The sequence below is a fragment of the Mytilus californianus genome, unplaced genomic scaffold (genome assembly GCF_021869535.1).
Source record: "Mytilus californianus isolate M0D057914Y unplaced genomic scaffold, xbMytCali1.0.p SCAF_2, whole genome shotgun sequence".
Taxonomy (NCBI): Eukaryota; Metazoa; Mollusca; class Bivalvia; order Mytilida; family Mytilidae; genus Mytilus; species Mytilus californianus.
Genome location: NW_026262668.1, coordinates 94,600,922 through 94,664,254, shown reverse-complemented (window position 1 = coordinate 94,664,254; position 63,333 = coordinate 94,600,922). Strand labels below are relative to the sequence as shown.

The window sequence follows — 63,333 nt, the reverse complement described above, 5'->3', positions numbered from 1 at the left end:
ATCTGTTGCATTTTTGGAATGACAGGATCGCGAGATGACGAATGTCATTGACAAGGACTTATGTACATCGGATTGAGCCTAAATGCTGCTATAGAAAACACCACAGAAACTTTGTTGTCAAAAAGTGATATTCGAAGAGAGATAGGGATAATTCAAAAACATTCACATGGTCTGAAAATGTATGTTTGTAAGTTTGTGTAAGTGTGTGGGTCTACAAAGCACCAATACCATCGTTATTCTTTTGTTACTAGTACTTAATTCTTTAAATTGAAAATTTTTTAGAACTAATTTCCTAATGCTTGTAGATTGAGACTGTTTGGCTTGCTTGCTTTGTTTGTATAAACGTTTGCTCAAGCATTGTAATTAAGATTGACATCTGCAACATATACAAACAGGCGGAGTTAAACCTGTATACATTATACTTAAATCATATTGGATGTAATCCTGGAGGTTAGGAATCTAAATATAATGTATACAGGTTTAACTCCTCCTATTTATATTGTTTGCAGATGTCAATCTTTATTGCAATGCTTGAGCAAACATTCATACAAACAAAGAAAGCAAGCCAACCAAAGTCTTACTCTACAAGCATTATGAAATTAGTGATCAGTATGCTGGAGCTTCTTATTAGCTCTAAGCTGAAAAGGGTTTTTACCCTAACAACACGGCTATTGACAGTTGTGAGGTAAAACTATAATAGCAACTAGCAAGGCCTTTTACTCAGACGAAACGGTAACAGGTTAATTTAGTACATGTTGATTCCTCTTTTATCTATTTTTATTTCAATTAATTTAGGTAGATTTCACTATAGAAGTATTCATTTTCCATACATAAACAATCCATTTTGGTACATTTCGGTACATCAATGCTCCATTCTTATCTAGTTTTGTTCCATTTCGATACACCATTGCCCGATTTGATACAGTTCGGTCCATTTCGTGTAAAAAAAAACTTGCTGGTAGAAAAGAACTAGGATTTAATAAATTCTGTTAATGAAATTTTTGCAAACCATATAAAAAAAGTGTTATACCTATAAGTTTGTATCAGGATTTATGATGGTGAATAAAATTACTGGAATCGTATAACAAATAAATTAGCTAATATATTTTCATCTCGGTTAGTTAATTTAAATAGTAAAACCAAATGTCATTTAAATCTAATTTTTTACGGTATTTAAAGAATGTTTACATGATAATATCTATTACCCGCTATATTTGATAAATATATCCGGTTGTCGAAGTACACATGAACTGACCGCCGGTATCGTGCATAACCTGTAGATTGTGGCGAATATATAGATATATAAAGCCCTCTTTTTACACCTATGATTGGTACTAACCAGTGTTTTATGTTACACAAGCCTGCTTGAAATTTGTTTAAGTAACAACCTGATGCTAAACATGCGATTATCGGTGGCAACAATTACCTCATCTTCCTAGTCAGTACACAATTTACCCAGGACAATATTTAAGTAACTCCATATTATTGTATTGTATAATAGGGTTATTGTATTAATATTAGGGAATATTGTCCCGAGTAGATTTTTATATTTCACGAGCTGGCGACTGCAATATATATACTACGAGGGATAATTTTTATAAAATAACCCTTCAATTGTATAGCAAACTTTTTGTCACTGATGATGTTACTTATTTGAAGTTTCATTTTGCACTAACGTTATATGATACATTATTACACACTATTTTTTGTTATGTTCTATATGAAATATGTTGTTATACAATACCATACATACAATAAATACAATACAATACAATACAATACAATACAATACAATACAATACAATACAATACAATACAATACAATACAATGCAATTACAGGCGCAATAAAGAGCAGAGTAAGTGTAATCAATTTTAAAAAGCAATAATTATACCCGAATCATAATAAACGTCTTTCTTTTTTAGCCGTGCTGCGACCTCAAAATGTCTTTTGTGGTAAATTTTGTTATTACATGTATATCAATGTCTCATTGGTGTTTTCTCTGAGATGATGATAAAAAAAAGATGAAAACAAGATAAAAAAAACTGATTGACTTGAAATTCAATAAGATCATTTTTAGTCTCTCTTTTTTTTCTCACATTAGATCTAACAGCAAAATGCATGTAACACTTTAACACACTTTTTTATATTAAGTGTAATACACATAATTTTTCGAATAAAAATACTTCCAATGGAAAAATTGTAAAGTTTTGTAATGGAATTTATGCAAATTTTCTTGACTTTTGCTCTGTTCACCATTTGATTATATTTAAGAACAAACTACTTACTACTATAATTAGTTGATGAATTAACTTTAATTTAAGAGAATTATAGTGAGGATATACATTACACTACAGTTACTTCTTCTAATGCCAATCAATAACTGTTCCAAAAATATACTTCTGTTTTTTTTTTATATATCTTTGCATGTTCATATAAATTTCTCCGTTTAATAATATTCTCCATTAACAAACTCATATTTTCACGAGAAATGTTGAATTATTTGGCCCCTTGAAACATACAGCCAAACTGATAACAACAACTGCTATATTTTCCGTTTGGATCCGGATATATCGGTCCATTTCCAGATGATGAACAATATAGTTCAATTTCCATATCTAATACTCGGGAACCTTGATTTGAGCCAAAAGGATTTGTACTTGGGTCATACTGGCAGCATTTTGTTTGATCATTGATGTTGCTTATTCCAGAGTTATTGCCATACGACTGTTCATCTGAACAAGCTGTGTTTTCATGTAGCGTAAAATATAGAGAGAATGCTAGAGCATATGTAGCCAGTCCAATGATTATACCAAGTATGATGAGAGCAACCGAGTATTTGGAATGACGTCTTGCTTTTTTGTAATCATGAAGGTGCCAACTGTGCTTTGCTGAAACTATGAAACATTTTTGTAGTGCATTTGCTTCTTCTAAAAATATTTGTAATGACAAAAACAGAACCTGTCAATATTAAACGTTTTTAGATTAACTACATAACTAAGCACACATATTTACCCATTTGTATATTTACTTAAGTCATTGACCCTAAAATCCATCCGATTGAAAAATAAAATATAAGGTGCACTATGCCCTGATTATGTTTATCGAGATTAAGCAAGTTAATAAGAATTGATTGATTTGTGTTTAACGCCACTTTCAGTACTATTGTTCTATTTCGTGGCGGTCAGTTTTTATTGGTTTAGGAAGCTGAAGTTCCCAGAGAGAACCACCGACCTTCGCTTTGAAAACTGACAATCCTTGGTAAATTAAGAATGGAGTCGAGCGCACCTGCATCGTGTGGGATTTGAACTGACAACCTCAGTGCTACAGTAGCTCGATTTCTTAGGCCACGACCACCGATACCCCCCCCCCCTTTCTCCTCCCTTGTTGTTGAGGAGGTGTTGTTGATATTAGATCTGCAATCTTTTGGTACATGCAATGGCAAACGCCAGAAATTTTTTGGATAATAAAAAATAAAAAAGAAGTGAACAGGTACTGCTGATCCTCCGAATTTTCCTTTAAATTCAACCACTTGATGCAGATGCTTACGGACGAATGGATGCAGCTTCCACTATTTGCTTCACCTTACACTTAAAAAAAAATGTTAACGTTAATGGTTCAATTTTCCTGATGCTACTCGCATTCGTAAATTAATGATTTGTTGGGTCACTCGTTCTTAAAATGAAAAAGAAATTCGAATAGTTATTTTAAAAATGATCTTTTTCTATGTCGTATACCAAACAGTCGTCAGCTGAGGGTTATTCCGATGTAAACTAAGTGTTGCCCCATATCAGAGATTAATTCATTTACTATTCTGAAGCATAGCCTAATATTTAAATGCCATGTCGGCCATGTTGATTGGCAAGCGGGGTCATTGGACACATTTTTTCAACAAGATTACCAAATAATGATTGTGTCCTAGTTTTTGTTAAATTTGATCAAGTAGTTTCAGAGGAGATGATCTTTGTAAAAGTTTACGGACGACAACTGACGACGACAGACGACGGACGCCAAGTGATGGCAAAAGCTCGCACTAACCCTCAGGGTCAAGAGAGCTTAAAACATCAGAAAAAAGACAGATAATCTGGTTTCATGTTAACATGGTTACTTATCGAAGGAGAGAACACATTCTTTAGAAGTAACAGTTGAATTCCACATCTATGCTCACATAATAGAAATAAGAAGATGTGGTATGAATGTCAATGAGACAACTCTCCATCCAAGTCACAATGTGTAAAAAGTAAACAATTATAGGTCAAAGTACGGACTTCAACACAGAGCCTTGGCTAACACCGAATAGCAAGCTATAAAGGGCCCAAAAATGACTAGTGTAAAACAATTCAAACGGGAAAACCAACGGTCTAATCTATATAAAAAACGAGAAATTCTATATGAAATAAGTGGATGATCATTAGTATCAATCTATAATATATTTTTCTTTCACACTTGAAAAATAAAATCAACACAATCATGATCTTACCGTTGAAGTGGTATGCAAAGAATCCACATATGTGATTAAACAATACTGTAACTATGAATGCAAGCACCGAAAAATCCTTCGGTTGTTTAGGCTTTGTTCCCCATGCGGTAGGTAATTCTTCAGAATGGACTTTATTATTACTGACTGCTGACAGACTCGGTATTGATCCGGACATGGTGCTATAAATTAGCAAACCTTTTAAAAAAAGAGATCAGAAGTTAATTGGAATTCAAATTGATAGGCCGCGAATTAGATGCACAAGAAAATGAACAACTGCGAGAAGAATTTTTAATGACGATTTTATTTCAGTCAAGAAGCAAAGAAGACTCGGAAACTGCATGAATAATTTAAAACAAATGATCAGAAAATGATTTAAAGACTAACGTCGGACAATGAAAGAGAGGAACAGTAGGGTGGTTTTTCCACGTCGTATGATATAGTTATTATCCAGCAGCGTCATTTTAACTTGAATTTCCCTTAGATATTTTTTAACATTTTTTTAAACACAAAAAAAAACCCGCAAAAAAACCAGACTACTTTACGTGATATAACATCAGATCTACTTGGGTTCCGACTTACTCACTTAAGAATATTGGTTATACAAAAACTTATATTTTTAAAAGCAATACTTCACTTCATTAAAATAGAATCCTCAACTCTGCTATGATTACGTTAGTGACAGTTACATGTTTAATTTGCATATTAAAGCTTGTTTTTTCGTTCAAATACAAATGAGTTTCCCTTTCCTCTTATCTGCTTGCTTCAAATGTCAAAAGTCTTCTATGAATTCGGCATTGATCCAAAATATTTAATTTTTGTAAATAAGAGTTTATCACACAAACAAACATTTCTATCAATTTCATCCTATACATTACAAAGTATAGTAACTTTAAATGTGTCAGTCAATCGGCACAAAACTGCGCTAAAAGTAGGCTAAAAGTAAATAACTCTAATTAAATTCCATTAAATGGCCGGAATAGGACTAGAAAATGGTGCATCTTTTCACAATTTATAGGGAAGTTGTAGTTATGCTATATAATAGTAAAATCAACTACAATAATTAATAACGAAATATTATACAGACATAATAACAAATCATTATTTCAAAAATTCTGTCTATCTGACTTAAGTTTACATTAGTGATCTAAAATTCTGTCTATCTGACTTAGGTTTACATGAGAGATCATTAGTGAGAGTTTTTGATATTCTTAGATTGCAGTCAAAAGTTCGTTATAAAGCATAACGTATCTTGATAATTGATGAACAAAATATTTTGAAAGTAAGATGAATTATCTACACCGGGCAACTTCAACGGGTGAGTGAAGCAGAATCTAAGGAAGTTCTTACACCAAGCTTCGATAACGACCACGATTACTGCATGTTGACTTCTCTCCCTTTTGTTAACTTTCCTAATGACGTTGTTACCTATCCAGTTGATACTTTACTCATGTTTCGGTAAGTGCGTATTCGCACAACATTTTGGAATAAAAAACGCAAGCATTATCATTACTTAAACTTGATCGAGAAATCAAAGAATAATAACCAAAACTTATACTAAATCTAAGAGAGGTAGAAAAATACAAACTATTCAGATGTTTTGTTTTGTTTTACTGTTTTCCGACATATTTCTTAATTTAAATTATTTGACCTTACTTTCACACATCCCTCTGCTCTAATATAAATAAGGAGATTCGGTATGATTATCAAAGAGACAACTTTTTGAAACATCTCAACAAAAGAAAAAACTTTGATACCGATGCTGGTGGACTATAAGTCCCAAAATTCAAAAATTTAAAAATTAATAAGAAACTCAAGTTTCAACTCCCTCAAGCAAAGTTAGAATTTAGATGGATATGGCTATTGTAGGTCTCCTTTGATCATATAGCTCGTCAACTGTTTTGGTTCTTATACATTCTTCAAAGTTGGCTTTCAAATAATCTGATTTGAGCGTTCCCGATGAGGGTGAATCCAGAAAAACGTCTCGGACGCATGCAATTTATAAAGTTTTGTTTTCATTTTTTAAAGGTCGCATTAAAGTTATTTTTACTTTATTGAGGTTAAAAAAAATAAATAAAAAGAAAAAAAAACCTTTTCAGGACGAATGACAATACATTTAAAGCAGTAAATGAAACGAATCTTTGATCATTTGACTTTATCCGTTATCATGCCAGCTTGTACCTTATACGTAATACTAATTTATTTTATATAATTTTACACTTACCATACTTAAATTGAAAGATTTAGAAGTAATATACATGGATTACTTTTGAATAAAAAATGTACTCACAGAAGTAGTAAATGCTCGAAATGAAATAAGTAATATTCGTTATGGTAATTACAAAGATTTTAAAGAGTTTTATTAGTATCTACAAATGTTTTTAAAATGAACACAATTATATGTTTGATAACGTGAGTTTAATTTACCCGTCTTTGTTAATATGACAGACATTTCTGTATAGTTATATTTGTGGACAAACTCATCATAGATACCAGAATTTCGAAAAGATAAAAGTTTTGTAAACAGTTAATTTATAGTTATGACCATACCAATGATAATTCATGTCAACACAGAAGTGCTGACTACTGGCCTGGTGATAACCTCTGGGAGGAAACCTCGACCAGCAGTGGCATCGACCCAGTGGTTGTTAATAAACTCATCATAGATACCGAGATGAACATTTTATACGCCTGACGTGCGTTTCGTCTACCAAAGACTCATCAGTGGAGCTCGAATCAAAACAGTTAAAAAGATCAAATAAAGTACGAAGTTGAAGAGTATTTTGGACCCAAAATTCCGAAAGATTTTGCCAAATACAAGTTAAGTTTTCTATTTATCTATTCCCGGGGTAGAAAATCCTTAGTATTTCGAGAAATTCAAAGTTTTGTAGACAGTTAGTTTATAATTATGACCATACCAATGATAATTCATGTCAACACAGAAATGCTGACTACTGGACTGAATATGAAAGAAGACGGGAAGTTAATATAACTTTTCAGTGGAAATAAAACTACAATGTCAAGCAAAGGTTTCGATTTTCAGTTAAAAGGGGATCGTTGAGATGAAGTATAAGTCGACAACATATAAACAATCTGTTAATTCTCAGAGATCATTGCTTAAAGTGTTCTGACCTTTACCAGCAATAGGCTTTATATTAGCCCGTTTACCCATAATAGTCCGACTTCAAGCACTGATGTTGTTCGGAAACTTCATCAAATTGTAAGTTATTCTTATCTTTTTGGATATTTATTTGTATTTTATTTTATATAAAGCATAATAATAAAAGTCTTAAATAAAAAATCGGTGCATCATACATATAGCGTAAGCAAAGAAATGCAATAAGAAAATTGTGCGGAAACATTGCATTATTGAAGTTACAAAAATAAAGATTATGATTCTATTTGAGACTGCCATTACTAGATCGATGAGTTTGGGGTTCTTCACAGGTTACCATCTCCTGTTTTAAAACATTTTTAATCAGATCAAGCCCTTCGTAGAAAATATTGGTAGGAGGAGTTGAATAATCAATGAAACATGGGTGTCGATCGCAATAATTTCCCAAGGAACTTGGTAAGTGTGCTTGATTAAATAATTCAAAATAGTATAAATCGCAAAGCTCGTCATTCCTATTATCAATCAAGAGTTTGAAAGAGTTAAAAATAGGATAACAGCATTCAGTCCGTTCAGAGTAATTTAATCGTTGTCAATATAATGGAATTTGATGCGACTGTCATACAAGTGAGAGGTTTAGCTAGCTATAAAACCAGGATCAATCCACCATTTTCTACATAAGAAAATGTCTGTACCAAGTCAGGAATATGACAGTTGTTATCCATTCGTTTGATGTGTTTGTTTTTTTGATTTTGCCATTTGATTGGGGACTTTCCTTTTTGAATTTTCCTCGGAGTTCAGTATTTTTGTGATTTTACTTTGTAGTTTATATTTAGAATTCTGAAAAGAAAAACATCTTTTCAACATTTTTTATCGCATCTTATAGAGGTTTTAAAAGATCATTTCATTTTGTTTGGCAGACAACCACATGGTGTTTTAAATTGACGTTTTATGTACTAATATAAAAATAAGTAGATGAGATACGATTGATAATGAAACAACTTTCCAATAAGGGACTTTCCTTTTTGAATTTTCCTTGGAGTTCGGTATTTTTGTTATTTTACTTTTTTCCACATAGTCTAAACTGACGTACGTGTAAGCAACTATTGGTCGCCAACAATAAGAAAAAAACATACCGTATAGTCAGCTAAAAAGGCCCCGACATGACAAAATATGAAGCAAAATCAAACAGGTAAGTACTGATATTCTACGGGGTTGCCAAAGCATTGGCCGTGGGCACATTTTGATAATGAAGCGTTTCTGCGTTTCATTCAAAATATACTGAAGTCAGTGCTGTAACACACACACAAAAAAAAAGAAAAGGAAAGAAGTATTCATTTTTTTTTTATCATAACACAAATTTCGCAAAGAGTTATTGATGTCGAGCAAAATATCAAGAAGTTCGCAAATGATTCTGATAATGTAAATAATTCGTAATTTTTCATATCTTTGTCTTCTTATCCGTATGAATAGTTGTATCATCGGAAATCATACCGCATCTCTTTATTTGTATACTAATGTATTTTAAAAGTAAGTCCACTATTGTTTGATATTGCTCAGGACAACAAAAAGGCAACAGAAACGGCGTTACAGATGTATTTATACCTTTTCGTTTTATAAACACTATTATAGAAAACCAAAAATATAAAATCTAAGGTTCTTTGAGGCCTTAGATTCTGAGCCGAAATGATAATTTTTGCTGGATGTATAGTTTGTCAATATAAGAGATGTTATTAATCTTTAAAAATCTTTATCGTTAAGATGTGCTATCCTTTTCTCCAATATATTTTGCTATTATTTTACAAACTTACCTGCGGTGAATCTGTTTTCACTTTGATTGGAGTTTTAAAAATTCGTTCTTTTTTTATTGCATCCTAATGACATAGTTGAAGGACCGTTTCAGTTTAAAAACCAACCAATGAAATTATATCTTTATCTTTAAACATCTTATAAGCATTGTCAAATCGACCAAATATCAATTGATTTTATAGCTTTTTCTTTTCCATATTATTGAAAGAACAATGACTAAACTTTTTTTCTGTTTGACACGGTTAAGGATATGATTGACTACTCTAAAGCATGCATTTGTGGCAGAAGAAATAATTGTTTATCTAAAAACTCTTGTAATTTCATGGAATTTCATTTCTTAAAAAAACAAGCATCGATTTGAAGTATCCCGATAGCTTATAACGTGTGTTATGAGCATAATATGCTAAATTTACCGCAAAAGCTTTCCATTTAGGTCCTTTCTTTGAGGACAAACTGTTGATTTGCTTGAAAAAACTCATAAAAGTAGAAAGTACCTAATATAAATAAAAACGATTGATAATCAGCGAGTATATTGTTTCTGTCTTGTTGTTCCCTCTGTGCGCGACTTTAACTTGTAATTTCTTTCTTAATGATTTGTGCATTGTGTCGATGTATCACTGTTTCTGCCATTATAAGCTTGTATTCTGTGAGATAATTTCATTATTAACAAGTATTTAGTACTATATACAACGGATCGACTGTCCTTTCAGTTTAAAAAAAAGCAGGAGTTACCAAAGGGCGAATCAACATCCATAAGTCGAAGATAGTCCGAGATTTCTTTGACGTCTGACGGCCTTTTTATGACTTGCTAAGGCTGTGGGACGTCAGAGCGCGGAACGCGGTGACCAAGGACAGATTATGTATCATTTGAAAGACGAAACCTTGCATACTTAGAATATGCCTGATGTAAGGATCAGAAATGTCCCTGTTTTTTAAACTAAGCTCAAAGGTCAACGTTACAATGTTTTGAAAAAATTTGATGTATTTTAATTTTGATTTTGATTTTTTTTCTATATCAATATTCTTTAAGTAACACAATTATCTTAATTTGACTTCATTACCAGGAAATTTTTGTGTAACAACTAAATCCTAGATATTTGTTTCAGAACAATTTCTCAAAACGACGTTTTTAATTTCAAAACTCAAAATATGAAGCTTTAAACCATATAAAGTGAAATGACTATGACCTTACAAATGACTTAAATTTCACGAAAAATATCAATTGTCGCCAAAGAAAGTACTACAAAATTATTAATCAACAAACTTTGTATACGATGTATCTGACCGAAAGCAGTAACACAGTAAGGTTATAGTTGACGTCCTAATGATTGTGTCATATTGTTTACAACACGAATTTGTATTGCTTCTTCCCATAAAAATGCTTTCAATTGGGTAGTTTGATGACTTAAATATCTTTTGCTGGTCAGTTTTACTTCTTTACACTCATTTTATTTATTTTATCCCTTTCGTTTTGGAGCGTACTGCAGATGTTCAAAGCTTCCCAGATCTGTACTTCTTCATCGCCATTTCCGTCATCCATTACAAGATTTGTTATCATGCAACATTTTTCACTTACATGGCATGAACAGTTGTCTATGCATGACAGATTCTGCTGAAAGCAAACGAATTATTTTGAGTATTACAATAAAACATTAAAACTATCATATTAAGTACCAATAATATAGGACAGTAGAAGATACAACACCAACCACGAACACCTCAGAAAAAAATAAAATTGCAAACTACAGCGTTACACATTGGGTCAATAGTCTGATTTGGTACAACATACCATATATGGTAACAGTAACACATATAATGCAATAGAAATCTGCATAGTCAAGCTTCCAACATGATGACCACTAAATTGGAACCAAAGAAGTATAACATTGAATATAAACTAATCATAGATATCAGGCTTAAAATATTTTACGCCTGACGCTCGTTTCTTTACAAAAGACTCATCAGTGACGCTCAAATCCAAGAAGAAAAAAGGCCAAATAAAGTACAAAGTTGAAATGCATTGAGGACCCAAAATTTCAAAAGGTTTTGCCAAATATTGCCGAAAAGATAATTCCTCGATTGAAAAGCTTTTTCAAAACGTATTCAATTCCATAGAAAATAGTTAAGGTTGCCATAAATTTAGGTTGGATAGTGACAATCATGCAAAAAGGAAAAACATAACACTTGTAACATGTAACATTTTTAGGAAGATTAATCATGAAATCAATTGAAATCGGCAGTACTTGTGGGACGCCAGAAAGTATTATAAATTGTCAGACCATCGAAAACAAATTTTGTATGAAACATGCCAGTTTCTATTGATGAAAGATGCAATAACTTCCCGAGTTTAAATATGTGATTTTTCAATTTTTCAGTTTTACTTACGACATTTTAATAGAATATGGGATGAGAAACACTGTCTTGTATAAGATTTCATGAGAAACAGTATATTAACAGATAAGATGCTGATACCGGATACATTTTTTATAGATTCAAACGTCTGTGGTATCTCTAACCATGTGAACATTTTATTTTTGTTAATGGAAGATAAGGGTCATTAAACATAATGTAGAAAACTATATAAGTTAACTTATGTACACGCCATAGAAAGCGATAACAGGAACATCCTCATTTAGAAAAGGAAAATTGTCTCTACACTTAAGAACCTAATTTGTCACTTTGTACTAATTACAGACATTGTTTATCTGATTAAAACACAAATCCGTTGTCCATGCTTTACTTACAAGAAAAGCGTATACACAGGATTGAGACATTGTGAAGTCATTTTAGAAAATACAAAAGCATTGGAACTTAGAATAATAATGGCTCCAATCCAACCAAATTTTATAGACCTAGGAGGTGGTTTACATATGTGAATCATTTCTGGAAGGATGCTTGAAGCAAATGGCGTCTAAACGTGAATTCATCAGGCAGTGGCTTGGTCAGACACGTATCTTAGTAGCAAGTTTTATACTCAATATATTTAGGGCAAGTGTATACACTGTTTATTTTACCTTTTTTGATAATACAACATTGCAACTAGCTTTCTTGCAAATAGAAAAGATTCATTAATATCACAGTTTGCCAATCTGACATCTGTTTAAGAACTTTGAAAGCAATCATCTTTCATTTCCGATAAGAGAAATATCATTCAACTGCATGTGCCACAGGCAAGCATTAAAAGACCATTGGTTTCTTGATTGACAACATATTTGTTACCTTTGGAGGACGTGTGTTTCAGCAAACAATCGACATTCCCATGGGAACCAACTGTGCTCCGCTTCTTGCCGACTTGTCCCTTTATTCATATGAGGATGACTGCATATAAGAAAGAGGGACGAAAGATACCAGAGGGACAGTCAAACTCATAGATCGAAAACAAACTGACAACGCCATGGCCAAAATAAAAAGACAAACAGACAAATAATAGTACAGATGACACAACATAGAAAACTAAAGACTAAGCAACACGAACCCCACCAAAAACTGGGGGTGATCTCAGGTGCTCCGGAAGGGTAAGCAGATCCTGCTCCACATGTGGCACCCGTCGTGTTGCTTATGTTATTACAAATCCGGTAAATAGTCTAATTCGGTAAGTCACATTCGTGAAAAGGGAAGGGTATTGTAGTTACGACATAAGGAACATATCCGATATCATCTATCATATATCCGATAAGAGCTTCTCAGGAAGAATGAAAAGAAGCTAACATTATTAACTTCAAATTCCGCTATATAGATGAGGTCCTTTCACTGAATTCAAAGTTTGGTGACTTTGTTGAACTCATCTATCCCATCGAACCTTGAAATAAAAGACAACAGATACAGTTAAGTCTGCGTCATATCTTGACTTTCGTCTAGAAATTTACAATGATGATCGGTTGAGAAATAAAGGCAACAGTAGTATACCGCTATTCGAAATTCATAAATCGATAGAGAAAAAACAAATCCGGGTTACAAACTAAAACTGAGGGAAACACATCAAATATAAGAGGAGAACAACGACACAACAGAAACTCAACACTAAAATGCAGAAACGAACTATAATATAACAATGGCCATTTTCCTGACTTGATACAGGACATTTTAAGAAATATGGTGGGTTGAACCTGGTTTTGTGGCTAGCCAAACCTCCCGCTTTTATGGCAATGTTAAATATAACATTAAAATGACAAGATTACATGACAGGACTACAATACAAATAAATGGGAGAACATACAGGACAGAGACACACAAATAATAGCTATCAAAAGGTACCAGGCTTATAATTTAATACGCCAGACGCGCGTTTCGTCTACATAAGACCCATCAATGACGCTCAGATCATAAAAGTTCGAAAGCCAAAATAAGTACAAAGTTGAAGAGCATTGAGGACCAAAAGTTCCAAAAAGTTGTGCCAAATACGGCTAAGGTTATATGCCTGGGATAAGAAAATCCTTAGTATTTAGTATAATTCATACTTTTGCAAACAATAAATTTATAAAAATGACTATATAATAGATATACATGTTAACACCGATGTGGTGACTAACTACAGAATAAAAACGAATACATAAAACAACCTAAATCAGCACATAAAAAAGGCACAGCCGAACAACGTATTATATGTTAGCCGAAGAAATCGATTCACAATGTGACGTCACATTTAAATTTCTATAAATTTCCAAAGAATAGGATAGAGTTCAAGATTAGGTTTGTAATACTGATATAACATGTATTAATAACAAAGAAAATTACAATACTTATTAATATAAAATTGTGGTAGTAATTAGATAATTAATTGTATTATCAAGCTATGTCGGTTTTGAGAACAAAACTTTACAAAAGAGATGATTTCAGCTTCCCAATTGTGAACTTTCCATTTCTATGTAGCAACATTCCAACAGCACCTTTATATGGAGTATTTATATATCCCAGTTGATACGATATTCCAGAGCTTACAAGGAAGCTATTGAACAAAGAGTTTTAAGTGGTGAGATTGAAATCATCCCTTCGAAAAATTTCACGGACACCATCGCGAGTTGATTGACCGTTTTGGAATATCTGTTTCACAGATAACGATGTATGTGTTCCAATTGTTGTAATTACATTCTTCAAATGTGACCTGCCGAATTGGACTATCACATATGTGGAGCAGAATAAGCTTACCCTTCCGGAGCACTTGAAATCAAAATGTAGTAGCACAGAGTAGGAAACATGTCGAAAAATTATGTACTCCGGAGTCGGTAAATAGTCTTTTGATTAGGGGTACAAATAATAACCTTTTCCGATATGAAATTGAAAAATCTTCTAATAGAAATAATCCACAATGCTTTTCAATATATAAATGGTAGCATACGCTATAAATCTATTGCTTTTGGATACCATACTGCATATTTTGTTAATAGTGAACAAAAAGATAAAACATGCTACACCGAGGAACATGTGATCAGTATGCTGGAGTTTCTAATTGACAACATATTTGTTGAATTTGGAGGTAGACTTTTTCAACAAGTTGTCGGCATTCCTATATGAACGACTGTGCGCCTCTCCCAACCGACCTCTTCTTATTTTCATATGAGTCGGAGTTCCTTTAGACACTTGTCAAAAACAAGAAGCCAGATCATTCAGTTTCATGTGCATTCAGATATATTGATGATGTTCTTACCGTTAACAATCCAAACTTTTCTGATTGGGTTCCATTGATATATCATCCAGAACTAGAAATTAAAGGAACAACAGACACGGCTTCCTCCGCCTCAATTTTAGACTTATACATCGAATTTGACATAAGCGGCCATCTCATTACCAGAATCTATGACAAACGAGACGATTTTAATTTTGAAATCATAAATTCCCCCACCAAAGTAGCAATATACCAACTTCACCTGCAAATGGGATATACATTTCCAAACTCATTCGGTATTCAAGAGCTTGCAGCTGCTACATCTCCCTTCAAAACAATGAAGCTTAATAGCACAAGTAATCATTGTACTGGACGAATCAGTGCAGAATTTTCACTCGAAATGTCCAGCGATGATTTTGCTTTTATATAATAAGAACTTGTTTTTTGACACAAAAAGGCAAATCTACTAAATCATTAACATTTATAAACAAATGTGTTTATACATAACAACATTAAACTAAACATTAATATTATAATAGCAAAAAAGTAGTAAATTGAAATATTACTTGAGTGCTAATTAAAAATTAATGACTGTGAGAAGAGTGGCTTCGGTTAAGAGCAGTTTTTCACATCAATTTTTATCATCAATAGTTTTAGAATTTACTATACCTGCTATTAATTTTTTTATCAGGAAGAACTTTAAGGATGTCTAAGACGGTTATTACACAATTAGTTGCAAATATGTACTTATATGGACAAGCAATTAAAGTTTTGTAACGAAAGATGTTTTTTTTTCCAAAAATGAAATTCTCTTGAAGAAGAGGTCCAAATAAACAGAGGTGAATTACAAAAAAGTCAAAATTACAAAAATAGTCTATTCAGAAAAACGTTTTTTTTTATGAAAATGTGACAATTCGAATTACTAACGACAAAAAATAAAGTAGACATATCCATGTTTAATCTAAGACCCGTTTTAGTCGTGTATTATACGAGGAGTATAAACCATACGACTTGTTGCCTATTTTTCACCGCACTATAGCAGTCCATATAGATAACATGGACATTGCTAAGTTTCTGTCTCGAAATAGTAAAAAATCATTCATGTAGATAAATCATTTATCATTCGATTCCTAATCTATTTCAAGCCACGAGTATGTCACTTTTATGTACATACTAACTCTGAGTTTATGAACATGATCCCGGTGACACGTTTGCCTCTTCATCCAATCAATCGATACAAGCGTAGCAATCATTGAAATCGACTTGCTTAAATTAGCTCCCATGATTACAAGAACCATCAGGAAATAACGCTAGATCGGAATATCTTGTTCAAAGTGAAAGTATGTCGCTGAAACTTTTGTGCTACAGGGGATATGTACTTAAATAAAAATGTTTGTGGAGTAAAATGAAAAATGAAAAAGAAATCGAATAATGTATTATATATCTACATAAAATGGATCTATTACGAATTCTCTGACAGAACTTGCCGGCCGTTTGGGTCGTCAATTTTCATGTTTTCTACATGAACAGCGCTCTGACGCCCAACTGTCCTAGACAACCCATAAAAGGCCGTCCGACGTCAGAGCAATCTCAGACTAGTCAAAAAGAGACAGACAAAATAATCGAAAAAACTGACAAACGACAAAAATGCAATCAACACTCTACAAACACTTCATTAAAAACCAAAGAGTGAGCAAACGGAACTCTAACAAATATTTATTTTCGTTAAATTCTAGTTTTTTAGTTCAACAACCTAAAAACACATCTAACATCATTCAGTTTGTTTTAATAAAAACATAAAGAAAGTAACGGTACTTTATATTTATTGCTATTAAATGACATATTTAAACGATCGTTACACTTCATGAAGTGATTGATGAATCATATATCCTAGGTCATTAAACCTAGTCTATATACATATCATTTCGGTTAGCCTCTTATTTTGTCAGAGTAAATGATATTTTCCCAATATTCCACTTTAAAAGATGAGGATTGAGGCCTATAAAAATGTTTTATCCCGACAAATATTCATAAGCCTGCACTAAGTCAGGAACATCGTCAGTGGTTGTCTTTAGTTACAGCTTAAGGTTCATGCCGTATAAAAAACTGCATTATTTTTCAAATTGACATATGCAACTATTTCAGTCATAATAATGTTCGATAACTCTGCATGTAACTGGTTGAATTATGATTATGTATAATTTGCTGTTTCCAATGTGATATATGATTTGGAGAATTTAAAAAAACACAAATTTATATTTCACCTGATTTAAAATCCATTTGATGGTATCTTATACATGTATTTATTTAAAATAAAATCATAATATAATATAATTTTATTAAATTAGTATTAAGAATCAGACAAAACTAATCTACGTGGGTCTTGTCAAAACTTACACTGTTATCAGGCGTGCAGTATTTGTTCTCTTTGATCATGTCGGTGTTATGACTATATATTTCTTAATCTAACTATGTGTGGTAGTATTAGAATCGGCACGGGACGTTTGGGCTTTTTGATAGGACATTTGCGCTTTTTTTAATGGACATTTGTGTATTTTTAAAAAGGACATTTGTGTTTTATCAACATTATGTCAACATGAACAGCAGATGGTTAAAAAAATCCTCACAAATTGAAATAAGCTTAGATAAGCTATGATGGTTTGTTCCTCGGACTTCCATGCAATGAAATAGATACTCGAGGAAAATAGCTACCGTTTTTAAAATTCACGAATTGTATATAGCTGCTGGAAGATTTAGGGCATAATTCAAATGTTCCATCCATAAAATTTCCATTATCGTTTCTCCATCGTCTACCCGAATAATGTTTTCATGATTGTGTCGTTTGTGCGGGAGAACTTTCAAAGAATATGTGAATACCTTTCATGACTTTGGTAAATTAGTTAAAATTACAGGTAAAATATCATAGGTAAAAGCGCAAATGGCGGTCAATTAAGTCAATTCAATTCAATATTTTATTTACGTCTCACCTTATGCATACAATTATACAATACAATTATAAAAGATACATTTTTTATACATAAGCCAATCTGTACAGATTTATGAGAGACGATAACAACTAAAACAACATGTATATACATTAATAAATATTAAACTTAAATGGTAAAAATCATCTTCGCTAGCCAAGGGTAACGATCCAGTCCCCTCCTCTCCACCCTTGGCAGATTATGCCAACAGTTGTGATAACAATGTTGCGCCATCTACCGGTAGATAAAAGTCATGCCCATTCATACTACATCACTCTTGACCAATGGCAGCACTTGAACTCTCTTCAGTGTGGAGGTGTAAAAATGATTGCGTCTAGTATCTACAAACTTCGTAAAGCTGGAACCGAAAATATACGTTGACATTCCAACATTTGCGCAAGAAACATAACCAAGAACTTCTTTTAGTTGATTAAGAACTTTAAAATTGTTACTAAATATCGTCATATGTTTTGGGGGTAAACACATGTTGCACAATCAGCACGTGGCAATTGTTTATTTACATTTTCTACATTTACACGTGATCATCCAAAAGGCACGTTTTGATTGGATGCAGCCAGTAACAACTGCGACCAATGGAAATCATTACCTCGTGGATCCGAGATTCTATCTTAATCCGCCAAGGGTGAAGAGGAGGGACTGGATCGTTACCCTTGCTAGTGAAGATGGGTAAAAATATACATCAAATTATTTGTTTATTATTTACAATATAAAACTTCTCGGCGTCTTTTCAGAATAAAATTACAGGTTTTGGCACATAATCTAATAATATCTTGATTTGAAAATAAAAATACCATTTTTCTGACAGTCTGTAAAACTATTAAAATGTTCATTAATTTTAAGAGATTCAGTAAAAAGAATTTGTCTAAGATCATTATAAACAGGACAATGTAAAATAACATGATATTCATCTTCAACAGTATTAAAACAATTAAAACAACATATCTCTTCCAGTGGCAAATTTTCATACCTCCCAGTTTAGTTCAGGTTTATCAAAGTTTACAGCACAAATGTGCATAGTCTTTGGAGCGCAAATTTCCTTTCGTTTTACAGGTAAAAAAGCGAAAACATCATTTATGTGTCATATTTAATTGCACGATCGTTTGAAAAATGGAAATAATATTTTCATTTCTTAAATAAATGACTTCAAGTTTGTAATCTATCAATATTTTTTTAATATTCGAATGACTGTTATACAAAAAATATATGAACAACTATTGTAAGGGTAGAAAAAGATGAACTGACCAATGCCGAACTTGTCCTGATCTATTTTCTGACTGGCAGAAAATGTTGTATTTCTTACCTTCAATTATTGATAACATAAATATCCGATCACAATAATACAACATTGATTGCAGAAAAAATGAGGTTGAAATAAAACGAAAGGGAAATATGAGTACCGGTTGTTGAATGTGGGTATTGTTTACATGTACACCTACTGTCATAGCTCTATTTGTTAATCTGATAAGGGGCTAATTATGACTAGATTAATCACTAGCTTGGTAATCTAATCAATTTTTTATGAACGTGATAAGTGATGAAAGGAACCTCGTCCAAATGATTATGATGAAACCGTACTTTTAACAGCGTCGGATTCAGAAATAGTGGAAAATGTCAATATGCCAGAAACACCAGGGAAACAATGGTCAACAACGGAAACACCGAAATAGAACACAAAAAATAAATTCAAATGCACGGAATATGATATGAACAATTGTGATACACCTATACAAGGGGCAAATGTGATTTTCAGTGGATGAAGATGAAATACAGGTTAAATCGCCGTCCGTGTCACCGAAGAGTACTTGCCAACTTCCTTTGAAAAAGCGCAAAGTATTAGCAGACGCCAAAAAAGCCAACAATATACCTTGGGTTGCCGGTTTGAATTCTGAACACAAACTTGTATTCGAGAAATTATAAATGTGTGCATCAATATCATAGCGAAAAAATTCCCACGTATATCCGGATTTCAATCAACAGAATTAGCGCCTCTTTTCTATGAAGACAAACAGTGTTGAACAGAAAATTGTGTATTGTATTGTGTTTCAATGTATTATATTATGCTATGTTGTAGTTTGTATCATATTGTATTGTGTTTCAATGTATTGTGTTATGATGAGTTGTAGTTTGTATCATATTGTATTGTGTTTCAATGTATTGGGTTTTGATGAGTTGTAGTTTGTATCATATTGTATTGTTGTTAAATGTATTGTGTTATGATGAGTTGTAGTTTGTATCATATTGTATTGTGGTTCAATGTATTGGGTTTTGATGAGTTGTAGTTTGTATCATATTGTATTGTTGTTAAATGTATTGTGTTATGATGAGTTGTAGTTTGTATCATATTGTATTGTGGTTCAATGTATTATCTTATGATGAGTTGTAGTTTCTTTCATATTGTATTATCTTGTATTGAAAAATATTGTATAATTTTAACTCCTATATTGTAGTTATTTCCACTGTTGTAGGTTACCGTGACTAAATTGTGGGTCTCATTGGGGTCTAAGCGTGACGCGGGATTGCCGATTTTTTGTAAGCGTGACACGTGAAAGTCAAATTATTGTGCCGTGAAAACGGGAAATGAAGTCTAGCGGGACACGGGAAATTAAAAAAAAAAAGAGAATTGCTTACATACATAGTGTACGCGGGATACGGGAATCTGACAAAACAGTAAGCGGGATCCGGGATCAGAATCCCCCAATGAGACCCCCTAAATTGTGCTTTCGAAACTTATTTTTATTTTAACTTATTTAATGTTTTCCATTCTTTCGATGTGTTTGAGCTTTTGATTTTGCCATTTGAAAAGGAACTTTCCGTTTTGAATTTTCCTTGGAGTTCGGTGTTTTTGTTATATAGTTTTTACTTTAATTGAATATCTTTTTTGTTTTGTTAGTGAAAATTGTGTGTATAAATGTATTTATTTCTTGATAGATCTGTGTGATCTAGTTTTATGTGATTATAACATAATTTTAATTTGTAGGCTTTTATACACATCATTTTGAAATGAAACGAAGCCCATTTCCTGCCTGTATTTGACATGTATAATTACACAATAACTAAATAAACAAAAATAGATAGGTAAATTAACTCTCCAATTTGTGGTTACAGTAATTAATATAGGTGTGATTTAATTTTATTTGTTCAGGTCAACTTCTTTTTTCTTTATTTTTTTTTACAGATTTTTATTTTAAATCTTGCATCTTGCATTTACTTAGTTATCAAAATCATTACTATAGGTAGCTGATCACATTTCACTTTTATTGTTATATAATTGGGTTTAATAACTCAGTAATTAGTTTCATTACTTACACTTAATCAAATTAACAAATAGGGTTATGAACGGAGGGGTGAACAATACTCAGTCAGCAACCTGTACTTATATTGCCCCTATCTTTTCACTTAACAATCTTTTTCTGCTTTGGACGGTGTGTCTTATGGATTGGATAAATATATTTTCAATGATTACAAACGTTTTTATTTGTGTATTAAGTTAATAAAGTTGAAGGTGGTCAGGTCAAGTTTTACTTTGCTTGAAAACAAAAAAGTGCACCTTCTTTCTTAACTTCATTTAACAAATGATTAAATGGTAATAAAGTTAAAAAATACCCAGCTATTTTCCTTTATTTCATCGATTTGGACATTAATGAGAACAAGGAAGAATTTGGTCAGGTTAAGTTTTTGTTACCTTTGAAAATTTGTTTCCAATTTTTCAAATGTATTAAAAATGTAATAATATTACTTGGTTTCGAATAAGAAGTCAATCCTTATCATAATAAAAAAAAGTATTAAGCATTTGTTTTTTACCCTTTTTTCCCTGATAATTATTAAATAAAGTTTATCATCTTGCTTCGTTTTAAATTGGAAGTCAATCCTTACAATAATAAAAAAGCATCTAGCAGTTTCATATCGTTCAGGACATTACTTAGTACAAAGTCGACGTTGGTCAGGTCAAATTTTCTTAAAGTTTCCTCTAAACTCTACAAAAAAATCTTTTTTAATTTTTTTTCTTGTATTTATTGAATAAATATTAACATCTTGCTTGGTTCCAAATTTGAAGTCAATCCTTCTAATAATGAAAAAGTAATTAACATTTTCATATTGTTCAGGACAATCGTCAGGACGTTAGTGTAACCCCATCTATTTGCAGAAAAGACTGTTTCTAATAAATATGTAACACTCAGAAACGTGTCCTTCCCCCCAAACGTGTCCGATTCCCCCAAACGTGTCTACATCGACGTCACTGAACTGCAAAACATGTAAAACAGCGCCAAAGCTTGTCATTTGTATAAACGCCCAAACGTGTCCATTTAAAAAAAAACACCCAAAAGTGTCCAATCCCCCAAATGTTTCCATATTTTTTTACTGGAATTATCATTCGTGTCAATATCATAAATACGTAAAGATAATAAATCAGACACCTCGTGAAGGGAGAATGTCTCATTGTCTGCGCGTTTCTTACTGAAGTCATAAAAAATCGTTTTTACTCGCTCTTGAATTTTTTAAATTAAAATCCCAACTAATGTTTATCCCGAATAACCGTTAGAATTTAGGTTTTATTTTAAATTTCCGGTATGATAAAAGAACATTACCGCATATTCAGCTATAAAAGGCCCCGAAATGACAAATTTATTTTATTGCTAACATGATATCTTTCAAATAATGCATTAAATATTTGGCACTGGACGTTATGTCTCTTGTTCGTGTGTCTTTAATGATGTTCGAAACCTAAAATTTATTGAAAAACCTGATTCCCAGTTTATGATTTTAAGAGCTTTTAAAATATCAGAACTGTTGAAAGAAAGGAAGTCAATTCTGCTGAAAAAAAGTGCAATATTTGGAGTAATATAAAATGCATCAACGGAGTTTACTAGTACAAAATAATTTACATATTAAACGATTTATTCAACAGTACAAGAATTATATGTATGTTCGCTCTAAATGAGCATGAAATACTTGCAACTGGACAATAATCAATTTCAGTCAAAAGTCAATTCATATGTTACAGATTGAATTTGCAATATTTTTTTTATGCTAATCATTAACAACTGGCATTGAACAAACTAATGCTAATAAATGCTCTCTTCATCAACTTTGTCCCCCATCATAGAATTGCCGTAAACGTTATTGATTTGGGACATGCATGTATTAGCGGTAAAAGACGTAAGACGTTCTGGCGTGTAATAATGGACACGTTTTGGCGAATAACAATTATCGGACACGTTTGGGGGTTATGAAATCGGACACGTTTGGGGAATATTGAATATTACGGACACGTTTGGGGAGAATAGACACGTTTGGGGGAATCGGACACGTTTGGGGGGAAGGACACGTTTGGGAGTGTTACAAATATACTAAAGTGAAGGTGGAGTTTCTTCTCAAAATCAATAAGACACACTTAAAATATTTTAATTAATAACTAAATGAATACACATCAACTTCGTGTCGTTGTTGAATTCCGACAGCGGACGCCATTTGTATCTGTATCTGTAAGTAATCTTCACCTCCAATATAGGAGATCGAGGAAATCATCATTTAATCCATAACCCATTATTGTCAACGAATGCCTAAATGTGAACTTGTCAATCAAATTTTGAAGCAAAAAGTTCGTAACTGATTTTAGTTAAATGTATTGTCGGTCGATTTAGGGGTTGTGCGGATATTATTTTCACTACATGAATCGAGAAAATTGATTTTTAAGAAGGCCCCTTTGCAATTTTATCAAATGATAAAGAAGACGTTAACAAAGGCTGTTCGACTATTACACATCAATTTTCAAACAAAATTTGAAGCAAGAAACCTTGTGCCTGAACTGAAATTTCGAACATATCTAATTGTAAATACAACGGGATTGGGCGGTTAAATACACAATATTCAACTTTAATTCAAAGTATCAAAATGATGAAATAATATCAAGTAATACAATAAATTTTAAATTATTTTGCTTGCCAAATCGAATTTGTTAGCATACTTTAAACATTGCTTTCTGCTATATGAAATTTAACTAACAAACATTTTGATGTGTCCCATAGTTGTTTAAATGCAGTCAAATTATGGCAGTATTTATAAGAATTCTTTGTTATAGTATGAAATTTGATTATATCACACTGCATGTGTGTTTTTTCCTTGACAGCTTTAGTGTTAGCATCACCTTGGCCTACGAATTCCGCTAAAAGCAAGCTTGGGTCAATTTAAAAAAAATAGCATTGGTATGCGAGCCTTTGCTACCTATTTAAAGATCAATTGTAAATTTGCGAGGAAGAACATTATAAAAGTACTGTTTTCTTTAATCCAGGGTTTCGTTTAGTGCGTGTAAGATTGTTCAGCCCCATTGAATCAATTAAAAAATTCGCCTTTTTCATAATAACTTGTCAATACGTTTCATAGTTATTTTGTAAAGAAAGGCATATATTATTTTCCTTTATTTAAGATTATGATAGGTTTAAGGAAATCGAAACGGTATATCATGACCGAATTTTTCACGACGGTCATAATTTGTACTTCGGACAAGTGGTGGGTTATTTCAAAATGGCTACAGACATCAATGACCGAGTGATCATCTACTTTATCACTAGATTGTCAACACTGAGGTTCTGAATTCGAACTCCGAAAGTAGCAGTTGACTAGGATTGGCAGTTTTCCTGTCGAAGATCGGTGGTTCTCGCCGAGCACTGAGGTTTTGAATTCGAACTCCGAAAGTAGCAGTCTTAATTGACTAGGATTGGCAGTTTTCCTGCCGAAGATCGGTGGTTCTCGCCGAGCACTACGGATTCCTCAAACAATAAATCCTGGCTGCAACGATATAGCAAATAGTGCTAAAAGCAGCATTAAACACCAAAAATTAACCGACCTAATGGCAACATACACTTATGATGACGGCTAATTTCAATCCAAAATAGCGGTTTTTATAAGGACACCGAGTTTATTTAGATAAACATGTCAACAAACACCATAAAAAGTTATCTATGAAAAGTTCAAGGATCTTGATTGTTTTTATTTTCAGATTTGTTTAGAATAAGATTTTTTTTTTGTACAGCGTATTATTTGTCCCTTCCCTTAAGAGAAAAGGTATTTGCGTTTACATTGTTCATTCCCTTTCTCTTGAAACCAAATTAGTCTTCTGCGTTTAATCGGGTTTGAACGTTGTATGATAAATAATTATGTAAAGGTTGGAGAGGTCAAAATTTCCAATACCATTGCTGTAGAGGTTGATTATATACCGTTAAATAAACATCTTTTGTGTTGTTTAATCAAAATCTTTTAAAACTGTCCCTTAAATATGACGTTTCACAGTACCTCTGTTACCCTTTTTTATTACTGAAAATAATAGTTATAACATATTTAAAAAGATACTTAGTAAAGCATACAGCTTACAAATAAAAAAAAACTTTTTCATCTTATTCGTATTATTTAAATAATAGCGGTTTTGGCATAACTGAAAAATGTATAAGAAAAACCATGATATGATAGTTTTATAACAAGTTTGATGAGTCAATAATTAAAGCAAATTCCAAAAATATGAAAAACCAGTGGTATCACATCTATGTACATTTCGGCAAAACAGTTTATCGACAGGTTGTAGACTTTCCCATGGACACCAGTTGCGCCCCTTTAATAGAAGACTTTATTTCTGTATTAGTATAAATTACAGTTTATTGCAATACTCAGTAAAGATTCGTCTAAATTACATTTGATATTTGATTGATGAATTCAACACCTACCGTTGCCTTTTTGATTCAAATAATCAAGAAATCTCTTAAAATATTAATGCAATTTCCCCCAAGGGAACAACTTACTTTGCATAAATCTAATATAAACAGCAATAGCTGCCCTTTCATAGATTATGATATTACAGTTTCAAACGGAAAACTCTATACATAAAACTTACGACAAAAGGGACGATGTTTTGTTTCCTATTGTGAATTTTCTTTTTTGGACAGTGATTTTCCTTTGGTTCCATCTTATGGTGTTTATATATTCCAACTCGTTCACTATGTCCGTGTTTATAATACCGTTATAGATTTCAATGAATGTAATCTATGTATCACTGGTAAATTACGAAGTCAGGGATATCGTTACCACACATTACTTAAAACCTTTACTAAATTCTGTAGAAGAAAAAAAAATTGATATGGAAGTTTGACTGTACTTGTACCTTTGGTCCCAACTTATGGTGTTTATATATTCCAACTCGTTCACTATGCCCGTGTTTGTAATAACGTTATAGATTTCAACGTAACGTAATGTATGTATCACTGGTAAATTACACCGTTACCACAAATTGCTTAAAACCTTTACTAAATTCTGCTATAGAAAAAAAATATTGATTTGGAAGTATGGCTGTATTATTACTTGCGGGATATCACATCCATATTATTACGGCGAGTTTGTTTAAGAGCCCGTAAATTTAGATAACCTTCATTCGATACTTTGAATAACGTACTTTAAACTCTTATTTAACACTAAAACACGATCTTTAAATATTGTTTTTATCGGTACTAACATTGATTTGTTACCAATAAATTAATATGTAACTAGATGTGTATTGCTATACCTTTATTTATACTTACGGTTCTATATCCCATCGATACTTATATTTTGGCATTGCACAAACTTATGTTTTCAAACACTGTATAATATCTTTAGACTTAATTTAAATCCTTTGGCTATGTAATGATTGATATTTTGACCTGAATGTTTTTTTATTAGTTGTATGTGGCGTTCGAATATTTTTCAGTAACTGCTAGAGCACTCAGATCGATACTTTTTTAGTTAGTTATGTTTGTGCTTTATAAATAAGAAGATGTGGCATGAGTGCTAATGAGACAACTTTCAATTCAAGTCACAATGTATAAAAAGTTAACAATTATAGGTCAAAGTACGGCCTTCAACACAGAGCCTTGGCTCACGCCGAACAGCAAGCTATAAAGGGCTTGACTAGTGTAAAACAATTCAAACAGGAAAACCAATGGTCCAATCTATATACAAAATGAGAAACAAGAAACACCTTTGTATTTATCTGACAATCATACCATATCTCCTTATTTTATGCAAATGTACCAAACTAAGACGTTGATCATCCGTCATTGAAAGAATTATAAAGAAAAGTAGTAAAATTTTTCGATCCTTTCAAAAGTCTGTTAATGTTGTTGATAAATAACTTTGACAATATAGTAAAGTCCAATACTGTTATTTTAGATGTCACTTTTACACCAATGAAATAAATAAAATGACACAAATGAGATGATATGTTTGGCAATTGTATACATGCCTTTGGATGAAATGTAATATTACATTAAGTATCATTACCCAAAGAAAGGTTTCACTTCCAACAAGTATTATCTTTCTGTGTTAGGTGATTGTTGATATCAAAATAGTAATGTGGAATTCTAAAATTCAAGAAATTTGGTACTTTTCTAGTTTTCTGCAAATGCAATGTACCTAACACGAAACGAAAAGATTTTTGACAGAATAAAACAAATATTTATACCGACACATAACAGACAAATGTCTTGTTGATATATATAGGATGCTATATGATTTTTAATATTTTCTGATTGTTATGGAAAAAGGCAAAACTGTGGTCTTATCATACCTTCTCCATTACGAATCAATTTTGTGACGGGGTTTTCATCCTGTATCCCAACACTCTTTACTGAAGAAAACAACTTTTAAGTATGCGTATTTCTACAAATGGTTCATATTAAAACGAATGAATTATTCTAATATGTATTCAAGGATCAACTAATAAAACTAAAAACGACGATTTTAATTTGAACGTTTTGACTTCAAATTTTTCTATTATTTTCGATAATGTCCTATTGCCTTTCATGACATAATTACTGCGCTTAGGTTATAATATTCTGATTATGATATGCATTATTTAAAGAAATCACGTCTATATCATTTATCTTCATGTATTGGACCTTTATTAATTATCATAGTAGCTTCAATTATCCAAATATTTCAACTGATTTTTTTTCTCACATTTTCCCGTTTAACTTCACAATTTCTTTAACTCAAAGTCACAGTGAAGCCTTTAATATAAAGCCCACACTCTCATCTCACTGTAAGTTCAAACCAATTAACTGTATTCAATCCGTTTCAGGTTGACTTCAAATACTATTTACATGTTTTTTACACATGCTTTTTTTTATTTATATAATCTCAACGTTGCTTAGGTAATTTATAATAGTTCTTCTGAAAAAAAAAAATATGTTGCAAAAAATTAGCATGCTTCATGGATATCATTTTATAAAAAAGTGCTTCAATATTTTGTCCAATCACGAAAAGCCTTTTATATAATATCACTAATATCTTATCTATGAGCCTCCTATCCACCACTGTGAAAGATTCGATACTTAACGAATAAGTTTCAGGCATTTATATAATTATCATTTTCAAATATTTTGTTATTTTCATTTCAAATTTATTATATGAGACATTCAATTGTTCTTTTTTTTTATTTTATCAAATACTGCATCAGTTTTTTGATAAACATAGAATTAGTGTTGTAAAATTAACCTTTAAACTCCACAGCATCAATTAAAATTAAGACATTGCCACATTTATTAATAAAATTTAATGATCTAATAATTAAATTGATTTATTGCATTAAAAATTCATTTATTTGTTTATTGTATTTCGAATGTACTGTCAGTCCATTATTTACGGTTTGCCATCTAAATCCTTACAACAATATATTCAAACATACGAAATAATATGCTTTGAAGCGCCTCGTGGACTTTGGTCATATATAAACACGTGTTCCCGCTCAATTTTCATCCCACGATTACTTTTCAACAAGATTTCACAAGGTTACCAGAGCGTAAATAAGAGTGCCTAGGAGAAGAAATGGAATTCGCCGGAGATTGATGCCCAGGGTAAACAACGTTGGGGTTCAACAACCTGCTCCTCATGAAGCACCAGCACCAGAAGAGGAACCCGTCCCTGAGGAAGTTGCCCAAGTGGTCAACAGAGGAAGACGTTGAAATAGAAGGCGTTCTGCGCCCGAGCTTCAACAAGCAGATTAACCTGTGGAGCCAAATAATCAACCTCCACCTCAGAAACAACTGAAAACTACGGCAGTTCAGGCTGGACCGGGTAATACTTTAAATAAAACTGGTCCCTTGTTAATGTCTTGTGCTAATGAAATTGATATAATTGTTTCTCAGCAAATAAAAGAGAAAATTTGGAATTTTGAATATGTTGATTTTGGTACTCTACTTAAACAAAATAGTCAATATTACAGCAATTTGGACCAGAAACAAAGTGTTACTGTTGAAAATGGAATGCTTGTCATTTCTAATAAACCTTCAAAGGTCAATACAATAAATACCAATGAATTGTGGACTGAAGCATTTGCATTTTTTTCTTAAATACTTCTTCAAAAGCATGCTAGCTTAGCACAAGACTTGTTTACATACATGTCAATATTAAGAGATGCTATATCAGATGCACCTTTTGACAGAGTTTACCAGTATGATAGACAATTTAGATTACGTGTATCACTAAATCACCCCAAGTCTTGGTCTGAGATTGATGGCTTTCTTTGGTTGAAATTCATTGCAAAGGGATCGCAAGGCACATATAATCCTGTAGTCTATCAGGCTAACTTACAAAAACCTTGTTATGATTATAAATTTAAAGGATATTGTCAGAAATCTCAGTGTATTTATAGACATAACTGTATGAAATGTTCATTACAACGTCCAGCCTTATCATGTGTTAGATTTGATAGGTTACAAGGTAACCAAGGTTTTCCTAATGGATCATTGAGGCCACCAATGTTTAACCAAAATAGATCTCAAATGTCTAACCAGTTTCGACAAAACAGGCCTTCATTTGTTCAACAAAATAGATATAGGCCACCATTTAACACAAGGTATTCCGTGCCTAGATTTAATCAAATGAATTGCAATTAACTTTTCTTTCAAAATTGTCAGAGCATAGATATGATATTTGGAAGATGGGACATTCACCTATTAATATTGAACAATTAGAGTTATTTTTAAAAGATTATCTTAATGAACAGGACAAACACATTTTGTTTAATGGTTTTAAATTTGGATTTAGTTTGAATTATCATGGACCAAGATTTCCATTTGAATCAAAAAATTTAAAATCTGTTTTGTCAAATCCTGTTGGAGCTAGAAGTAAGATTGAATCTGAAATATCATTAGGAAGAATAGCAGGTCTTTTTTGTAAAAGACCAATTTCTAATCTTATATGTTCTCCAATTGGATAAGTTCCTAAAAAAAAACTGGGGGACTTCGTCTGATTACTCATTTATCATATCCGCCATTGAGCAGTGTTAACGACTTCATTGATGAAAGGTTTACCACTGTTAAATATCCTCTTTTGATAATGCTGTTAATATGGTTAAGAAACTGGGAAAAGGTGCTAAATTAGCAAAAATGGACATCAAGTCAGCATTAAGATTACTTCCGGTTTATCCAGGAGATTTTGACTTACTTGGTTTTAAAATTGAAGATGAATACTACATAGAAAAGACAATGGCAATGGGCTGCTCAATTTCATGTGCTATTTTTGAAAAGTTTTCAACCTTTTTTGCATTGGGTTTTAAAAAGCAAGTCTGGTTCAAATAATTTAGACCACTATTTGGATGATTTTTTATTTGGTGGCAAATCAGATTCTGATGTTTCAGTATGATAAAATTTGCAAAGATATTGGAGTCCCACTTACAAATGAAAAAACTGAAGGTCCAACTACACTGATTGAATATCTGGGTCTTACAATTGATACTGTTAATATGCTTGTTAAAATTCCACATAAAAAGGTTGAAGAACTTTTAGACAGAATTATTAAGTTACCAGCCATGAAAAAAGTAACGTTTATAGAATTGCAGTCAATATGTGGTTCATTAGCTTTCTGCACAAAGGCTCTAACTGCTGGAAGAGCGTTTAGTTGTCGTTTGTTTCGACCATGGGCAGAGTTTCAAAACCGTTTCACTTTATGAGGGTGACATCAGGTATGAAAACTGATTTGTTGATGTGGAAGTTATTTTCGGAACAGTTTAATGGGATTATAGGATGGATATCAAATTTTGATATTGAACTATATACTGATAGTGCTGGTGAATTAGGTAAAGGGTGTGCAGCTTATCTTAATGGTTAATGGACTTTTCTCGAGTGGCCTAAAGAATGGAATAGTTCAGAAATAAATAAAGATATAACATATCTTGAAATCATTCCAAAAGAACTTGCAATATTTTTGTGGTTTGATAAATTTTACAAGAAAAACATACTTTTTCACATTGATAATCTGGCAGAAGTGAATATTTTAAACAAAATGTCAAGCAAATCTGAACGAGTTAAGTCAGTTTTGAGATAAATTGTTTACTGTTCACTAATTGGTAATTTTCAGTTTAAAGCTGTTCACATTTTGTCAAAGGACAATGCAATTGCTGATGCATTATCTCGTGCAAATTTTCAGAAATTTCGACGTCTAGCACCACTAGCCAGCGATTTTTCAAATTCAATTCCAGTGGAGTTCTGGAACCTTTTAAAGACGAAGTGAATAAACTTTTACAGCACTCTGTTTCTTCAAATACAATGAATGTGTATAAAAATGCAATCTATTCATTTAGTAAATTTCGGACCAGTTTTCAAATAGAGGAAAGTTGGCCACCTCCTGTTGATCATATAATTAATTACGTTGCATATCTTTCAAAAAATTGTTATTCCTACACCACTGCAAAAACATATCTATCAGGATTTAATCATAGGTTGAAAATAAATAATTGGAATTATTATAACAAATCATTCATTTTGGAAAAATTGTTTAAAGGTATGCAGCGTCTGGGTAAAAGAGTTGATTCAAGAAAACCTATTACTGTTGGTGTTTTAAAACGGCTATATTAATTCTTCACCATGTTTGTAAGTCAATTTATGAGACACAACTGTTTAGGGCAGCGTTTGCTTTAGCCTTTTTTGGATTTATAACAATTTGAGAAATCACATATGTTAACAAAAATGCTGATAATCAATGTTGTAAAAATTTCAGATATTAAATTTGATGATATTAATTCTGAAGTGTTTGTTACAATTATGTCTTCAAAGACGGATCAAATTGGTTGTTCAACAACTTTAATATTGTTTTCAACTGATAATGATGACGAACTTTGTGTTGTCAAAACGTTAAAAGATTACTTACAGTTAGGTCCAGATTGTCAAGGCCAACTATTTTGTCATCTTAATCATAATAAATTGACTCTTTTTCAGTTTTTAGCTGTTTTAAGGTCTGCTTTAAATTTTCTAAGTTTGAATCCTGAGGAGTTTAATACGCATTCATTCCGAATAGGGGCTGCAACTACTACAGCCTTGAAAGGCAAAATGGACGAAGAAATACAATCCATGGGGAGATGGAATTCTAATTCTTTTAAATCATATATAAGGCTTAGTCGTTTGGTAAATTAAAGAATTTTAATTGTTTTCAGGCATTTTTGTGGTTTGGATTATTGGATCCCCTTGATTAGAAACCCGACGACCGGGATCCAAGGGGGGAGGGGGGTCCGGGAGTTAGAACCCCTGTTTTTTTTTAAATCAATGCTTTAGAATAGAGACATATGACAAGGATCAAAATTTTTACCGTCAAGCAAAGGATTATTTAGAGAGCAACCATTTTTACTTTAAAGGGGTTGGGGGAGAGGGGGGTATGGTTTTTTTTCGGAGTCAGAAATTTTTTTCTCGCAAACAATTTTATTTAGTTTTTCAACGCTATCAATCAAATTATTTTTCCCTTGAAGGATTTTTTTTATTCAAAATAGATGCTTAATGTTTTTTTCGCTATTGGAATTTCCTAAAATGTGTTTTTTAAGATCCTGAAACAACTTGTAGTGAACACTATTAGTAATTTCTTATGTTCATGCTATTTAAAAAATAATCAATTTCTATTGTAATGAATAACAATGGACTTTGTTTTCGGGATGTAGAAGCAGGGGTTTCCAGAAACCCCGCTCGTCACACCCTGTGGTCAAAATCCATTGTTATTCATAACAATAGATCTATTCAATTTACACTTGTTTCAGAAATAGAAACTATGAAGTATAACAATAGAACTGGGGTGTAATGTTGGTTCTCCCTTCAGTGACCTATTGTCATCAAGTTTTAACTTGTTGGCCAGTTTGTTGATGTTGGTGTTTTTTGGTTTATATTATTGAATATTGTTGAATAAATCCAATGACAAATAATCAGCCAAATTTCAAATTTCAATTGTTTGTTGTTTATATTATCCTTGGAAGGAATGAAACAAAACAAATCTGTAGTTGTATATTCATTGCGCACATTGAATATGCAATAATAAAATTTAATGATCTAATAATTAAATTGATTTATTGCATTAAAAATACATTTATTTGTTTATTGTGTTTCGAATGTACAGTCAGTCCATTATTTACGGTTTGCCATTTAAATCCTTACAACCATATATTTAAACATACGAAATAATATGCTTTGAAGCGCCTCGTGGACTTTGATCATATATAAACACGTGTTCCCGCTCAATTTGCATTCCACGATTATTTTTCAACAAGATTGCACAACCCCCCTCCCTCCCTTTAATAAACAAAATTGCTGCTGTTTTAAGTTTATTTTTCAGATTACATGGTGAACAGATCCAAATGTATTGAATGTTCCAATTAGATTGTCATGTATCATCAAAAATGTCAGACGTTTCAACATTCATCGGCAGATGCAATGAAACCTGAAAATTCAAGGAATTTGCAGTAATAATAAAAAAAAAATATGTCTATCGTCATGGCATTCCGTTCAATATGGAAAGTGCGTTGGATGTCATCAAGAAGATGATGAGTCGATTACCAATACGCTATTGTGTGATGCCTTATCACTTTATATAACTTATCAGCATATATTATAGGAAAAATACGACGATTATCACATGTGGATCAGAATCTGCTAAACCTTCCGAACCACCTAAGATCACCCGCGGTTTTTGGTGGTTCGTGTTGCTTTCTATGTTGTGTTTTGTATACTGTTTATTTTATGTCGTTTTTCGTTTTTCGCCATGGCATTGTCATTTATTTTTCCTTTTTAGTTTGAACATTCCTTTGGTATCTTTCATCTACTACCACTGGGTCAATATCTCTGCTGGTGGACTGTAAGTTCCCGATGGTATTCCCAGACCAGTAGCCAGTTCTTCGGTACTGGCATGAAAATACATATATTGTGTTATTGAAATTTACTGTTACAAAATTTTGGAAATTATCTTAAATTAAAGAATATGTCTCTCTCATGCATGGCTCTGATTCCTTGCCTGGCTTTGTTTTTACCTTTTTCTTTTATGGTTTATAAGCTCTTCATTTGTGAATAAGTTTTCGATTTTCACACATTTTGGCCTCGGGCATCACCAAAGAGACATTTACTGTTGAAATGCGCATCTGGTGCAGAAAAATTGGTACCGTTAATGTTTTTTACCGGGGCAACGTCAATGGCGTAGGTTTGGGATTTCATACAATATTCGTTGTATATTTGATAAAAGTTACCACTTGTCAAAGACGATAATATATTTTTGATATAAAAACCAGGAGCAGTTAAATATCTTCAGAAAATACTAGAAAATTGGAGATGGATACAAAGTCATATAATAATTTCACATTTATTGAATTGAAATTACATTAAACTGTTCGAAAATTAGAAATATCCTCAAGTACTGAGTGCTAAAACTTAAAACAGTTTCAACTTCTTAAATCTGGCTAGCTACGTCTGTTCTTTTATTGATTTTTGATATGTCAGATACTACGAGAGCATTTCCCTCTTCGTTCAAAATATTCTTGGGTCCGTGCTTTTACACATAAAAAATTACAGAAAGAAGTATTTAATTCTAATCTATTATTACACAAATTTCTCAAAGAATCATGGATGTCTAGTAAAAGACCAAGGAGTTCGAAAATAAATCTAATAATTCTATTTACTCGTTATTTTTCACATTCTTGACCTGTTGTCACCGGTGGATAGTTGTCTCAATGGCAATCATATCACATTTCCTTAGTTTTATACTGATGTATTTCAAAAGTAAGATATTGTTTAGGACAAAAAAGGCAACAACAGGGTGTTTCAAAAGCATTTAATCCTTTTTGTTTTATAGACACTATTACAGAAGACAACACATATAAAATTTAAGTTTCTCTGAAGTCTTATATTCTGAGCCAAAATGATTATTTTGCTTGACGAATACTTTGTTAATATAAGAATTGCTATTAATCTTTTAAAATCTTTATGGTCAAGGTATGCTATAATTTTTCACCAATATCTTCTGCTATTGACTGCGCTGAACCTGTTTTTACTTTGATTGGAGTTTTAAAAAAATAATTGTTTTTATTGCATTCTTAAGACATAGTTAAAGGACCGTATCTATTAACACCGTATAGGCATGTCAACTCGACCAAATATCAATTGACCTTTTCCCTTTACTTATAATTGTGAACATAACTGAATAAGTCGACTCTTTCTGTTGGCCAAAGTACACACACAACACTATAAAATGTGTCCATCCGCAAAAATATGAAAAATCGGGGTTTTTTTTTGCTGGAGACCAAACACAAAACAATATACAAAATAGCTACCCAAGGACATCAATGAAGAATTACTGAGTTACAAGAATAAAATCAAAAGTGAAGACCTCGTAAAATTGCAGAGATGACCAGAAAAGTCACAGAAAGAATAAGAATTTAAAAAAATACCTACAATTGTATTTTCACAAGAAATCCAGACGCAGTAAAATATTTATGATTGTCACAGAATCATGCTTGGCAAAAGAAGAAATAATAGCCAATATTAATAAACCTACAAATTGTGTTAATTTATTCCCGTCCTGAATATACATGAATCATTTGCCACTTGATGTATATCAAGTTATTATCATACCAACAACCATTTTTGCTTTGGCTTTCTCATTTTCAAAAATCTCAGAATAAAATTTAGAGGAACCTTGTGGCTCATTTAATAAAATCCAATCCCATTTTATACAAAATTATACTTTCATATAAACTTAAGTTTTATTACATTTGAAAACAATTTCATAACCGGTCATAAAAAATATGTAGTATAAAACACTTATATTACGCAATATGAGTTATGTTTGCAGGCCTTAAATGTATCTGGAGGTTTTGGTATAGTACGGACGATAAAAAATATTCTGCGTTCAATTACTTCAATTGACGATAAAACAATCGGCTTATTTTGACGTATCACGGTATATTTTCCAAACATAACGGTAACGGTTAATTCTTTGAGACCTCTAACGAATCACTATGCATAAGTTTAAAGACCATTGTGTCGAATATGTTACCATAATGTTTTACAATTTTATTGCTTCTGTGTATGCAAATTCTAAAATATCTAGTGTCCATTGATTTGAAAAACAAAAAAATATACCTATGTTTTTGTTATATCTTTTACATGTTTGTATCATGTTTTCCCTCTTACGACACACATGTTTAAAACTATTCTCTTTTTGCAAACACTTATTTTCACGAGAAGTATTGTATCATTTAACGGGTTCAAACATACAGCCAAGCTGATAACAACATTCGCCATACTTTCCGTTCGGATCCGGATATATTGGCCCATCTCCAGATGTTGAACAATATAATTCCATTCCCATATCATCTAATGCTCGGAGATCTTGATTTGAGCCAAAAGTATTTCTACTTGGAAAATACTTGCAGCATTTCGTTTGACCATTGGTGTTGTTTATTCCAGAGTTATTGTCATACTGTCCATCTGAACAAACTTTGTCTCCATGTAGCGTGAAATATAGAGATAATGCTAGAGCATATGTAGCCAGTCCAATGATTACACCAAGTATGATAAGAGCAACCGAGTATTTGGAATGACGTCTTGCCTTTTTGTAATCATGAAGTTGCCAACTGTGCTTTGCTGAAACTTTGAAACATTATTTAGTGTAATTAGATCTTCTAGAAATATCGTAATGACTAAAGAGAACTTTCAATATCAAATAGTACTGTAAATTAACTGTACAACTTTGTTAATAGCTCACGAATTCATAATCTAAAAGTCATCAACCCTAAAATCAATTAATTAAAAAATATATATAAGGTGCACCATGCCCTGATTATGTTTATTTAAATCTAGTCAGTTGTTTAGGAGGGATTTCGGATACTAGATTTTAACTCTTTTGGTTCATATAACATAGACCATGCAATGGCAAACGCCAAATATTGTTTTGATAAAAATTAAGAAAAGAAGTGTACAGGTATTGTTAAATCCTCTTATAGTTCCCATGAAATTCAATCAATTGTAGAAGATGCTTACGGACAAAAGGACACAGCGATCACTATATTTTGTAAAACAACGACGAAAATAGTTAAAGAGTTGTTATAATCTACTACTATGTCGTATATCACATAGTCGTCAGGTGATTGGTATTAAAAGTTTCCCCTTATTGCAGAATCATACTCTATAACTAAAATGTACAAGGACACAACTAACCCCATTTGCCATATAACAATGACTATTATTCGCCAGAACGTGCACTTACTAAATCAAGTATTATTTTTTTGGATCTTGCTTTTGAAATGTCTAGCCGAAGTCTTCTTACCAAACTTAATTATAGAAATGGTATAGTTTTCCTTACCATAAGTTAATTTCTATTTCTCTAATTTTTTCACTATTTTCACATTTCCAAAGCGATTGTGAAAAATTTGTTCTCCTAACTAGTGAAATATCTGTTCTCGGCAAATGATGGTCAAAATTTAATTGTGACGTCAAAATTTTCTTGGTTTCTTCTGAATTTCCTATTGTGACGTCATGAAAAATGGCAACCATGCCTGATGACGTCACATAACACAAATTTCTGCAAATCTTTGAAAAGGAAGGATAAAAATCATTAGAGAAACAGATTCCATCACTATAACTCGTGTATTTTTCCACTATCAACAGTTAAGTTTTAATTATTTAAAAAACTCGTCAAGCCTCGCTCTTTGAATACTAAAATTTAACTGTCTCGAGTGGAGAAATATCGTAACACACTTGTTGCAGTGGTGGAATCTATATTTCCTTGATGGCGATGTTCATTAAGTTTCTTCTTATGGTGACAATTTCGCATTTTGTTAGTAGACATGTAACACATTTCAATTGATATAATAAAAATATTTTAAAACCAGGATTAAGATATATTCAATTTGTCAAAACATTAACTTTTCATTACAAAAACGGGACTTCTTGATGATGTTTGATACCATTTGCAGAAATTGAAGAAAACTTGTATTTTACACCAAGCTAATACAGTAATATCTATACTACTAAAGGAAGAGACCGATTTCATTAAGCCGCATGTTCTCTGAAACCATACAAAGTCAGAAATATTTGTGATAGGGCGTATAAATGTAGTGTTTTGTACTTCCTAAATTTGTCTTTGAAAATGATAGTAGGAAATGCAATGGAAGCAAACTGGGAGAAAGAGGAAAGGTGGAAGGAATTATCGCTACCAGCAATTGAACATAAACGTGGTCATCTATGACACTGATATTCCAAGAAGGTCAATACAATTATGGTGTCTGTCGTTTGTACAACAGCAACTGAGCAGGAGCCTAGTATTGTAAGCAACTTGTACATTTCGTCTTTGTAAACAAATATATATAAGTCTATATAAAGGACCAAACAGCAATTTTAATGTGTATCAAATCGTCTAGAATAGGCGATAGTTTGCAGTTCAGGAAAACAAATGTGTAAATCTTAAGATTTATATATATAAATATATATAAACTGGTTGCATGTAACATTGGTTACTTATCGAGTGAGAAAAAATGATTCAGAAGTAACAGTTAAATTCCATATCCATGGTCACAGATGTTAGTCTATTTGAAGCAAGTAGTTGTTCATTTAGACCAATCTATAATATATCTTTATTTCATATTTGAAAATACAAATACACTATCTTACCGTTGAAGTGGTATGCAAAGAATCCACATATGTGATTTAACAGTACTGTAACTATGAATGCAAGCACCGAAAAATCCTTCGGTTGTTTAGGCTTTGTTCCCCATGCGGTAGGTAATTCTTCAGAATGGACTTTGTTATTACTGACTGCTGACAGACTCGGTATTGATCCGGACATGGTGCTATAAATGATTAAACCTTTTAAAAAAAGAGATCAGAAGTTAATTAACATTTACACTATAAAATAAAAGATTTATGAAAATCTTTTTTACTGACGGTTTTATTTTTAGTCAAGCAAAGAAGACAAGGTAACTGCATGTAAAATTTAAAACAATTGGTCATACAATGACTTAAAGAGTAACTTTAGTATATATAGGACAATCAAAGATGGTTTATCCACGTCGTATGGTATACTAAAAGTTACCATTATACTTGGAACAAATGTTGCGTAAAAGTGTTTAAGATTAACTTTACGTTTAAAGCACATAATGTTATTGCAGCGCCATTTCAACTTGAACTTTACTTTAAAGATATTTTTAACCAGCTTGTCCGAAGGAAAAATCTGGTTATTAATTTGGTGAAGTACGGCGGGCGGGCGGGCGGGTGGCAGGCTGCGTACGGCTGCCAAAAATGTCCGTGATTTTCACTTTTACCGTTCATGTGTTATAGTCCTTCATATTGAAAATTATTTGGAAATGACACTTTATGTTGTTTCCGTGCAATAACTTTCAAATTTTAATATGATGTTAGTGATTACAAAATTGAGGTCAAGTTCACTATTGTGCCATTAAGAAGCAATAACTTGTGTGATTAGCAAACAGTGTATTTTTATTCAGATCAATTCATAGAGAAGCTGTAGTTATCCTATATTATTGTTCAATCATCTACAATAATTGATAACAAAATATTGTACATACATTATAACGAATCATTATTTTAAAAATTCTGTTTATCTGACTAAAGTTTACATAAGTAAGACTTTTGGACATTCTCATGCCGCATTCAAAAGTTCTTTACATTAAAAGCATAACATATCATTTGTTAAAACTTATACTGATATTGATAAACGAATGAATCATACACTATCGGGCAACTTCGACGGGAAGTGAAACAGAATGTGATGAAGTTCTTATATCCAACTTACATAATGACAGCGATAACCGCATGTTGATATCTCTCCCATTTGTTAACTTTCTTAATGGCGTTGTTGATTTTGTTTCCTCTTATTCTGTTAGTACTTTACACATTCGCTAAGTGTGTATTTGCTCTAACATTTTGGATTTAACATAACCAAAAATTGATCGAGATGCCAGAGAATAATCACTAAAACCTATACTAAATCTATGAGCGGTAGAAAGATACAAACTGTTTTGTTTTGGTTTACTGTCTTCCGACATATTTATTTAACTTAATGATCTGACCTTACTGTCACACACTCCTCTGCTCTAATATAAATAAGGAGATGTGGTATGATTGCCAATGAGACAACTATCCACCAGATACCAAAGGACGAGGATGTAAACAATGACAGGAAATTGTACAACAATGAAGAAAAACACACGACATGGCAAAATGTGAAAAGAACAAAAAGCAAACTTTAAAGGTCGCATTTTGTCAGTTTTTATGAACTTCCCTTTTTGAAATTGCCTTGGATTTCTGTATTTTTGTTCTACTTTTTAAAGTTATTTTTACTTTATCAGTGGTTAAAAAAAACCCAAACAATCCCTTTTCATGAAGAATGACATGACATTGGTTAAAACAGTTAATACAATATAACTTAGATCATTTAACTTTATCCGTTATCATGCCAGCTCGTACCTTATACATAATACTAATTGATTTTATTTTTTATAGTTTTCCACTTACAATATTTTAATCAAAAGAACTAAGTAATATTAATGGATTACTTTTGGATGAAAAATGTAATTGCGGAAGCAGTAAACGATAGAAATAAAATAAGTAATATTCGTTACGGCAATTACAAGTATTTTAAAAGGTTTTATAAGTATCTACAAATGTTTTTGAAATAAACACCATTGTATATTTACCAGTCTTTTTAATATGACAAACATTTCTGCATAGTTATATTTATGGAAGAAGACAACAAATTGTTATAACATTTTAGTGCGAAAATAACTGTACTGTTAAGCGAAGGTTTCGATTTGAAAATAAAAAGGGAATTGCAGAGATAAAGCATAAGTTGACGATAAATAAACAATTTGATAGTTCTTACAGAGAATCGATTAAAGTTTTCTCTCCTTTACCGGTAATAGGCTTTTAATTCAAGCACCGATGTTGTGTTGAAACATCTTCATATTGTCATGCAAATTGTCAGTCATTCTCATTTTTTCTCTCGGAAAGTTGGTGTTAGTTTTTTATTTCATAAAAAGCATAAATTAATCATAAAAGAATTATTGAAAGTCGGTCCATCTTAATCATATGACAGAAACTCATATATGCCACATAGAAAAAAATGCGGAAATAATCAAAAAAGGGGGAGTTAAGGACAATCCGCCTGAAAAAAAGACTCGGTGTTGGAATAGTTAGTTTGATTCCAGAAAATTTCGATGCGGCACACAATGTCATATTACCACCCAGAAAATTATTCTTAAATTATTTCAGTGCATTACTTATATGGGCATCAAGTAGAGTATATTTTAAACAATGTAACACAAAATTTTCGGTTTTCAGTATCAAAATTAGTTTAATATATATATGTAAGCATACACACATTTTCTGTTTTATTCTTATAAATCCAATGCATTACATCGGTATTAAAGTTCTGATCCGAAACGTACCTGAACTGAGCAAAAGAATTCCCAGCAGTCAAGTCCAAGCGTGTCAATATTGTCAGGGAATTATTAAAAAAAAAATGCCCCACATCATGTGGTAAACTACGCTTTAAATGGCGATTGCGTAATCTTTAAGATTTTTTGGTTTGAAAAATAGTCAGGCCAAGAGAAATAAAGGTTTCTTCTTATCACAGGGCATTAAAAAACAAGAATTTTTTAAACGTCCGTCGCTGATTTTTTTTTAACAAAACATATATCTAACTCATAAAAATATTGACTTGAGTAGTTTTAATGGTTCAAGTTGACCAATTCTATATAGTTAAAAGCGGAGTATAATTTCACATTCTACAGTCCACATCCCAAAACAAAGACGAGAACATGTTTTTAGCTTTGAATCACCTTTTTGGAGGTTCAAATGTAATCTTCTCATGCACGCACAAGACAACCTTTGTCGATGTACTATGACAATTGTGATTCCCTCATCAAAAAAGATAACTTCAGTACGCCATTCTATGTCGTCCTCTAAGCTGTCACAAACATTATTTAAATTACTTATTGCAGAAGAAAGACGGGCAGAAGATATCAAAGGCGAATTAAAACTCATGAATCGAAGAAAAGTTGACAACGCCAGTCCAAAAACACGACAAACGATCAAAAGGCAAACAACAGTCTACAAAACTCAACATAAAAAACTAAAGACACATATGGCACCCGTCGTGTTTCTCATGTCAGTACATATTCGGTATTAAGAAGATGTTGTAAATGTTTCAAAAGATTCTATCATTAAGTTTGGCAGACAACAATCTCGTAGTGTTTTAAAAAATAAATGAAAACAATACTTCAACTATTGTCCGTGAGAAGCGCTTTGCTGGATCAACTTTCATAAGGAACGCTCAAAGCCAAATATTTGAAGGCAAAGGATGTTTCAGTAACGAAATATATGAAGAACTGTATGACCGAAAGGGACCTAACAAATAGCCTTCTAAGGTCAAATTTGCCTAAAGTGACGATTCTGTCTAAGGTTCTAAAGTAAAAGGTTATGTATCAGTATAAAATAAAGAGAGTCCATTTGACGCGCGTGTAAGAAGCTATATGTCACCGTGCGACCTAAAACAATGAGTAAAGCCAATCCAGTATAGTCAGCTATATGAGGCCCTATATGTCAAAATGTGAAAGAATTTAAACGATATATCCGACGGTCGGATTTGTTACAATACGAAAAATGAATATAACAGTTGATAACCAACGATAATCATTAAATTCCAGGAGCCCGACTTTGTACAAGAACATAAAGAATGAAACAGAGTATCGTTTACTATACGGTACGGCTTTTGCTCCTGGTTGAAGGGTGAAAGTTGACCTTTAGTTGCTAACTTCTATGTCATTTGGTCTCATGTGGTGAGTTGTTTCATTAGCAATCATATCATTTCGTCTTATTTCTATATTAAACATGTTTAACCCTTCCCTAACATTAATATTAGTGTAACATTACTAAATAAAAACAAATTGTAAACATCAGTGCTCTGAAGTGATGTTTTATGTCCTAATAAAATGCGCTACACGTGCTCTCAATGACAATGTTAAAACATTGCGTAAGAATATTCAAAACAAAACAAACTAAAAGTTTGATTTAATTCACTTTCGTGTTTTTAAAAAATAAAATGTCATAATCAGAATTAAGTGCTTCTTTCCGAACTTTTACAGGGTTTTATGGGCACTTTCCTGGTAAACCACAAATAACTAGTCTTAGATTCTGAGCCGAAATGACAATTTTGCTGGTCAAGATATGCTCAGCGAAATATTAGTAAACAAACTTACCTGCGCTTAATCTGTTTTCACTTTGATTAAGAGTTTTAAAAAATCATTCTTAATTATTGGTTTCTAATGATATGGTTAAAGGACCGTTTATTTTTAAAAGCAACAAATTAAATTGTACTTTATCTATAAACATCTTATAGGCATGTCAACTCGACCAAGTATTACTTTACTTTTAAGCCTTTCCCTTTCCATATTATTGAAAGAACATGACTAAACAATTCGACTATTTCTGTATGTTAAGTACATCTATAAATTACAACTCTTAATTTTATATTTTTGTATTAGAAATAATTTGTTTTACAAGCTCATGTACCAATCACCTGGAATTCAATTTCTTTACGAAAAACACGCAATAATTTAGTTTCCCGATAGTTAATAATGTGTGTGATGAGCATAATTCGCTTACTTTCGCACAAAAGCCGTCCATTTAGGGCCTTCTTTAAGTGCGAATTGTTGATTAGCTTCAAAAAGTAGAAAAGGAGCTTTATACGATAAGGAATGATTCAAAAGCATGATTTATAATCGCCGAGTATATTTTTTTTATATTCATGTATGCGCGACTTTAACATGTAAATGTTTCGTTAATGAGTTTTGCATCGTCCCGATGTATCACTGTTTTTTTCTGCTGCCTTTATCAGCTTGTATTCTGTGAGATAATTCCGTCTTTGATAATCTTTTACTATTATATATCTCTGGTCTAATGATCTTTCAGTTTAAAAAAGACAGAAGAATCAAGGGGAAAATCAACACTCTATTTCGAAGAGAGATCGATAAAATCATGACAAAAAGCAACAAAAAAAAAACAGCCTTCGACACTATAAAAGAAACTAATAAAAGACCAAGCAACGAGAACCCGAAAAGATATTTTTGCCGTTAAATTCTATACAATATTTTTTTGGCGTGCATAAAAAAGGCATTTAGTTCAACATCTTTTTTAAAACACACCTAACATGACTCAGTCTTAATTGAATCCTAAAAACTAATTATTATTTTATTTTTATTGCGATTAAATGGTATATTTAAAGGATCGTAACAGTTTAGGAAGTGATTGATGACTTATACAAACTAGGTCATTAACCCAATCGGTTCACATCTCAAATCGGTTCGGCACTTATTTTTTTCAATACTATATTATTTTTTTCTCATTTTTCCGCTGTTGTGTGTCTTTAAGCCGTTTTTCTTTTTTTCACAATGGCGTTGTCAGTTTGTTTTCGACTTATGAGTTTGAATGTTCCTTTGGTATCTTTAGCCTCCCTTTTTAAAGATGTTAAAGTAGAAAGTTGAGTTAAAAAAAGTTTTATCCCGAAAAATATTCATAATAAAAAAGAAAGAAGATGAGGTATGATTTCCATTGAGACACCTCGCCACCGGAGACCAAATGACGTAAAAGTTTCCCTACAGCCTTCAACAATGACCAAAGCCCATACCACATATCAAACTATCAAAGTCCGCGAAATGACGTAAAACAATTTAAAGGAGAAAACTAACGGCCTTATTAATGTACAAAATACTAGCCTATACTGAGTCGTCAGTGGTTGCCTTTAGTTATAGCTTAATATTTTTGCCATAAGGAAACTAGGTCTTGATGGCAGATCTTTGAAAGTCTACACACAACATTTTTTTTTAATGGCGATTAAGATATATATGGTTGATGATGATTTTTTGGTGTCTAAAGTCACTTTCTGCGCTATTTGCTTTACGTGGTGCTCAGTTTTTATTGCGGGAGGAAGCTTGAGTTAAAAGAGAGAACCACTGACCTAAGGCAATAAAATTCACTATTCTTAAATTGAGAATGGAAATGGGGAATGTGTCAAAGAGACAACAACCCGACCAAAGAGCAGAAAACAGCCGAAGGCCACCAATGGGTCTTCAACACAACGAGAAAATCCCGCACCCGGAGGCGGGCTTTAGCTTGACCCTTAACAAAAATGAGTACTAGTTCAGTGAAAATGGACGTCACACTAAACTCCAAAACATATAAATGAACTACCACATCTTCTTATTTATATAAAATTTAAAAACATACAAGACTAACAAAGGCCAGAGGATCCTGACTTGGGACAGGCGCAAAAATGCGGCGGGGTTAGACATGTTTTGTGAGATCTCAACCCTCCCCTATACCCCTAGCCAATGTAGAATAAACAAACACACAGCAATACGCATAGTAAAACTCAGTTTAAAAGAAGTCAAGTCCGATGTCAGAATAGGTAACAAAAGAAACTAAGCAAAATGACAATGATACATAAATTAACAAAGTACTACTAGCAGTTACTGACATGCCATCTCCAGACCTCAATTAAACTGATTTTAAGATTATGTCTTCATCATATGAAAATCAAGCACACTCCCTCCCGTTAGGGGTTTAGTATCATACCATCATAACATATATGAGAAGAACATAACCCGTATCATGCCAACAACTGGTTTTAGAATAAATGTGTTTATTTCCTAGTAAATTAAGATTTGAGTCGAACGCACCTGCCACGTGCGGGGTTCGAACTCACAACCTCAGTATTGGCGGGCTAGTAGTGATACAGTAGATGAACTATTTAGACCACTTGGCCACAGAGGCCCACAAGTATTCTTTTGAAGACACATATTTCGACTCCTATGTGTCTTATCGTTTTTATGGTTGCTGGGTTGTTGTCGCATGCACGAATATCCTATTAATCATAACACATTAAAGGGGCATTAGCTACGAGATATAAAAAAAAACAAAAAAGTTTAATCATTAATGAAAGTGAAATAAGTAAAATAATAATTCGCTTTTAGCAGCCAGTTTGGTTCAATTTTATCAAAATAAGCTTAAAAACATCGCTGATGAATTATTCACTTGCATAGTTCGACCTCATTGAATCCGTATTCATCTGACCTTCAATTTAATCCCTTAGCTAGAGATGGGTTACGCATAAATTAGGCGTGTTCAGCTATTAAAAGGAAAAGAATGTCAACATTGAAAGTGCAACAAGTGTAAACCATTTGATTGACTGATTCGATCTACAAAAACTCATTTTTTGCAGGAAAATATGCAGATTAACATGTTGTTTTAACCTATAGTATGAAATCAAACAGACATAGAAAAATCCAATTGCACGTGTTTTGCTATTTTTTTTTTATATCTATATGTATGTTTATATCTGGTTATATGACCTCGATGGTTAATTGGATTGCGTCTAGACTAAACTACAGACGAAATGCTGATACATATCATCTAGCCAATGCATCGTAAATTGTTTATTTTAGACTTTATATAATTTGGATATACGTTTTAGTATGTTATAAATCAAATATGAGAATATGAGTCAAATCGGTGAACATGAATTTGACAGCTAATGCCCCTTGAGAAGGATATTTGAAGCACCGTTGTCTATACTTAAAAGCAAATACATTTTTATAAAATTGTCTTTTTAGAATTGTGTATTTCATTACTCAAATATTCGTATTTTAGAAAGAAAAAAACGTTATCTTCAGACTTTGTTATCCTTCCATACTAATACTCTGATTCGTTTTTGTTTTAAACTTTTGGCACTGGGCGAGCTTAAAAAAAAGGTCATCGCTGATTTACATGTCAAAATGAACTGTTCTTATACTTGTATCTTTCTTAGAGAGGAAATTAATACCCTTTATTAAATATTAAGATGTTGTATGTTTTGCCAACGAGATAACTATCCACCAGAGACAAAATGACGCAGAGGTCAACGTGCGACATACAACAATTAGCAAGACCATACCGTATTATAAGCTATTAAAAACCACGTAATGACATAATGTAAAACAATTCAAAAGAAAACACCAACGGCCTGATTGTTGTATAAACACGAAAAACAAATATGATAGACAGTGCCCAACGACAACCACTGAATTACAGGCTCCTGGCTTAGAACAGTCACATACCGAACGTGGCGGGTTAAACATGTTAGCGAGCGCAAGACGCTCCCTGTCCTGGGACGGTGGTGTAAAAAGTAAAATAACAAAAATACCGAACTCCAAGGACAATTCAAAACGGAGTGTCCTTTATCAAATGGCAAAATCAAAAGCTCAAACACATCAAATGAATGGAAAACGACTGTCATATTCCTGACTTGGTACAGGCATTTCCTTATGTAGAAAATGGTGGATTATGCCTGGTTTTATAGCTAGCTAAACCTCTCACTTGTATGACAGTCGCATAGAATTCCACTATATTGCCAACAATGTGCGAGCAAAACAAACAGACATAATTAAAGGTAAAAATGTCAAAAATTGAAGAACAGAAGTCAAATTTTGTTATAATCTTAATCACTATAAATACAAATAACTATTTCAACAAAGAAAAACAAAATGGCATATAGGCACTCTATAGACAAAGTACATAAGCAAAAATAAAAGACAAGATTACAAAAAATGACCAATACACAATAACGGGATGTATAAATACCGAGCCACGCCAAAAGTGTAACAGTTCAACATAAGAACAAACAAAACAGTTGAAAAAGTCTTAGCTCCTCATATCGACACAAAGCAAAAATTAACAACTAACAAAACAACTTAAGACACAAAGTACTTATTTAAGAGTACTGGCAGTTTATGAAAGCTAGTTCAAAGTCAATAAAAACTCAGAACTAATTCAGATTTCCCAGACTAACTGTTTGTAGATAAGCATTTAGTAGTAAACAGGGGGCGACGAAAATGGTATCTTATATAAATGATAGTCAAAATTACTCAGTTTTTGTCAATTTACTTTATAATCTGTGCGCAACAGTTTTGTTTATAATATTTCGTATCGTGCCGATGTTTTATAATGTCTGAACAATTTAACACGTCCCTCAATGATAAGCGTTTAGTTCCATGATAAGTATTTCAGTTTATAAGATGTTAGTATATTGACGTATAGCCAATATGATTTCTTTTTTATTTTCCGAATAGAAAAGTATTTCGACCTACAATCATTTTAAGAAGTACCTTAAAAATCAGTTTTTATTTAATTTTAATAATATATACAATTTTAGCGATTAAATGCAATATCTAAAGATCTATATCGTTCAGGAAGTGATCAATCAATTGTATATCCTAGTTCACTAAACTAAATATGCACTCATCTTATTCCAATTTGCCAGTCTATTTTGTATGTAAGATATCTCAGTATTAAACTTTAATTTTAAGTATTGAATGACAAAATTATTTTGAGTAAATGATACTTATCTTAAAATACTGTTGCTTGATAAATAGAGTTTATTTGTCCAATTCATACATTATTTTCTGCTAGAATAAACTAACAGATAGCTTGATGCGGCCAATGTGAATTATTTCCGTATTCTACAATATGATTCTCGTCAAATTATGACAAAAATTGTCAAATTTCTTTGTAATTTGTTGATATGGACAGTCAGCATCATCTTGACAGACAAAATAGCGCTCAACCCGTTGTTTTTTTTTACAACTTTTAACTTGCAGTAATAAGCAACATTTTACTTGTGTTGAAAAAACTTATTGTTATTCTATGATAAAGAACAATGTTAAAAACCGCTGTTTTTTTAAGTTTATGGTTTAATCATGTGAGTGTATGATAATATTGTCCACAATCAATACACCATTAATCCTTTTCAACAGAAGTTGTGAACAAATTGTCATTGTAATTTTGTAAGGAGATTCACATATTCTTTTCCATTATTTAAGATTCTGGTGGTTAAAATGATTGCAAAAAGGTAGTATATTGACATACTTCTCACGACAGCCAAAATGTTTGACTTCGGACCAAGTATTACACTAAAAAGGGTTATTTCGACTTAATGGCGACATATAGTCATACGCTTATAATGATGGCAAATTCCAATCCAAGAGCCATTAGTTCAACACAAAACACGCAGAAAAAATCGAGAAAAATATATAAATCGTATGCCCTGGAAAATCCCATCGACTGTGAGATATATACTTTATATGTTGATGATGCTTGAATGTTGCACAAAAAAAATCGAAAGTGTCAATTTGAATCAAGATAATAGGCAGGTCAAGTTGTATACATATTATCCAACGGGACAAATTCCTTCAAACAATGGTTTCAATAGGGATGACGAGCGAGTGTATGTTGATATGTCAACGTATATTTGTTCCGTCTTACTTATTTGTTCTGCGTTGGTTCCCCAGGAAACTTTGTTATAAATAATGCCATAATAATTATTCCTGTTGGAAAAAATATTCTATAGCCTTTATTCAGTTAGGAACAAAATACTATAATATTTGTTCAGAGGAAATAATATTACAGAATAATTCTTCCGTTTGGAACTTATACTATGAAGGAACAGATAAACATGCCCACAAAAAAATATGAAAAAAACATCAAAGAAAATTCAAGGATCTGGATGATATCATTTCGGAAGGTACCAAGACCTTGTTGATAAATATTCCGTATCAACTTCACAAATAATACACGATGGTCTTGAAGTATAGATTCTGCGTACTGACGTTGTTTATCATCTTAATAACGTGTTATAGTATTCTTTTATTTGTCTTTATTAATATTAATTTTACTGTTAAGTCTGTTTTTTGTGATATCCATTTGACGTGACTCTGTACTTATGTATCCGGTCATACTTTGAACGACAAAATTATTTTATATCTACCTGTGTGACGTCAAACGCGCGTTTTTACACCAGTACTTAAAACCTTCCATCCTTTATGGGTGGATTTTACATAGATAAATAAAATCGTATAATAAAAGAGCAAAATGAGAATGTTAAATTTGATGTATGCCTTTTTGTGCTTCTTTGTTACATTTGTTTGTTTTTAAAGTGATTAAGATGATAACACAATGTTGACTACTGTACCCCTATTTTTGACATTTTTACCTATTGTGTCTGTTTGTTTTGTTCACGCATCGTTGTCATTATAATGGAATTTGATGCGACTGTCATACAAGTGAAAGGTTTAGCTAGCTATAAAACCAGGTTCAATCCACCATTTTCTACATAAGAAAATGCCTGTACCAAGTCAGGAATATGACAGTTGTTATCCATTCGTTTGATGTGTTTGAGCTTTGGATTTTGCCATTTGATTAGAGACTTTCCTTTTTGAATTTTCCTCGGAGTTCAGTATTTTTATGATTTTACTTTTTTTTTCAGATGTTTTGAAGAATAAGAATGATTATTACAAACTAGTATGATTTGTCACCTCCCTAAAATATATTTGTCTCTGCGTTGGTTATTGCTTTTTCCTTAAATAAATTTAGAACTATTCTTTAAATCTGTTTTGAATGACAAAAAAAAAATGTTAAAAGGGAGAGAAGTCAAATATCCCAATACCATTGCAGTAGATAGAGCAAATCAGCAACAATGGTTTCAATAGGGATGACGAATGAGTGTCTGTTGATATGTCAACGTATATTTGTTCCGCCTTACTTATTTGTTCTGCGTTGGTTCCCCTGGAAACTTTGTTATAAACAATGCCATACTATCTATTCCTGTTGGAACAAATATTCTATAGCCTTTATTCAGTTAGGAACAAAATACTTTAATATTTGTTCAGAGGAAATAATATTACAGAATATTTCTTCCGTTTGGAACTTATACTATGAAGGAACTTCGTGACGGATAAACATGCCCACAAAACATATAAAAACGTCATCAAAGAAAATTCAAGGATCTGGATGATATCATTTTCAGATGATTTGAAGAATAAGACTTTTTTTTACAAAATAGTATGATTTGTCACCTCCCTAAAATATATTTGTCTCTGCGTTGGTTATTGCTTTTTCATTAAACAAATTTAGAACTATTCTTTAAATCTGTTTTGAATGACAAAAAAAAAAAGATGCTTAAAGGGAGGGAAGTCAAATATCCCTATACCATTGCAGTAGATGGCCTTTGTATATATAGACTTAAATATAAGTTTACATATCTTTGGAATTGTTTAATCAGGATCTGATTAAAAGTTTTCCTTGAATATTAGGTTTCACAGTACTTTGATATTCTTTTTGATTGCTGAAAATATATAAATATTACTTATAATCAATGAGACTCCGCGAAGCCTTGAGGTTTTCATCTTATCCGTTATGGTTTTGACATAACTGAAGGAAATGTTGACAAAAAATATGCCATTAAATGATCACGATGGGTAAGGTTGTCAGGCGAGAAAATGTTCTGTGCTGGTGATTTGGTCGTGATCGGTGCTGCTGGGTCCTGATTCTATGCTGTGGGTTTGTTTACATTGTATCAGAACGGCAATAAAACAATCATTATGTTGCTAAATTTTTTCACTTATACGTATATACGTACCTCGCGATTTTTATTACAACGTTTTTTTTATTGCAAGTGTCGTACAAACTCAATAACGAAATTGTCCTGATAATGCGCTGATGATGAGAAAAATGTCCAGGGGTCTGTGCCATCTTTATTTTTTTAGTAAAATTGTCAAATATTTTAAATGAGCCAAGTTCAGTCTATTTTGATGATTTTTATTTTTGAAATATTATTGCATGCATGGCCATCAAAATACGGTTCCTATGTAGGTAAAAAAGTAAAATGTGTTATGACTTTCAACATAACTGTTCACACGAGATCAAATGACATAGATGTAACCAGCTATAGGTCATCTTTAAAGCTTAAACAATCAGAAAAACCCATACCATATAGTAAGCTATAAAAGGCCCAGAAATGACAAAATGTAGCACAATTCAAACGAGAAAACTAACGGCCTAATTAAGGTACAAAGCAATTAACAAAAAATCTTTTTAAAGACTGCAATAGTGCAATGCTAACCACAGCACCACTGCTTCTGACTAGGTACAATCAAAGAATAATGTGGCGGAGTTACAAATGTTTGCGAGCGCTCAACTCGCCCCTTACATTGGACAGTGGTGTAAGAGCACAACATAAGAAACTGCAAAAATCAGTCGAAAAGGGGTATGTCGTGTTATTATTCATAATATAAAAGCATCCTAAGCTTCTGTTTATATATATATATACATATTTAAAACTTGCATCAATTAGGCACAGCCTTTTGTTTTTGCTATAATCTTCAAACTATGATTGATAGAGATATCCTTTGAAAAGCAAACATTATCATCAAGATAAGATCTACAAATAAAAATAAGTTAAGATAGCCAAAAAAATCAGCCTACTCCTAAAAGAAGATCTGCTCTTCAATGACAATATTTCCACATCTTTTGTGTTTTTAGAAACTTTTGTAGAGACTAAGAGAAAATCTGCAAATTGCAGAAGGGTAAAAAAAGTAGATCTACAAATCGGTGAAAGTGACCGAAATCGTCAGTCGAATTATTATTTGCGTTCGTGACCATAAATGATCATTTTTGGCCAATTCTGTGTTTACATCACACCTTGACAGCTTTAATAAATATAATTGATAGATATCATATTTCAATCACAATGCATTCCTATTGATACCTTTACTAGAAATAAGTACGTTGTAGGTCTATGAAAGAGACAATACCATGGCAAAAAATGAAGAACGATCAAAAGACTAACACAAGTAAACAAAACAAATCATAGACAAAATAAAGACTGAGAAACAAGAGCCCCACCAAAAACCGGGGGTGATCTCAGTTACCCAGAAGGGTTAACAGATTCTGCTAAACATGTGGCACCGTCATGTTGCTCATGTAACCGGTGATAAGTCTAATTCGGTAGGTTACATTCGAGAAAAAGAGGAAATGATTGTGGTAATGACAATTGGAACATTTCCGTCGTCATCCGTGAAACAGATATTCCATAACGGTCAAGCAACTCGTGATGGATTCCGTTAAACTTTCAAAGGGATGATTTCAACTTCACAATTTGGAACTCTTGGTTTAATAGGTTCTTTGTAAGCAGCTACTCTCTATCAAAGAAATCATGATAGAAAATCCTAGCTCTGAAGTATCGTATCTACTAGGAGATATATATTCCATATGCAGGCGCTGATAGAATGTTGCTACATGCATATAGAAACAGAAAGTTTACAATTAGAAAGCTGAAATAATCTATTTTTTGTTGAAGAGTTTTGTTTTCAACCGAGCTTCATTGTCAGTTTCTTGATTTTAGTGAAGATAAGAGGTATCTGTTGCATCCTTTATTTCAAGTCCTCCAAACGTAGCAAATATGTTGTCAATCAAGAATTCAAGCATTCTGAAAATGTTAGTTTAAGAGAATAGTTTGTCTGAATCAGTGTGATTTTGTACAAAGTACGATTTATCTTTTCCTAAGACAAGATACTTGTACTTATGTTGGCCATCCCTTTTTATGAAACAAAGCAGGACCGATTCTTTCAATTTGTCTTTTAGTTAAGAATTGGGAATACTTTTGGAAAGGGTAGAAAAGTCAAATATTTTAATACTTTTGGAAGAGGAAAGAGACTTAGATTGTATGTATTCTAACATATCTTTGTTTTATCCAAATCTGAATCACTCCGCCCCGACAGTAGTTAGTTTCACAATAACTTTGAAACCCGGCCATGAAACAGTACGATAATAATTCTTAAAACACTAAAATATTAGCGATTTGGGTCAATAGAAAAGGTCACAAAACCAAATCAAAAACAAGTCTACAAGATTAGATGTTTGATCGATTGCTTGTTACAATTTTACAACTTACAAAGAGTAGTACGATTTGGTGGTGTTAGAATAAATTTCTTATTAAAACGGCAAATGAAGAAAATGTTGTCTTTGTGTCGGTTCTCCTTTGTTTTTGGAGGGTTCATCGCAATATTAAGCAAAAATAAATCAATAAAATAATAAAAAGGCAAAGGCACAACAAGACAAACTATAACAAACAAAAACACCAAACAAATACACAAAAATAAAACAAAAATAAAAAAACACCCACAAAATTATAACGAAATAAAATGAGCAAACTATATTATATATCACTTTTTGTTGTAATAAAAGAAATCAGTAAATATTTGCTTATCTATACAATATTTCTTCAAATAATTTCAATGTGATGTTTTTATCTTTGATTCAACCAACGTAGCAACACTAAGCTATAAATGTTTCTATGATTGAAATAACAATGTAGTGTAGCCCAGTCTTTACAACTGATGATAAATGCCAATGCCACTGAGAAAATGATAAACAATTATTTTCTATTGAATACTAGTATGTTGATACATTTTGTCGGTAAATTTTCAGTTTTAATAATTATGAATTTGCCAATCGCAGTAAAACTTAGATTACAACTTCCCCACCCAGGCAAAGTTGATCTGTTTTGGTAATTTAGTCAGTAAAAATAAGGTCACAATTCCTTCAGGCACAGATTAGTTGCATTGTTAGTCAATTTAGGCAACAGTAGCTTTTCGATGTTCAAATCTCATCAATCGATTAGGAAGACAAATCAGAGTAACAGACAAAAACCGAGGGAATCGCATTTACTTCAAAATGAGGGACACTGGTTGTATTGACAGGGTTAGCGTCTCCATCTATACATGCATCACTAGTTATTCACATCCACAGACTGTCAAAATGTCACAAACGAAAATAAAGCACAATTTCGTTAATTAACAGATATAACGACTATTCTGGTATCTAAAATTCTAAGACTGCGAAAACAGTCAATTTTCGCTAGTGAGGTCAGACACAGACATCTCGTATCTATTAACCAATCTGTGACGGTAACCATAAAACTTATGAACTATCGATTTCAGTCTTTCTTCCTCTGTTGGAGCAGTTTTCTGTTAGCACACCCAGCAAAAAAAAAGCCGTATGAAGTATGAACATACACGAGCGTAACGTATCAATTGAGATATGTCAAGCACATACGATTGAGCAGTTCCTGCTCAGAAATGGGAAGTTGAAAATTGAAAAGTTAAACTCATCACGTTTGTCATTAATTCTAATTTAAATCGTCCATATGTGTCAATATCGAGGAAGATCAAGATATGAAGCAAACCTTCTAGTTTTGGTAGTATAATCTCAAGTTAATTCAAACTTATAAGTCGAATATAAACTGAAAACGCCATGGCAAAAAAAAAAAAAGAAAATGACCAAAAGTAAAACAACTCACCAAACACAACAAAGAAAACCAAAGACTGAACAACACGAACCCCACCAAAAACCGGGCAAGATCTCAGGTGCTCCAGAAAGGTGAGCAGATCCAGCTTCACATGTGGCACCCGTCGTGTTGCTCATAATCTATTTTTTTTAATCTATAGTTTTTTTCATGGAAAAGAATTTTTTTTTTCAATCTATTTAAATCTGAATATTTTTCTTCCACAATTATAGTATTATAAATATTTAGATATGCGAGTCTTCCATGGCGTGTTTACATTGTTTACATATTGTTAACACAAAGCTCGGATTCATTACCGACTTTGACTATACTTTTTTTGTCCTTTTTGGTTTATAAGCTCTTAATTTGTTAAATAAGCTTTGGATTTTCAAAAATTTTGGCATCGAGCATTATGGAAGAGACATTTATTGTCAAAATGCGAATCTGGTGCAGAAAAATTGGTATCGTAAATTTTATTACTGTGGTCATTAAAAGTTAAATTACACTTTACAATAAAAAAAATAATTTGTATGTCATGCACATATTGATACACTAAAAATAGTACTGAGCAAAAATATATAATTATCTTTCAGTACTTATACATTCTCGGCTTTCAAATATTCGGCTTTGAGCGTTACTGATGAAGGCAAATCCAGAAAAGCGCTTCGGAACAATAAAATTATTTAACGTGTTGTTTTCATTTTCTTTAATAAAAGACAAATAGTCACGAAAATTATTATGTGGTTGGTACAAATATCTTTGTGAAAATCTAAGCATATCAATTCAATTATTCATGAAATATACTAAACTGTCAGTAACTGCGAGTACTCTCAGATCTGTACTTAGTGTCCTTTTTGTTTTTAGGGATGAGGGATGGATAAATACTCTGCGATGTCCAGTCTGTGTTTATGTTTGATGTTTTTCTGCTTCGTATCGAGCTGATGAGTTAAGCCTTTTTCAAATGATATTTATAGTTGGTTCTTATGTTGTGTTGTAACACCACTGTCCAAGGTATGAGGAGGGGGTTGAGCGCTCACAAACATGTTAACCCCGCCACATTCTTCATGTGCCTGTCCCAAGTCAGGAGCTTGTTGTTTAGTGGTTGTCGTTGGTTCATGTCTGTCATATTTGTTTTTCGTTAATTGTTTTGTTATAAATTAGGCCGTTAGTTTTCTTAATTGAATTGTTTAATATTTTTCATTTTTATAGCAGACTATACGTTTTTTTTAGTTTTTCTCATTGTTGAAGGCCGTACGTAGCCTATAATTGCTTACATTCCACTTTATTTGAACTTTGGTGGATAATTTTCTCATTGGCAATCATACCTCATCTCCTTATTTTTATAAAAAACAGAATTTAGACATACTGTTCACTGACAACTCCTTTACGACAGATTTTGCTTTGGATATTCTAAATACATACTTTAAAAACTTGTGTGCATGTTATCTGTCTTAAACTTCTGAAAAATCAATAGCCAGTCCCATTTCATGTAATATTACATTAGAATTTTGGTGATTTTTCAAGAATATCGCCCAAACAACCAATCCGACAATAACATTCTTTAGTATAAAGTCATTATGATATATTTAATGGTCTAATCAGTTAGAAAACCCCAACACATTTATCTTTACAAATAGAATGATCGTAACGTGTCAGATAATTCCAATGTGCTAGCAACATTTAATATCCCTGATTTCCAACAAAAAACAATATTTTGTTTTTGCATATTTCCTAAAATTCTTCGTAGAAAAATTATGAATAAGAAATTCAGAAATTATTAAGATACTAAGGTTCCAACCCCCTCAGGCAAAGTTGCCTATTTTTTATATCCGTTTTTGTAATATAGCTCCTAAGTTTTCTATGTATTTATACATCCCTGGCTTTCAAATGTTCACATGTTCCTGATGACGGTAAATCCTGATAAGCACGAACATTATTTTTGTTTTCAATTGATTTTATGACACTGTACAGAGATAAATGTTAACCCGTCCTCTTTTCCGCAAATGAGTTCTTATGTGAGCAACACGACGGGTGCCACATGTGGATCTGCATATCTTCCCGGGTAACCTGAGATCACACCCGTTTTTTTGGTGGGGTTCGTAACTCGGTTTTTGATTTTCTAAGTTGTGTTTTGTATACTGTTGCTTTTTAAGGTCTTCCCCTACGTGAGGAAAGACTTTATTGTTTTTCTAATGTTTTTTTTTCTTTTTTTTCTTCCAACATTTTTTTGACATGGGCTCCCGCCGTTTCTATTGAAGTTATATAACCAAATATGGACCATCGATAGAACTCATCATAGAGTATCACCAGATGACCTTGTGTAGTATTTCATTATACTCTTTAGAAGTTATCTCCCTTTTATTGTTTTTTTTCCACATGCCACCCCCTCGTTGTTTTTGAAGATATCGTGACCTAATTTGGGCAACAGGTAGATCTCACCATGACGTATTACCAGATGAGGCTGCGAAGGATTTCATCATCCCCTTTAAGAGTTATATCCCCTTGAAACAATTTCTTTTATTTGCATTTTTTCTTCAAATTATTACAGATAGAAACGATTTGAAAATACCCCATTCCTATATAATCCGGCTGGCCACGTTATTACTGGTGACCTAAACATTGTCAATAACACTTCTCTGCGAAATGAGTTATTTGGAAATTGGAAACACACCTTCAAAATACTGATGGATTCAGTCAAGGATTATGCCAGGCAATTGGTTGAACGCAAGAAGAAGACGTTGATACTCTTTCCGATCGGATTAAGGCTGTGATGTCGTTGATACAAATTATAATGAAAAAACTGAATGGGTATACACCAATCTTTAAAGACCCAAATGTTGCAAAACATCTGTCCTACCTCCATGAAAAATATGCTGTTGTCTCCGCAGATAAAGCCCCAAACGACATCGTTTTTGTGTGTAAATCACATTACATAAACTGCTTGATAAATGAATTAGGTATTGACAATTCACTTGGAAACTCAACACGACACTTACCAAGGAGGAAAAACTGGATAATCATAGGTCTGTTCTATGTTTCTTTGGAATTTTAACCTACGATGAAGAACTGGATCTTCCTTCACTGTATAAAATACCTAAACTAGTCAATACTTTTTGCATTTTCAAATCAAAATTTCAAGAAATTTTTGAAATTGAGTGTAAACGGCAGGATAAATTTAATATTCTTTGCAGTGTTGCAAAAATTTTAAGTGCTTTGTAAACTAGAATTTAGGTACATTCATGTTTATTCTTTTTCATGTTTTCGATTTATATAATATTAAAGTAATCATGATCATTTATAGAATGAGAACCATATAATTATATTATATAGGTGTATAAGCTATATATATATACAAGTCTAAATTGAAAACAACGTTCAAACCTATATATATATTTATACATAGATATAGGAAGATGTGGTATGAGTGCCAATGAGACAACTCTCCATCCAAGTAACAATTTATAAAAGTCAAAGTACGGCCTTCAACACGGAGCATTGGCTCACACCGAACAGCAAGCTATAAAGGGCCCCCAAAAATTACTAGTGTAAAACCATTCAAACGGGAAAACCAACGATCTAATCTATATAAAAACGAGAAACGAGAAACACGTATGAACTACATAAACAGACGACAACTACTGTACATCAGATTCCTGACATAGGACAGGTGCAAACATTTGCAGCGGGATTAAACGTTTTAATGGTACCAAACCTTCTCCCTTTTCTGAAACAATAGTATAATATCACAACATAGAAAGACACACTATAAAATATCAATTGAAAGGCTTAACTCAATCAAAAAACGTAAATTAACACACAATGAACGAATAAATTTGATCTGTGATACCTGAATGCAAATACATAGTTAATAAAAATTATAAGGGATAAATAATTAAGGTCAAAAGTAAATAAACAGGTTTAAACAAAGCTAAAGTATGATACCAGTGTGAAATGTTAAACAATATTTAGAAAATCATCACTTTTGAAAAAACCTGCGTCATATTATACACAGGTAAATGAATTTAATTTTGTTGTTAAGTATACTTCTTCTTCTATGTGTATAAAATCTTCCGTTTAGGATTACCAAGAAATTTCTTTAATGTCAATAAAACTAATTTAACACTTGGTACATATGGGGTGAATATCAACAATAAAACTATACAATAACATGTATAGTATGCATAGGAGAGTGTATGTGTATTTTATTTTGTATGTGAACATGGTCATGATGGGAGATGTACAAAAACAAATAGCACGTAATGTAAAGAAAGAGTTTTCTCCCTTTACGCACAAAAAATCACGTATTTCTTGCATAATGGGTCACAATGTTTTTATAGTTGTCGAATTGAAATTAGTAAGGGACACAAGACGGTTTTCTAAATTAGTAATATATCTTCTTATGTTCAATTTTGAAGAAATCAAACACGTTGAAATACCTACTTTCGTTTCATTGAACGTTTACTTTAGAATAATATCAAAGATTGAAGATATTTTGAATAGTTATATATACACACAAATAAACCTTACATACATACTAAGTCATTTTAATCATAGTGGCATACTAATTATATTTGAAACATAAGTGTCCTTACAAGCAACGTTATATTGCTGGGTCTTCTAAGTGCTTCACGGAACCTCTTTCTAAATTATTAACATCAATATTATCAGCAATCAAAGCCGGGCTTCAAAGTTATTGTGAAACTACCCATTCTAGAGGCGGCGTGCATCAGATGTGGATACTATAAAATTCCAAAGATCTGTTAGAGTACATACAATCTAATATAAAAATAAGAAGATGTCGTAAGACTCTTTCATCTTGCAATAGTATTAAGACATTCGACTTTTCTACAATTTACTCAAGTATTACCCATTCCAAACTAAATGACAAATTGGAAGAGTTGGTTTTGCTTTGTTTCATAAAAAAGAAGAATGGCCAACGTAGATACAAGTATCTTGTCTTAGGGAGGGATAAATCGTACTTTGTAAAAAATCACTCTGATTCAAACAATAAATTCTCTGAAACTGACATCATCAAGATGCTTGATTTATTGATTGACAACATATTTGTTACGTTTGGAGGACGTATTTTTCAACAAACAATCGGCATTTCCATGGGAACCAACTGTGCCCCTCTTCTTGCTGACTTGTTTTTTTTACTCATATGAGGCTGACTTCATACAGGAATTTCTTAGAAAGAAAGAAAAGAAGTTAGCAGTATCATTTAACCTCACTTTCCGCTTTATAGATGATATTCTCTCACTAAATAATTCAAAATTTGGTGACTATGTTGAACGCATCTATCCCATCGAACTTGAGATGAAGGATACAACAGATACAGTTAAGTCTGCTTCATATCTTTACTTACATCTAGAAATTGACAATGAGGGTCGGTTGAAAACAAAATTTTTGACGAAAGAGATGATTTCAGCTTCCCAATTGTGAACTTTCCATTCTTATGTAGCAACATTCCAGTAGCGCTGCATACGAAGTATATATCTCCCAGTTGGAACGATATTCCAGGGCTCGGATTTCATTGATAGAGGGTTGTTGCTCACAAGGAAGCTATTAAGCCAAGAGTTCCAAGAGGTGATGTTGATATCATCCCTTCGTAAATTTTATGGACGCCATCACGAGTTTGTTGACCGTTATGGAATTTCTGTTTCACAGATTACAACGGATATGTTCCAATTGTCGTAACTACAATCACGTCCCCTTTTCCCCGAATGTGACCTACCGAATTAGACTTATCATCGGGTTTGCACTAACATGAGCAACACGACTGGTGCCACATGAGGAGCAGGATCTATTTACCCTACCAGAGCACCTGATATCACCCTCAGTTTTTGGTGGGGTTCGTGTTGCTCAGTCTTGAGTTTTCTATGTTGTGTTTTGCGTACTGTTGTTTGTCTGTTGGTCTGTTGTTAGTTTATTTTCGACTTATGAGTTTGAATGCCCCTTTGGTATCTTTCTCCTCTCTTTCTCAAAAGAAATATTGTTAAAAATACGAAACAACTCTCCTCACAGCAATGCTAATTATATATGATTTACAAAAAATTATAATAGCGACATTTATATAGTTCTAGCAAATGGTGATAAAAATAGTCTAATAGGGTTTACCAGATGGTTGACATAACTCAATCTAGATAAGAAATAAGTCAAGTATCAAGTATAACACTAAATTTTATATTTAATTACTTAGAGAATAAGAAATTAAAAACGATTCGATGGAAATTATTACATAATATATTATCTGTAGACACACATCTTTTCACATGGCAAATCAAGAGCTTTAATTTGTGTTCAATGTGTGGGGTACCAGACAATTATCAACATAATTTCCTAAAATGTACTTATCTTACAGATATTTGAAATAAAATATGTAATCTGTTAAATAATTTTCATATTGATAAACATTTAATAAATTTAAAACATTTGGTGGTGGGATATAAAATACAAGTCAACTTATTGAATGATATGAATTGTTTCTTTACAGTTATTGTATTTACTCTTCCCCAATGAAATTGCATTTCAATTTCAAATGATAAGACAAATCTGGTAAATTTTTATAAGTATTTTTTCATTTTATTGAAGTAAATATACCTTAAGTTCACAATGTGTAAAATATAAAACATACATGTATTGTTTTGAAAAATTTTACGTGAACAAAATCCAGCACTGTATATTTTATATAACATGTACAATTGAGTATGTTGGCGTCAAATTTCATGTTCTAGTCATTCCATTATACCAACATTGTTTCTTGGGAAATATGATGGACTGATGCCTATTGAATAATACTTACCATAATTTTAATTTAAATGCAACAAATTGTTAACGATAGAGATCTAAAGCAAAAACATGCTTCCCTCCTCTAGGTTTGGCACACTGAAGTTTACCAACCTGGCATAACAGGTGGAGTAACTGTGTCGATGATCAAAATAAACATTGCAAAACGAGACCAAAATCTGAGAATAAGACAATGTTCCGTAAAAATGTAGTTTTTACCTTTCAATTTCATGCTATTACAATGTACTAGTTATGATAACTAATAATATATAAAATTGAGCATGGAATCGGGGAAAGCGTCAAAGAGACAACAACCCGACCAAAGAGCAAAAACAGCCCAAGGCCACCAATGGGTCTTCAACAAAGCGAGAAAATCCCTCACCCGGAGGCAGGCTTCAGCTGGCCCCTAAACAATAAAAGAGAGGCGAAAGATACCAAAGTGACATTCAAACTCATAAGTCGAAAATAAACTGACAACGCCATGGCTGAAAAAAGAAAAAGACAAACAGACAAACAATAATACACAAAACACAACATAGAAAACTAAAGACTAAGCAACACGAACCCCACCAAAAACTGGGGTGATCTCAGCTGCTCCGGAAGAGTAAGCAGATCCTGCTCCACATGTGGCATCCATCGTCTTGCTAATGTTAGTACAAACCCGGTAATAAGCCTAATTTGGTAGGTCACATTCGGGAAAAGGGGACGGGATTGTAGTTACGACATTAGGAACATATTCGCTATCATCTGTGAAACGGATATTCCGTAATGGTCAATCAACTCGTGATGGCGTCCGTAAAATTTACGAAGGGATGATTTCAATTACACCACTTTGAACTTTTGGTTTAATAGCTTCCTTGTGAGCAGCAACCCTCTATCAAGGAAATCATGATAGAAAATACAAGCCCTGGAGTATCGTATCAACTGGGAGATATATTGTCTGTATGCAGGCGCTGCTGGAATGTTGCTACATAAAAATGGAAGTGCACAATTAAGAAGCTGAAATCATTTCTTTTGTCATAAAGTTTTCAACCGACCCTCATTGT

The 63,333-nt window shown here is 32.4% G+C and overlaps 1 long non-coding RNA gene across 2 annotated transcripts; it reads right to left on the bottom strand.

Annotated features, from left to right (window-relative positions):
* Positions 1-2,791: 2,791 nt before the first annotated feature.
* Positions 2,792-43,583, bottom strand: LOC127730461 (uncharacterized). 2 transcript variants are annotated; one of them, XR_007995114.1, is made up of 3 exons: positions 43,548-43,583; positions 38,941-39,135; positions 2,792-2,896 (listed from the first exon to the last, which is right to left on the bottom strand). It is a non-coding gene; the product is annotated as an uncharacterized LOC127730461 (long non-coding RNA). The 2 variants fall into 2 exon arrangements; XR_007995113.1 differs by lacking the exons at positions 38,941-39,135; positions 43,548-43,583 and adding exons at positions 4,480-4,674; positions 9,400-9,444.
* Between the last annotated feature and the right edge of the window lie 19,750 nt (positions 43,584-63,333).